Genomic DNA, 72,089 nt, shown 5'->3' on the forward strand with positions numbered 1-72,089 from the left:
TAACATCAGCTCAGGACTACCTTCACCAGCCTGTACACTCTCTCTGATCTCACATGGCTGCTCTGACATTGCCAATGTTCCATAAGTCCACATTCCATGTCACGTACAACTCAGGCCGATTAGTAAACATAACATACATCATATATCCACCAGGGCTGCCTGAATCTTAAAGGTCGCTGATCGGGATAAAATCTGCCGATTAGCAGAAGCTTCGGAGCAATTTAGAGCTACAAAAAGCAGCTCTGCTGGATTTGTTATTCACTCGGGATTTCAGAAACCTAGTGAGAAGTTGTGTGCAAATTAACAGATGCCTTTGAGGGTCATTACGAGATTGCTGGTAAACCACTGTTACTATTAACAGTAAGTTCCCATTCCCATGGAGTCCCATAGGACATCATTGGGATGGGAACCGCTAAAGTACCGGCACCATTGTTAACGGTGCAGGTGTTTAAGTGAAGTATCTGCTGGTAGAGGCAAGAACTACCGGCAGGTGAGGCCTGGCAGTAGTTCACTGCCCCTTCCGGCAGGCTCGGCGTATGCCAGTCCGGAAAAGGTGCCGGTGCACATTGTTAACAGCACCTTATTTCCAGAACGGCATACTCGTAATGATCTCATAGAGTGAGTGGGTATAAGAAGTTAGTTCTAGCCCATGCACTGTGTGTGCTCACATTAAACACCATTTTATGTTGTTGTTGCTTATAGCACAAACCGAGCTAGAGAGCAGCAGAGTGCCTTACAAATAGAGGCGCCACTAGGGGGCCTACAAGGGGGGGCCAAAGTCATGCTTATAAAAACAATACCCCCGCCCCACCGGCCCACCTGATTATGAATGCAACTTTGTGTGCAACCCCAAGATTTTCAGTGACCTCATCAGGCCACCCCTCTGATAAATGTCTGGGGGCACCACTGCTTACAACAGAGGCTGACAGCATCGAGCTTGCCATTTAATACTGTAGTAAATTGCTGTTGTGGAAGCAGTGGAGCTACTTGGCTGGAAATGTGGGGGACATGAAATATAAATGAAAGGGGGCCCTGCCAAATGAGTGGGACAAACTGGTGCGCCACAGAAGATGGAGGCAACAAACACCCTTGTTCCCCCCTAAAATTACGCTTATGTTTGGAGGGAGAGTGAAACATTCGTCTGACAGGTATTGTTGAAAGAGCCAGAAGTCTAAAGCTGAAGCTCACGATTGGAATATTTTAGGGCTGCACAACATGCACAGCAGCAGGAAGTCCACAGTGTTTACCTCATGCAAGCAGTAAACACAGTTCACAGCTAAGGGCTGTGGGCAATGTTGTATGTCATAAACTGTGTACAGCCTACAGTTCTGTGCAGAGCTGTAGGCTGGACATTGTGTGTACTACACAGATGTACTAAGCACCTAACAGCTGTGGGCTTATTATTGGGGGAATTGGAGTGCTACACATGGTTCATTGCTGCATAGGCACTGTGTACCCTACACACATTCACCAAACATGGTCCACATCCACTGGCTGTGGGCCACATTTGATTTCTCTAAGTTGAAAGACTGAGATCCTCCTCATTGGCACACCTTCAACATCCTTTCCCCTCAATCTCTGGCCGGCCTCCCTTGGCCCTCCTCCTACCCCCACCTGCGAGGCTAAGAACCTTGGGGTCGTCTTTGACTCCACCCATTCCTTCTCTGCCCACATCTCTGAGGTCTCTAAAAAGTCAAACTTCCTACTGCACCTCCTCAGAGGTACTCTGCATTTCCTCTCCTTCCCCCAGAAGCTCATGGTATCCCAAGTTCTGGTTCTCTCTAGGTTGGACTATTGTAACAGTCTCTTTCTAAATCTACCTGCCTCTACTCTCCGCCCTCTGCAATTAATCCAGAGCAGGACTGCGAGACTTGTCCTTGGCCTCACGCCCTGGGATTGTATCTCTCCAGCTCTGAAATCTCTCCATTGGCTCCCAGTGGATGCAAGGATTAAATTCAAAACCCTCTGCATTGTCCACAAGGCTTTCTGGGGCCTGGGTCCAAAATACCTTCAGCTATCCCTCCTCAAATACCTTACCTCTTGAGCTCTTCGCTCCTCTACCTCTAACTCCCTCAGGGTCAGTTGTTTTTCAAAGAAACAAGCTGGGGGTAGATCTCTGTCTTCAGGTGGGGCCTCCCTCTGGAACAGCCTCCCTGCCACTCTAAAACTTGAGGAGAACCATCTCCGGTTCTTGAAGCACCTCCACCCTATTGCACTTCCTCCGGCCCACCCCTTGCACTGGGGTCTGTATCTGTACCCATTAAGAACCACCTTTTTCTTCCTGCACTTATCAGACCTACCCTGTCTGCTGCCTTAGACCTAGCACTTGCAAATTGCTGGCTGCACTACCACTGTTTGTTGCCTTTATTATTTATTATTATTTATCTGTTTCTCCTCTGCTTCGCACTTTCCACTTCTCCCCCTTCCATGCACTTTTCCCCTCCCCCTCTCCCATGGACTTGCGCGTTCTCAATGTCACTGGGCCTAGTAAGATTGCTGTTTTGTTCTGCCCTGTTCCCCTGTTCCCCTCCCTTGCCTTGTCGCACTCTGAAACACTTGTGTACGAGTGCGATAGAAATAAAATATCAATATCAATATAAATGAAAACAGCCATACAAACTATAGAACGCCACCCACTGCTGAATGATGTGTTCCAGTTTATCTGCAGATGTGTAATTAACATTTCCCATGGTATATCATTACAGAAACTGTGGAATTCAATAAAACCGGTTTAGTTATTTGAAACTGATGGTTTTCTATCAAGCAGAAGGACCAGCCTAATCAAACTAGAACCCAGGCACATTCCATGAAAACGTTTGCAGTGAAATTACATAAACATCTGAAATGTCCACATATTTCTAACCCAGGTGTTGATTTGCATGAGAATTTGGATTTGAAATATATAATATAAAACAATGTGTATTATCAAAACGATGGACAGAAAAAGAGAACATTAGGAAAATAATTCATATTTTAAAAAAACTAGCACATTCTTCCGTATTAATATATATTCTGTTTTTATATTTAATTTAATGTATTATTAATGTTATATAGTCTATAAATAGACTTTACATATGAAATATACATTTACAATATTAAATCAATTTCAAAATACACAAATAAACTTAATATTTACAATAAGTAAAATAACATAAATAAATACATTTTCATAAACTTTACATTACATATATTCAAAAGTTAGACAACAATAAAACCAAATCAAATCATACCTACAAGATGTATAAAATTCACTCAATCAGATTAAACAAACAAAACAAATCTGAAATCTTAGATTTTCTGCAACCAATGTCTAACAGCTTCAATCAATGACTCCACATACAAATAAAAATATAAGGCCTTCTGACCTCAATAAATGAATTCAACTATAAAAGGAAATCAGTTCAAATAGAAATTCCCAGTAAACTCTCAATCAATAACCATACATTGTACATTGCAAGGAAAATATTAATATTTGTTGTATTAATACTGCAACGCCAGAAGGCTGATTCTGCAATGTACTCACTGTTATGGACAAATTTACCGTAATAGGTCTGATATGTTGTTAATAATTTAGGGCAGTTCATTAAGACATGTTCACCTGTTTCTGCTATTAAATTGTTCTTACATAATCAGCAATAGCATTCGAATAAGGAATCTGATTTACTGGACCTGTATTAGCCAGCACCGGTAAATGATTCACCCTAAGGAGCAAAATAAAGCGCCTTACTCTCGCTGCCGGACATAGATTAAGGTAGAACTGTGGCTTTTTATATGTATATAACATATACATAACAAAATAGTATTTCTTAAGCTTTTCCAAATGGGCATAATTCTCTAGCCAATCACCAAGATCCGCTTTTTTAATGCAATTCTTGACCTTTGAGTAAACTCCTCAACCCGAGGATACCATCCAATTTCTTTCAGGTGTATATCAACCACATTTTTTAGGAGTGATTTCCCGGTCTGTCTGGTTATTTCTTTCCTCATGGTGTCAATTAATTGATTACCAGAGCTACTCAACATCAACAGGTACAATTCAGCTCTTTTCTTGAGAACCTGAGATTTTAATGAGGTCAACCCTAATTTGAGCATAATAACGGCCGTCGGTATGTAGGTTGGGAGGCCTAGAATCTTTTTCCAATATTTGCCTTCCACAACCTGCAGCCAGTTAAGGTTCATTGTTCATATTATAGAGCGGGAGTAGCCACCCTAGAGTCACAGTGAAACCTATAATCCTAAGGAAAAGCGAAGGCTCTAGAGTTTATTAATAATTGTTAAGCAGTAGCATGGATCAGCACAGCTTTTGACATTCCTTTATAGACCACGGCTCCCCAGGGATGGAAAGTTTTGTTCAAATCTATGTTACGGTTTAAAAGATATAAAGGGTAAAAAAAGGGTCTGTTTGTCACTTTTCCATTTGTTTTGTCATAGGGAAAAAGTCCACATTTTGCTAACACTAACAGCAAAAAACACTACATGGATCTGAGCCAAATAAGAAACAAGTTGGCCACTAATCAAGTGAAGGAAATCCTTTCTTGCTTTGGTGCAAACCCATCCAGTGTTTTTTTGGTTTTTTTATTTGGCGCAGAGTGGGATGCTCGTGTAGCCAAAAAGCTAGTTATATCTCCCATTATGCAGTGGCGCTGCCAAGCATTTTCAGTTCTGAAAGGCGGCCATTACCCAATTCAAGAATCAAGTTCTGAATCGACATTGGAAAATGCCCTAAAATGATATAAAGGATAGAAATTGTGCAGTGTTGAGGCCAGGGAGCATGTGGGGAGGGTGAGGAAAAAATATTGGAGAAGGTTTGGATCTTGGCGATGGCTTAGCTTTGTTTTATTTTTTTCCAGCATTTTGCCAAGTTCCAGATCATACGCGAATAGGAAAAAAAAAGAGTAAATACTCAAAAAATATGATCTATTGATATGTGCTAATCAGTGTGGTTGCTAGTTTGGGGAAGAAGAGTATTTCAAGTTAATTTGTATTTTTAGAAAAATGTATATAAAAACGCTTTCCAGATTAATACAAATTACAAAGGGAGCTGTATTAAGGTGTGTGACGAATCTTGTCAACTTGTCCCTTCTCCCAAGAGGGGTGCCACCCCCTGGGAGTGACTCCCTCTTGGGGACAAGATCTTCTATTTCTGTACGGAACCCGCAGTCCGAAACACATTTTCTGCCTACATATGAATTGGAAAGACTGTTGTTACTTGTGTTTTGAATCCACCAAACAGTGACATTTCTTCAAACTCTTTGGCTTCAGGTAATGCTATATCTCGCCTAACCTCCACAGTTAAAGAGAAGCAACACTCCCCCTTTGTTTCTGATGACATCCATAAAACTGTGAGGAACCTTGAATCATCAGGAGAGACGAATCATACGCAGAGGCAAGCCTCAGACAAAGAGACGTCGTGGAGTGGTAGAGCCGCGCAAGACGGCGGATCCAGCGGTAGCATGTAGAGCTATCAAAATGCTCACCAGATGCCTGAAGGCTGGCATCTGGACCAACCGAGAAACCAAAGTCGGAAGGGAGACAGAGACAGTAAATCAACTGTCTCGCCTGATGGTGTGACCACTTGGAAGCTGTGGTGGGCATGGCCCAGTTAAGCTCGAGGTCCACACAGGAAGTGTATTAGCAGCTGAGTCAAGCAGGGATGGGGAAGCAAGTGCTCCCGAAGAGGTATCACAGCTGAAAGAGGTGAACAGAGACATTCGAGGCTGGCAAAGCCACAAAGGCTACGGGAGTCTGATAGACACAATCCGTCAGATGTCCTACGTAAGTCAAGTGAAAGGAAGACTATTAAAGGGTCAGAGGCTTTGGAGAGCCCCAAGAAACTGAGTTAGTTTAACAGTTGAGACTGGGAAAGCCACAAGGGTTGTGGGAATGGAGAAAGCCCAAACAGGCAGATGCCCTACAGAGAGCAAGATAAAGTAAGCCTGTCAGAGGGTCATGGGACTTTGGAGAGTCCAAGAGCCATGACATATAACGAGCAAAACTGGAGAAAGAGAGAACCTGCAGGGTTCAATTATTTAACCATAACACAACAACACTGTCCAGAACCAAGTCAAAATGTGTTGAATTGCATGAGGAAAACCTTTTCTTCCTCGAGAGAGAGAATTGTCAAGTACTGAAATTTGACATACAGAACCGCAGAGAGGTTGTGAACTGTGATTTGCGGCATTGTTGAACTTTTACAACTACATGCAAATCAGGCTTGGTCCCACCCCAAAAAGGGTAGTCCAGCCCAAACTGCCTTGTCACATCCTATAGTTCTGGGCAACCCTCCAGACTATCGTTCTTCAGCCTGCATAGACATTACAGAATTGGGAAAGACCATATGCAAGTCATGCTTAATACCTCCTCAATAGTGGCAATCCAACCCCATCTGCTTGGTCACATCACCTCACAACCTCAGACATGTATCACCATTATGTGGTATCATCAGTGATGTGTAGCTTGGGTCTCTAGGCTTAGCGGGCTCTGGACCGACATCTGAGCATACCCATCCCAATTGGAATGGCTATAGCAAAACAAAATATTTGATGACTGGAAGGTTTAGAATTATTCTAAACCTCCAGCATAGATCTGGGTAGCCTGCAGCTTCCAATCCTTCCTCGAGAACTTCAAAACCCACCCTTCAACACCTGAGGATAGAATGAATGATGCTCTCCTCGAAGAGATTCTCGAAAAAGAAGCTCATGTTCACCACAGATATAACATGCGATGGTCTCAGTCATGGATTTCACCCCTGAGGATGGGCAGTGGTGGCTAGAAGAAGGAATTCATTGTAGAAGGGGGAATCTTCCAAAAGAGCTCCCAACTCTACCCCCAGTCCTCTTTCTTGAGGAAAACCCTGTTTGGGCAAAAGCTGAGGAACTTGTTGAGCTGGGACATGAAGAATCTGGCCTCTGTCCCTCAATCAAGCCTAAATCGGCTGAAGCCAGGAGGGGGTCTGCATCACTTCCAACCCTCCTGATCTGCCTCTGTCTCCCAGAAAGGGGATTTCCAAGGCTGTTAGTCTGAGGTGGCTCCTTCACTCTTAAATCTTGCCCAAACCACAATCCCTGCTCCAACCACCCCACCTGCATTATTATCACCTGCCCTTTCAGTCAGAGGAAGATTCCCAATTCCAGGAAGTCTGGGAAAGGGAGTATCCACACAAATCCAAGCCAGAATAGGGAGCCAGTGTAATTCATGCAAGGTCAGGGTGATGTGGTGAAAATTCCTAGAGCCGGTGATGAAGCGAGCAGTGGCGTGATGGCCTGCTCCGAAGATTTCTCCCTCCAGAGAGCCATTTCCAGTTCAGGATACTCCTCTTCGGTCTCTTTTCTGCACTGCACAACTTTAATAAGGTCATCCCTCACCTGGTATCATACTAAAAGTGCAAAAATATACTTCTCCATCTTCACATGGATGACTGGTTAGTGCACTCCCCTTCCCTGCTGCTGTGCCAATGGTGCATCACTACATTATGGATCCTTAATCTGCCACTTCACCCATTGTCTCCAGCTAGAATTCATCAGAGCACGATTCAACACACAGGAGGATTGAGTCTCCCTCCCTCTACAAATGGCTACCAATACACAGAGAAAGGTGTGTATGTGTCAAGTCAAACGGTCTGGCCTAGTCCGACAATCACTGAATAGACAGGTGGACATATCATCATGTGTGTGATTCCATGAGAGAGGGACCACATCTAACCCCTGACATACTACATTTTAGCCCCGTTGGGGCCCTCCATCGCAGAACATTTCCATCCTGGTTCTCATGTACCCAAAGACTGTGTTGGATCACCAATGGTGGATCATGGGATCACGTCCCCTGAAACATTTCCCCTGGTCCTCATCACCTTTTGTTCACACCACATATACCAGTTCCAGGGCTTGGGAAGTCATTGTAGACAGGAGACAACAAATGGTTTTTGGTTATTGTAAGAGGGGGAATACTTCCAAAGCTAGAATGAGCCCTGGGCAGTTCACCAACCCTCCCTTTTGTGCCCCTGGGTCCTGGAGTGGCAAGACCACATAATGAAAAAGCTGTACCAGAGCTACAGAAGGGGACCAGATCCAGACAAAGACCAGAGGTACAAGCCTCCATCATGGCAGACCTTGCCTGCTTTTTCTGCAAGGCTTGTACCTTCTGAGATCTGAGAGCAGCCCGTTCAGTGGGCTCAATAGTATATGGAATCGGGCCCTGAGAGTGAAGGGTGCCTTTTTCTTTTACCCAGATCCTTTGGACCCGCATTGGTGACAGACCAGGAAATAACTGATGAGGTGATGGCAAGGTTGTTTTTTTTTGTTTGATGTGTGATGCATGGCATTTTAAAATAGATTGATAATTTTGATACTATACATTTTAAGTTTTTCTATTCAAATTGGATGAGTGCCAGTAATGTTGTTACGGGTAGAATTGTATACCTTTGTTCTGGAGTTTGTAGTGATATCTGGCCCATAAAAACACTCACTGTATGGTTTATAGCCTGGCAGATTCTGACATCCCATAGGACATCACATCCTCCTCATGGAGATGTTCCTATCGATATTGAGAATCAAATTTCCCATCAGGGACCTTCGTGGATCCATGTAGACCACCCTGCTTCACTGTTAGTGCTCACAGCACATGGGCTTAGTGGACCTGGGACAGGAAGATGTATCACTGCTCTGACCTTCTGCATGCCATCCCCCTTCCCACTTCTATCCAGTTTCTCCTCAGGGTCCACATGTTAGGGACCAGTACCATGCTGTTAGCAGCAGCATGGAAAAGGAAGTCATGGTTCCTTCAGGGGTTGTCTGTCTTCCTCCACCACCTGGCCAATACTGAGATCACTATCCCATCACTCCTGTATATGAGGAACCTTCCCCTAACTTTACAGCCACTGAATGTGAGGGTCTTATCCTTTTGGTGATGTTGAAGTACTGGATACTGCCATCCAACACTCCTGAAAAGCTTTGACACTGAAGTCTTATGCCAGGCACGGATGGCCACTTACCTCTTGCTTCTCATCAAACTCTTTAGCTACACTTTCCTCTGCTAATCCCCTCACTCTGTCCACGTCAAGATATGTAGGATACTTCTATAGCAGCGGACGTGTGAGGTGGAGAACAAGGGTTTAGTGCCCTTCTGAAATGCCTGTTTTCCTCAAATGCGAAGAAGTGATTTTGGTCTTTGAACATTCATGAAAATCAATGGATCTTCTGAGTTTATCATGTAGATTGACCTGGGACATGCTATGCAACTTCCTCATAGCACTTTTATAGCAAAGAGGGACAATGTCATGCAATACAAGAAAGAAGAAAACATATTTGAAGTTGAAAAACAACATAAAAGATCTAAACCGATGTTACTCCTGAAGACGGTGGAGCAAGTAATTGGTTGAAACACACTGTACAGTTACAGATATTGATAGGATTCAAAGTGCAACCCAGTATTGTGGGGGAAAACAGTTATTTTCCTCATATTTGTATCACCCATTGTTACTTAGGGGCCGATTCATGGAATTATTTTCATGTAAAATCGAGGATTTGCATGCCATTCTGTGCGACAAAACCTTGTTCGTTTATTCATGAAATCAACTGCACAGGACTTTTCATGGACTTGCGAGGAGTTCTGCAAGCCAGTGAGCACCTTTGCGCGATACAACACGCAGAGCATGGGTGTGGCTTGCGGACTGGGCTGGGAAAAAGTGGGTGTTGCTGAGGGACTGCCCGCAGGGAATCCCTTGCACGCTCACAAATGCGCCAAACAACACATATTCATGGAACCACCCAGGCAGACTCTTGGCATAGGAATGGCCACGTAAATCCCTCGATCTCAAAGCCACCCGAAGGCAGGCGTAAGTAAACTTGCGCATAGGAATCGCAGCGCAGAGGTGGGTTTGTATATCGGATATAAGGGTGCATGTACACAACCGTGGTTCCGATCTAACTTAGGGGTGCACGTACACAGTGTAGCGGGGTCCATGAACAGTTTATGGGGGATCATAAGCAGATTTTATGAGTTTTTACTTAGTTACGATTTTTCATACGCATATTGTCGGGGTGCAGGCAAAAGTTATGGGGGACTCTGCGCGGTGTCCCCAAGATGCAGGCCTGCTTGTGGGGGACCCCAAACTCTTTTTGAAGGGTGGGTGTATTTGCGCCCAGAGGAGCACGCAACGGTAGCTGTTCTGGCTGTTTATGCTTTCCATGGGGTATGTCAGGGGCTCCTGGTGCTACTTGCAAATACGGTTACTTTGCGCAGTGAATTCCATGAATACGCGGGCCACGCATTTTTTTTTTCTGCGTGCAAGCTCGGCGCGTGAACCTTGTGGGATTTCTGTGCACATTTCCATGATTTGGGCCCTTAGAATGAAGGGTGTTTTTTTTACCCAGATCCTTTGCACCTAGGTAAGGAACAGATTGGGAGATGACTGATGAGGTGATGTGAGGGTGTTTTTTTGTTTGATGTTTGATGCATGGCAATTTAAAATAGATTCATATTTTTGATACTATACATTTTATGTTTTTCTATTCAAATTGGATGAGTGCCAGTAATTGTGTTACTGGTAGGATTGTATATCTTTGTTCTGGAGTTTGTAGTGATATCTGACCCATACAAACTCACTGTATTCTTTATAGCCGGGCAGATTCTCACATACCACAGGACATCCCCCAGTACATCCCGGTCAAATCTATCAGGGTGATGCCCACGGCCTGGGCATCTTTTCAGGGTATGTATTTCACCAACACCTGGGCCACCACACAGACTAACCCAGTTAGGTTTAATGCGCATTGTTGACTGTGACTTGCCTATGTGCCGGAGTCATCAGATCAGGTATCCAGAAGGCACAACAATAATGCTCAGGGATCCACTAAATAAACGGAGCAGGTGAGCACAGGCAGGTGTGCTGTGCTTGTTTTCTATTTCAGTGCTGAGACCGGGCATAATATCTCAGAATCCTATGAAGTTTGTGGGGAGGAAGAGGAGGTGTTTGTGTAATGAAGGTGACTCGGATTTAATGCGTGCAGTTCCTTTCTACCCTTCACTCATGCAGTCGTGCAGGTGATTCAGGGAGAGAGGTCAACAAATAGATGTACCCCTGTGTTCTCTAAAAGAGAAGACAATACATTTTGTGGATAGATTCAATTATTTAGTCTATCCTAATTGTGAGTTCTCGCTTCTCCATCGTTGGAGATCCACGAAGTTAAATCTATGAATACCCACCCACAGTTTGAGTGGACATTCCAACAGGTTCATAAAAAGAAAAAGAAGAAATAGATTAGTAGTCAATAAAATAGCTCTACTCTGTGTGTATGAAAGTGAATTTGTTTTACTCAGTGTGAACAGAATCCATTAACAATTTCTAAGGATCACAGCATAAATAAAAAAATAAAAAAGAGAAATAAAAGGCATGAGAATATCAATTACAATTCATTAATAGTCATCATACTGACAATAGAATCAACAATTGTGACTAGTTAACAATTATTTTACATAATGTGAAACAGACTTAAAATTGTGCTCTGCATTTATAGAGTTCCAACTCTGACAAAACCATAATTTTCCAACTGTAAATGATTAACAATGCAGATTTGAAAGAAAAAAAGAAATGCTCCTTTGGAAGAATCAGTTAGTCCCAGAAGTATATTATTTACTTTGTGAAGGTCTGATGGCCCAAGTGCAGGCGAATAGTCAATATATTAGTTAAGCACTGCGACAATGTGGGTCTCAATGTTACCCATAATAATCAAGAGGATGAGCTTTAAGAAAAAACAGAATGGTCTTTCAGGGTCATGTGGTTAAAGATATCTTTGCCTACGTGGAAAAATATGTTGTTTGGAAAAATCTCAAGACAGGGGACCTATCCAGTGTGTTGGGTCCCTGTATTCTTCATGTTTCGGTGGGTACGAGCTATACAAATTTCACCTTCATCAGGGCTCCAAGTCGAGGACTCTGTAAGTAAGGACAAATATGGAATGTGAGTGGGATGTTTCATGGAGTACCTGTAATTACTAGGCACACGCACTGGTTTATAAATTCTCAGAGCACCGGTCATTAACGTACCTACTGGCGCTTGAATCCCAATGTTCGAGTCTGATTAACGATAGAAAGCATCAGACCCGACTGTGGTGGTAACAGTGTTGGGTAGTAGGATGTAAGTTACCAATTGCTCACACGTCAGGGGGAGCAGGTATTGTCTGTGTAAGATCCTGCAAATAAGTATGTGCACATAGGTATGGGGAGCAAAGTCGAGTATAGCAGTTAGTCAGAGGTAGTAAGGGCAAGGCTGCCAGACATTTTGGCGGAGTCCTGCATGTCTGAACAGGATCTTGCATCATGTTAGTAGCCAGAGTTCCCATTACCTGCACATCTATGGTCCTGGCATGGAAATGGTTAGTGTGTCTCACAGGAGGCCATGATTTCCTGTTGCAATTGTTCAGCTTATCCCTTTCCTGTAGGGAGAAGCAAGACCAGGTACCATAGTTAGTGAGGCTCCGAAGCTGCCGCGGTCAGGGGTGCATAGCGTTTCTATGCTAAATGGTGTCAGATTATGTCTGGCAATTAGGTCCTGATAATCAGTTTCAGAGCAAGCAGTACAGAGCTTATCAACAGGGTCTGTCAGGGCACCTGGGACATCAGTAACTTTGTGTAGTCCCCTGCTGTTACCCTGCATAGGTACCCACCTGCGTTCATCTGATATTTGTCTGTGTATCTAGATCGCCGGGACTGTCTAAGGAGACCCGGCCATTGGAGCTGTGTGTGAGCCTTGGCATGGGGACTGTGGGGCTGCCCTGGGGAGTCCTGCTGCACAAAAGATAACCCTTACCTGACTGCGTCTCGATCGCGGGTGTCCATAGCAGCCGGCGTTCCAACCCTGCTGGAAAGAATAGGAAGAAACACGCGCACTGTGGCGGACTGTTTATGTGTGGTTACTATGGAAATCACGCATGAGGCATGGCGCTGCTGCTGATGGATGACGCTGTGTGCCCAAAGGGCACAGTGTCGCACTGATATGGTGTTTCCCGACGTTCACATGAGACAAAGACCACCAGAGGATAGTGGCATACAGGTATTTGAATAGTGATCGAATTATACTGGCAGTGTGTGTATTTGACCGCCGTCAGTGTATGTATGATCATGTGGTAAAACGATTGTTCGGGTGATTTACAGGCAATGTAAGCATTGTGTATAAAGTACAGGATCAGATACCATGGCAACAAAAACAACATGAACGATCTACCCTGTGTGGGGTTCATTGGAACTAGGATGTTGACGGGGAGTCGTCATGAGTGCTGTCTGTGCATCTGTGTATATGCCTGCGCGGCGCTACTATGATTCCAATGCCCACAGTTGGATACCTCAGTTGTATAACTGTGGGCGCCATTGGAAAGGATACTAGTACTGTAAGATGTTGGACCCAAGGTGGGAGGGGTAGTTATGCCACAGCCCTGAGCTGTGAGGGTTGGTGGAAACATAGTCGGTGTACTTAAAAATGGTTTTTAAAATGTAATTGGGTGAAAAATCTCATTAAGACCGTGATGGTATGTATCTTATCGGTGTATCCATTTGGATTCCTTTTGTATAAGGCTCTGTTGGATATCTGGCCCACCCTTTACTTTTTTGTACCACCCACCAAAGAATGTCATTTGGTGGGTGGTTGGCTGGCAAATAATGATTCACTAGGGGTGCTGTCATTTTTTTACACCAGATTTTTGACCAGTTTTCAGATATTCTGGTATTCACTGTCTGTGTGGTTTGTCCAATGTATCGTAAACCACATGGACATTGTATGCAGTCGATAACATTATTGCTTTTGCGATTTGTCAAATCTTTCAGAATCCTTTCTCTCCTCCCTATTTGGTAGGATTTCATTTTCTTTGTGAATTGGCAGGCGACACAGCTGCCACAGGGGTTATGTCCCTTCACGGAACGTAAATTCCATGTGCCACTGCTGGATATGTCCGGTTGGTAAAGAGAGTGAACAAGATGTTCCCTAATGTTCTTTGCCTGTTTGTATGAGAACCTGTGCATGGGTTCCGCAGATAAGTTCAATTGAGCAAGATACCAATGTTTACATATAATTTTCTTTATTAGAGACGTGTGGGTGCCATGGATGACTACACATGTCATACGGTCTTCACTGGTTTCTGGTGGTTCTGGGGTGGGCCAAAGCAAAGAGTCCCTGTTTGTGTTACGTGCTCGTTTCTTGGCTTGTTCAAGTTGTTACTTGGGGTACCCTCTTGTTCTTAGTCTTTTGGACAGCGCTTCTGAGTGTCTCCTAAGATCCTCCAGGGTGGTGCAGCTTCTTCGTATGTGGAGAAACTGCCTGTATGAGAGATTATCCTTGGTGTGTATGGGCTGATTGCTAGCATAGTGTAGCAAGGAGTTTTGATCTGTAGGTTTGTGGTAAAGATCACATTCCAATTTACCGTCTTTTTGTCTAATATGAGATCCAGGAACTTGATTTCAAGATTACTATGTTCTATGGTAAATTGAATGTCTTCATTGCAGGAATTAAGCCATGTCCAAAATTGATCCACGTGTTCCAAAGGGCCTGTCCAGATAAAAATAACATTGTCAATATAGCTGTGCCACTGACTCACATGTTCCTTCCATCTATTGAGGTGGGGAAATACATACTCTTTTTCATATTTGGCCATACAAAGTATGGCCAGACTCTGGGCAAAGGCTGTGCCCATGGCTGTGCCCTTCATCTGTAAATATATTTGATTGTTGAATGTAAAGAAATTATTACATACCGCTATGGCCATGAGTTCCAAGATGAAATTAGTGGGGACCCGATGTTGTGTTGGGTCAATTGTGAGCCATTCTCAAGCACATTTGATAGCGGCTTCCTGGGGTATACTGGTGTATAAGGACTTGATGTCCATAATCACCAATACCGGCTCTGCTGGGTTAAATTCCATCCCCTCGAAGATCGTAATTGTGTGTGTTGTGTCCTATAAGCAGGTAGGGGTTTTTGTACTGATTAGTTGAAGAAAAATGTCCACGAACGTACACAGTGGTTTGAGGATGGACCCACAACTTGACACTATGGGTCTTCCTGGTGGGTTGCGGGGATCCTTGTGGATCTTGGGTAACACATAAAAACACAGAGTTCTACTGCAGGGTTTTCTCGAGAACTCTGCCTCCTTCTTCAAGATCCATTTGCGTTGCAGTGCATAGTTGACCGCAACTGCGATTTTTTGGCAGAGTTCTTTATTAGCGTCTTTTCGTAAGATGGCATAACTTTGTCTGTCATCCAGTAGTGCGAGTACCATGTCTTTGTACTGTGAAGTTGACATAATCACTACGCCACCTCCTTTGTCAGCTGGGTTAATGACTGTTTTCTTGTTGCTTTTTAACGAGGTCAGGGCGTGTTTCTCAGCAACGGATAAGTTGTGTTGGATTTTTATTTTGCTGGATTTCAGTTTATCTAGATCCCTCAATATGCATTTTTCAAAGATGAGAAGTTCACTCGGAATCTGGTTATCTGAAGGTGTAAACTTAGAGGATATGTGCAAGCCAGTATCTTGTTGACTCTCCTTGTCCTCCAGACGGTGTTCTTGGAAGAAGGTGCAAAGTCTCACCTTGCGAAGGAAAGTGCGAACTTCCATTTCTAAATCATACCAATCAGTGAGCATTGTCAGGACAAAAGACAAGCTCTTAGTCAATACGGAGGTTTCTGCCTCCGAAAGGTCATTTCCTGCTTAGTTGGATATAGATATTGTGTTACAATCCGCAGGGGGTCTCAATATCTTGGTCTGCAGCGACAAGGGCGAGATCCTATTCTGCCTCCTCTTGGGGGCGGCCCCCATTGTGGAGGGCCCCACTGGGTAAACCAAAACCCCCATCTTCTAAAAAATGAAAAAAGGAAGGTGGAGGAGAAGAAAAATTTGCCGGGGCCGGGCCTTGATGGTATTTGGACTGGTCGTCTGATGATGAACCGCTACTAGAGCTGGAAAATGTTACTACCCTTTGGCGGTTCCTCGGTGTCCTTGATGTTTGTGTGCCTTGTGGGCCCCCTTGGTTCAGGCTAGTGATGTAATTGTCCGACATATATGGGTAAACATTTTCTGATTGGAATTCTTTGATATCTTTTTGAAGTTTTTTAGTCTTTCTGTTAAGGGTTGCGGATTTGAACTCTTCAAATTGTTTATTTAGCTCTGCGAGTCGGTTTTTGGCATTCGTGATAGCCGTGCTTGTGGTGAATTCTTCCTCTTCTGTGTCCAAGTCTTTCTGGATTAGGTTGCTGATCCTCTGGGCTGTGGTGATTGTGAGGACCATTAAGTCACGACTGCATTTAGTTGTTATGTAGCTAAAATTGGTGACATACTGTTTGTCCTCAAGAAAGAGGCAAGGTGTGTTCCTGATTATCAGGCCATTCGGAATTATGTTTGCCTTCAAATATTCCCTAAGGAAATGTGCATGTAATTCAGTCCGAAAGCATTTCTATTTGAGACGCAAAATGTTCTCCCCCGTGTTAGTGGAGCCTGAAGAGGAATTGTTGCCAGAAGGGTCAAAGAAAGAGGGACCCTGAATTGTGTCCTGTATCTGTTGTTCAGTAAAACTTAAAGTCGCGTTCGCTGCCATACCCAAAGGTGAAAGTGTGGGATGGTTGTCAAGTGATTAGTTACCAAGAACAAGTCAGATTAAATGAAAAGTGTGACCTGCCTGGACGGCGTCTGCCTCCATCTTGCTCAAACTCAGAGAATTAGTACATTAGGAGAGATGAGTATTAAAGTATAAATGATGGACAGACATGGGTCAAGTAGGATGACCAAGTCAATGCAATGAACCCTAAGCAACACGGTTGCCAAAATCAAATATCAAATTAACCCGAATGTTATCAGGCGAGGCCGACAAACTAAGGGTACTGGGCCGCAGTAAACATGTCAACAAATAGATGTACCCCTGTGTTCTCTAAAATAGAAGACAATGGGCCTCATTACATGTCACCCAGTATGGAAATAACGGTGGCGGTAAACCCGCCGCCACCGTTGTTTCCATTCTGGATGATCACGACTCCTGCAGGCGGAGGTGTCATTCCCGCCAGGTCTGACCTGGCAGGTTTAACACCGCCCGACTGCAGGCAGACGTGGAAACACCGGCACAATCATGAGATGGTGCTGGTGTTTCCATGGTCCCCATTCCCATTGAGTGGGGATTTACCGAATTCCGCCTCTGGAATTCCGGGGACACCGGGGTTGTAATGCCCCGGTAATTCCGGGAATCACAGAGGCAGAATGGTAAGACGAGTCCGGCGGTAACCGAGCCGGAAAAACCATCAGGTTACCGCCGGACTCGTAATGAGGCCCAATACATTTGTGAGTTCTCGCGTCTTAATAGTTGGAGATCCACAAAGTTAAATCTACGAATACCCACCCACAGTTTCAGTAGAAATTCCAACAGGTTCATAAAAAGAAAAAGAAGAAATAGAGTAGTAGTCAATAAAATCGCTCTACTCTGTGTGTATGAAAGTGAATTTGTTTGACTTAGTGTGAATAGAATCCATTAACAATTTCTGAGGATCACATCATAAATAAAAAAATAAAAAATCAGGGAGAGAGTGCTTGACTGGCCTCATGTAGCATTCTATGTCGAGCGATCAGTGGATACCATTCATCACTACGATCATTGCTTCCTGGAGTCTTGCAAACATGGCATATGCTTTCGCCTAGGAGGAGAGGTGTAACAGCGACCTGTGGTGTGCGCAGCCGTCTGCTGCGCTCGATGTAGCACCTGGTATCAGTATTTTCTTTTGCTGAGCATATGTCACCTTCAGCTGTCTCACGTTGTCCCATCCGAACTCAAATAGGTCAAGTGTTAAAATGCAGAACGAACAGTTTCTGTGAAGTGTGTCTAGCAGTGGCAAAAGAACCCGGTTCAGTGCTACATCATAGGTCTAAAGGCCATCTAGATGCACCAAGCGTGTAAGGAAATCTCAATATATACCAATAAGCCAAAACATTCATAACAGTGAATGCTCCTGAAAGCAGATTTCACAGACGTTGACTTTTACGGGCCAAACAAGTACAAAATGGTGGCTGCAAGAGGCCTCACTGAAGCCATGAAAGCAGTGGTCAGGCTTTTCCTGGGCAATTCCGGTGCCTCACGAATGCAGCGCACTAAAGTGCACTACAAGTAGTATCCACTGTTGTAACAGGTGCCCTCTCAGCCCCCGCGGTGCAGGGCCCTGTGGTGCGGGGCCCCTTGACCACATGTCCTGGGAGGGGGCCCCACTTGGAGTAAAAAAAAGAAAAAAAATGTGTTTTTAATTTTTTTTCTTTTTCTTCTTTTTCTTTTTGAATTCACTATGCATTTTTAAAGAAATTATTTCTGTAACAGAAACAATTTTTTTAGGAAGGCAGAGTGAATACACAAAGAAACTTTCTTTTTGAAGTCCGGTCCACCCCGACCACATGACATGAAGACCCGAGGCTGGAGGCCTCCATGTCATGGGGTGGGGGACGCCCTATGACTTCAAAAAGAAAATGTATTTTTGAAGTATTGTGGCCCCCCTCAACCCCATGACATGTGCGTGTGTGAGTGTATGATGAAAGAGTGCACACAAATGTATGGGTGGCCGGGTGTGCGTGTGTGTGTGTACGGTGAAAGAATGCATACTTAAATGTATGGGTGGCTGCCTGGGTGTGCCTGTATGGTGAAAGGGTGCACACTTAAATGTTTGGGTGCGTCCCTTGGTGTGTACGTGTATGGTGAAAGGTTGCACACTTAAATGTATGGGTGGCTGCCTGGGTGTGCCTGTATGGTGAAAGGGTGCATACTTAGATGTATGGGTGGCTGCCTGGGTGTGCCTGTATGGTGAAAGAGTGCACACTTAAATGTATGGATGGCTGGGTGTGCGTGTGTATATATGGTGAATGGTGTGTGGGCTTCTGTTCAGGGGCACAACAAAACCTACATTTCAGGGGGCTAGCCCTTCAAATGTTGGAAGAGGCGCTAACTTCACGTGTAGTGGGGAGGAGCAAACTTATTTGTGTGGGGGCATCTAACTTCTTTACGCATTTTAGTGACACTATTCTAGTGCAGCTTCATGTTACAAGCAGTTAACTCTCTCTTCTAAGTCTGAAAGCACCCACTTATGGACTGGTGTGAGAACGACTGGTCTCCTGTTCCCTCTCTACCCTTCCAATCACTCCCCTGGCATGCAAGTACTAAACCCCCATTACAATTTCAATTGCTTAAAAAATGTGGCATTTGAATGCAGGTACTAAAAGTGAAATGCTGTACATTAGTAATTGCTGGGCCAGCCCCATGTTAACAGCGAAACCCAGGTGCCATTTAACATCTGTGTCCTTTTCTGTTTGGCAACTGCTCTGTAGGTCAGCCAGGTCAAGTTAATGTAGCCCACAATTTCAGGGGGAGGGGGTGCCGAAGCCCAGTCTGCTCAATGGTTTTGCACCACTACTTGTGTTTAATGCCTTGATTACTTATTGATAATCTTCTTCACTCCTGGCCCTATTATTCCTCATCCCAGTACTTGTGTATGAGGCAGTACTTGTGTATGAGGCACTATGCCTCATACACAAGTACTGGGGTGAGGTAGAGGTACATGAAGGTAATGCCTGACTTAGCTACCTGTAATTTTCATTACTCCGAGTCCCCCTCTTCCTCATCCCAGTACTTACCTATGCGGCAAGGATCCTCATACGTAAGCACTGGGACAAGGAAGAGGGATGTGGAGGTAATTCTGGGCCAATTAGCTGATTTTAGAGGTTGAGGTAGGGGATGGGAGGGAGAGGGGATGTGTGGGGGGTTGAGATTGTGCAATAAATCATAATGATCATCCATGGCCATGCTAAGCAAGCATGATATGTGGTATTAGTGGCCAGAGAGGCATTTTTGTGCAACCAGTCTAGTCATTCTTCAGTTTGGTATGACTTTTTTTTAATTGGGCATTTCTGATAAAGCAGTCCTGCTAAGTGTAAGTACCTGGCTAGACTGGCATTTGGGTTCTGCCAGTGTAGACGTTTCTTACTGCGGCACTGTATATTTTTCTGGGCTTCTGTGATAAAATTATATGATATGATATGTCATATATAATGCGCCTGTACACAAGTATTTTTAGGCACAACAAGATATGGAAAGGAAAACAAGGAGAGGATAAGACAAATGATCTTACTAAGCCTTGTGTCATTCAGATCGTGCAAGTGTGAGAACGAGAAGTGCAAGGGGAAAGGAAGGGGGGAAGTGCAAGGGAGAGTGGAGGGGAAAACAGGGCAGCAATGCTCTGAGTAAGTGCAGCCAGGGCAGCGCAGGTCTGGGTAGTGTAAGGAGAACAAAGGACTGTAGGTTTATAGATAAAGCCCCCAACTGCGTGGTAGGCCCGGAGGCAGTGCAAGGTTGACTGATCAAGAAAGAGCCTGGACTCAGTGAGACTGAGGGTTGCAAGCAACCAGTTTGTACAGCAGATAGGTAGGTCAGCACTGAGGGAGAGAGAGAAAGCAGAGGAGAAGAGGACCATTTTGAGCTGCTTGCGGAACTTCAGGTGGTCCGGCTCAAGTTTGGGAGGGGCAGAGAGGCCATTCCAGAGGGAGGTACCTGCAGGGCAGAGGGATATACCCCCCACCCTCACTCTCTGTTTGGAAAAGTAACTTTTAGGGCTTGGGAAGGAAGGTATTTTGGAAGAGAGTGTTGGATGTAGTGCGGATCCCAGACCCAGAAACACTTGTAGACAATGCAAAGAGTCTTGAACTTGATCCTTGCGGCCACCGGGGGCCAGTGGAGAGATTTCAGGGCAGAGAGTAGAGGAAGGGAGATTGAGAAAGTGACTGGTTCAGTAGTCCAGCCTTGAGAGTGCCAGGGCTCTGGAGACAGTGAGCTTCTGGGGGAAAGGGAAGAGGCCCTTTGAGGAGGTGCAGCTGGTAGATCCGAGATGTGAGGAGAGAAAGAGAGAGTGGAGTTGAAGATAACACCAGGAATGAGAGAGAGTGTAGAGTAGACTGAGGGGAGCCTGAAGGAAAGCTGAGTGTCATCCGCATAACACTGAAAGTTAGAGGAGAAGGTAGAGATCAGGTGGACCAAAGGGGCCAAGTAGAGGTTGAAAAACAAGGGTGAGAGGATAGAGCCCTGTGGAATGCCACAGGTAGAGAGAGGTGGCGGAGTGAAAGGGACCAAGTTGGACCTGGGAGGGGAGGTCCAAGAGGAAAGAGGTCAGCCACTCCAGGGCCTGATCCATGATGCCCAGGTTCTCACAGAGTCGATTGATCAGGATGGTGTGGTTGACCATGTCGAAAGCAGAGGAAAGTTCAAGGAGGATGAGGACAGAAGGAATGCTGGAATCAAGGTTAGAGATCAGATCTTCACAGGTGTTCAGGAGAGCAGTTTCCGTGCCTCTGGCAGCTCTAAAGCCAGACTGATGGTCATGGAGACAACCAACAGATTCAGTGTGGAGAGTAAGCTGGGAGATGGCCAGCTTTTCCAAGAGTTTGGGAGAGGGGAACGTTCCAGTGGCAAAAGAATAATTACAGAATTCGGCCAAGGCTCGAGCAAGGGTGTCAATGTGGTCCTTGATGGTTCTGGAGGAGCAGGCTAGCACCTTTTTCGATGACACTTTCATAGATGGGACTTATCTAGAAACCTTGTCAGGTGTTAGAGAGAAAGAGGAGGAAGGAGGAGGAGAGATGGCCAAAGAGAGATGAAGAGGGAGAGGAAGAGGAGATAGTGGACAGGATGTCCTGAGTTTTAGCGGAGAAGCGAGAGGTCAAAGCCGTACAGAGTGCCTGTTGAGGGAACAGAAGAGGTAGAGACTGCAACAGGATTGGCCATTTCCTTGCAGATTTTAAAGAGTTTGGCTGTGTTGTCAGAGGCCTGAGAGACGCAGGCTTGAATGTGTGCTCTCTTCTTGATGAATCTTATTGCTTCGACTGGCATTTTGGTGCAACCAGTCTCGGTATGTCTAAATGTGGCCTGGCAGGCTTTACTGTAATGTTATTATGTGTCTACGCTGGTCTGCATTGTGCAGCCAGTTGGACATATTTTCATTGTGGCATGGCATTTTTAATAGCAAAGCATTAATGTTCATGTGCACTGTTGGTGACTTGCATGTATTGGATTGGTGTTACCCTACAGAACAATAGCAAACCCTGTGGTTTGTTAGCCAATTTTTCTCAGAAAGTGTGCTGTATATTGCATTAAAATACATATTTATATTTTTTTCCTAGTGCAGTGTGCGGCATACCCTTTCGGCAGCACGTTCGTCCGTATTGCACAAGCGTGGTAATCTAGGCCGGCCCAGAGTGTGGCTCAACCCATGATTTGTTGCAGAGATGGAGGGGGGCCTTCGGTATGGCTCGCAGGGGGGCCACCAGATCTACTGTTACGCCACTAGTAGTATACCTACTCTATTTGATTAACCGGAGCACTTTCTTTCCACGTTAACAATGCAAGGAGGGCATTCAAAAGGAAAACAAATAAAATAACATTTCAATTGCGTCCAAACCCCAGATAATATACAAAAAAACAATTATCCCCCAGACCCTACAAACGCAAGAAAGATGTTCATTACCATACACGACCCGTATTGATGCCGTGCAAATGAAGCTGTTGCGACTTAATCAATTTCCTTCTTTCTACTAAATTTAAAGGGCGCCCTAATTGAAATGCTTAATGTAGTCGAAGCAGCCTGTCTTGTGGAGGCGGATTTTATTCTGCGCGCGCCGCGCGTTGACGCCTGCCAAACGTCATCCTACGTTGCTCTTGTTATCAAATGTGCTTTCATTTTGATCTCATCCTGGAAATGGAAAATGTCTCCTCCGCAAGACTAGGGCAAGTAACCCTCCCCAGAGGTCAACTTTATTTCTCAAAACGTGCCATTTGGGGTTGCTGCTACCCACCCCTGTGTTCTGCCATTGTATGTGAAAAGGTGACGAGAGGATGTTGCTTATTATAACATTGCTTGTTGTCACAGGTCACCAGATTGCTGGACTCCCGCCGCTCTCTACAGAATTAACAGTTGACTTCTGTTGAAGCCACGTGGCCCACTTAGGGCCTAGCTAGTCCTGGCATTAAATGTTACAGGTCTGAGCTTTCTGTGAACTAATATAAACAGTACAGGACAATTTGAGCTTCAAGAAGCGGATTTTTTAGTGGCCATCAAAAAACTGAGAACTTTAAGGAGACTGTGAACAAGGGCAGTATTCACCAGTAACTGCCCGCGTACCTTGTCAGCCTCTTGCACTTCTCCTCCGGCCGGCATCTTTCTTCCTTCTCACTGGTGACCCGTGCTGTGCCTACCCCTCCCAGCTAACCCTCCACTGGAGGGTTAATCCAGACGCCCCCACGAAACGACACCAAACACCCCTTCACCCAACTTTACTGGGCACTGCCTTCATCGTCCCAGGCACCTGGCTCAACGCTGGACATGGGACTAGTAAATTGGCACTCGTCTTTACTATTTTCGATAGGGGCTATATTAGTTCATAGCTTTCTTTTTAGGGAAGTAAGGACATTAAGGTCCATAAAAAAGCAAACATGAAACTATCAGCACTGCAGAGGGAGTCCCACTTGTGGCAATAGCTATCGCCCGCTTGTTCAGTGACAAAGAGAGCTGGTAATAGGCCTGAGCCCTTCTTAAAATGCTAGTAGCAAAGATATGGAATGACTGGACGTTAATGGCCCTTTTGGCTACCGAACATGGGGATGACAAGTTAATTAGCGGGCAGCTCTCTGATGGCGCTTTGATTAGTATTGAATATGGATTGGAACCCAGTGTTCTGCCAGTACCGGGACATGGTAACGGTAAAGGCGAGAAGTAGGACAGAATGAGAGGTGTGGCTTTCGAAGTGTCACATGGTTATGGGGGAGGTTAAGGAATGTCAGGGTGCATTTGGTGAGAAATACTGTGCAAAAAATGGGAGGCTATTTGTCCACTGCCCAAATCACCATGCAGAATAAAATGACAATTTCTGGATGCCACATATAAAGCATTGTGCTAATTTGGGAGGCTATATCTGGGGCACTGTGTCCTGATCAGTAGGCCACATGTGGTGTATTGTACCCAATTAAAGGGCCCCCGCTGGTATATTGAGTCAGTCGTGGGGGACTTTTCTGAAGTATTGGTCCTAGATTTAAGCCCTCATCTGGATTAGTGTGTCCAATAATGGAGGCCACATCTTCAAATGTTTAAACAGACAATTTTCGTGGAGTCGCAAGATGGGCAATTAAAAAGAAGGCAAACATCGGGTGACAAAGACACAGATCTTCCAGGGATTTAGTGCTTTCCAGTGTTTGAGAACCATGAGCCTGCATTTTTAGTCGAAAAGACTACTCTTGGATACTAAATAGTCCATTTATTTTACTCTAATCTTTAAAAAGGGAGAGCTTGCTTTTCAAAGACCTTACAGGTATATGTGTATTGCCAATCATGAGCAGGACATGTTTATCCTGATCCATGTTTACCTTCAACCATCCAAGGAAGTTGCACAACAACTCATGCATTAAATATTCTCTGATTGCAACAGGCGGAGTGACAGGGGGATCCCAATTATTCAAAAGAAATATAGTTAACTAACTCTACCACCATTCCCGATGGAGGATGGTTGCTTGAAGAATCCTTTGGGCAAAAGTGGAGTCTTTATAGCATTGCCCAGGAAATAGACAACAGTAACCCTGGAAAGAAGTTAAATAGTTGGAGCCCACGATCAGTTGAGGCAGTGGTTTCTGGGAGCAGTCTCTGAATACAGCGTAGCAGGCGAGTACATGGAAGCATCTCCACCCGGAAGTGATTCCTCACCCTGTAACCTCATAATAGTTAGCATTTCAGCTCAAAAGACCTTAGCATAAAGGATAAGCAGGGGGGTACACAAGCACATATTGGGCCTCATTACACAGATTGCGGTAAGGGATTAACGATACCGGTAAGGGAATACCGGTATCGTTAAATACCCTTGCCAATTACGACACGGATAACTGCTATTAGCGCCACCGCTATGAATGGTGCCAATAATAGCAGCTAGTCCGCGTCTGCACGACCCCTCATTCTGTAAATAGCGGCATGGCGCTAATAGCACACCATCACAAGGTATGCAGACATGCTAATAGCGGCATGGAATAGCCTCAAAAAGCCTATTCCGGCATGGCGGAAATACCGGCATCGTGAATCACACGCTAAGAGACATGAGCAGTGTTCCCACCTGCCACAATGGCAGTGGAGACTGTGGCAGCACAAAAGGAGCACACCACACCCCTTCCCACACCCCTTCCCACACCAAGATGGTTCCCATACTAGCAGCATTACATGGGCTGGAGGACATGACTGCATTGCAGCACCAACAACAACAGGCAGCACAGAGGAGACGCAGGTGGAGGAGGAGGAGGGTGAGACAGGCCCAGCAAGCCCCACCAGTGCACCTCGTAATACCACAGAGGCAGCCACCAATCGTCAGGATTAGAGCCAGTCCATTCAACCTAACCCCTGAGCAGATACACACCCTGTACCGTCTGGACCGGGATACCATCACCAGCATCGTGGACATGATACACAACGACATTGTGAGCCTCATAGACATCCGTAATGCCATCCCCCCTCTACTGAAGGTGGTAACTGTGCTCCATTTCCTGGCCACAGGCACCTACCAGCATACAGTAGGGCAGATGCATGGCCTCTCACAACCAGTATTCTCACGCACGCTGACCCAGGTGCTCGATGCCCTCCTGAAGCACACAAGTGAACACATATCCCTGCCACAGACTGCCCAGGAGATCTCCAACACCAAAGTTGTCTTCTATTCACTGGCAGGCATCCCAAGTTGCATCGGGGCCATCGACTGTACCCATGTGGAAATGGTGGTCCCACATCACAATGAAGCAGTCTACCGAAACAGAAAGCAATTTCACTCCAACAACGTGCAAATGGTATGTGACTCAAACAAGATAATCATACATTGTTGTGCCCGATATCCCGGATCAACAAATGATTCAATGGTCCCGCGGAACTTAACGATGCCACGCAACATGGAGCGACATGCCGGACAACGTTCGTGGCTTCTTGGTGAGTAGCAGGGCAAGCACATGGCAGTGTGATGTGGGGTGTGATTGGGGGGGGAAGAGATGCATACTCCAACTGGGTGTGATTGGGGGGGAAGAGATGCATACTCCAACTGGGTATGATTGGGGGGAAGAGATGCATACTCCAACTGGGTGTGATTGGGGGGAGGGAGAGATACATACTCCAACTGGGTGTGGACTGTCGTCCCTAGAACAAATGGACATACAGATGTACGCCAATGTCCACAAAGGCAGGCCACAATGGACCGGAAACAAAACCACATGCAATTCTGAAGCTGCACAACATTGAAATCAATCCAATATGCCAAACATGACACATCTATCCACATGCACATTGCACATCATACCATACCCCATATGACACAAATCAGCAACATGGCGCCAATATGCCAAATGAAAATGTGTGCTGAACAACATCACTACAGCTATGCGCCCTTGAGTGCATGCAAAGGGATCACCTGTAGCCATTATACTGAACCACACCCGTACACCACTACTGAAGTGACGCTTCACAGCATGGCGACATCGATCTCAGAATGGCAGTACACTAGCAGTGTGGTACCAGAATTGCCTGGGCCCCGGAAAACCTAAAACCTGTCCTCACCCAGGACATGGCTATAACAGCCGGTGGCATGCATGGTGCATGTCCGCTTGCAGGGAATAGCTCACCTTCTCACATTGCAGTTACACAGATGATCTCCATGCATGCTGGGATTCGTGGATGCCAATCACAATGCAGAGTTGATTTGTGTGATATGTACAGGTTGCACTTGATGTGAACAGTAAAAAGTCCCCATTGTTGCCCCCATGCAGGTGATGTTGGCTATCCCCTGAGGAGCTGGCTCCTTACCCCTGTACGGAACCCACAGAACAAGCACGAAGAGGAATACAATTGTGCACATACCCGTACCCACGTCGTAATTGAGCAGACATTTGGCCTTTTGAAGACACAGTTCCGGTGCCTCAAGCAGGTCGGGTGGGGCACTCCTGTACGGCCATGAGAAGGTGGCCAAGAACACCATGGCATGTGTCATGCTGCACAATATGTGTATCAGACGAAATGTGCCAATTCCCCATGACATTGAAATGGAACCACCTGATGAGGATGATGAAGGGGATGAGGAGGGAGGAGATGGGGGCTGCAGGTCATGCAGGAGGCGATGCCCAAGAGGGACGCGATGTCCGTCAGCATCTGATCAACCAATTATTCTGATTCACATGGTCCTACTCTGTTGAATGGATGTGGGTATTGGTCCCCTGGGTTCTGTGGTGAAGCGCACACTGGTCCCTGTCCCCCAATAAAGCTCACATACTCAATGATTATGTCCAAGCCTGTGTTTTAACTTGTCACCAATGTGTTTAATACATTAGGAAATGAAGAGGTGCATGGACCCAACAATGCAAACACCCTTTCCCCCCTCCCCCCACAACACTCCCAAAACACCCTTTCCCCCCTCCCCCCACAACACTCCCAAAACACCCTTTTCCCCGCTCCCCCCACAACAACCCCATGTATGGCTGGCACGACGTTGCTGTCTTGCTGTACATGTGCCAGCTACATCGGGCTGGCCCTACTTCCCATCCCCACCACCAGCATTAGGGGGTTGGGAGGTTGTGCGCCTCATGGAGCGCAAGGAGCGGCGCAGGGGGCTCGTCTGCCTTGAGCTGGCAGAGAGGAGGAGGTGCCTGGGTGTTCTTGTGGTGGTGGGGGGCACTGTCTGTCCATAGCATCCGCTATGCCGGTGAGGACCTGCCTCAGTTGGGCCATCTCCTCACAGAGCCTGTTGGTGCAGGCTTCGCCAATTGAACTGTTGGCAGCAGACAGTGGCCCCTCCGTGGTGGTTCCTGCGTTGGGGGGTTCACTGGAGTGGGTGCAGCAATTGTTTCAGCCGTAGCTTCACGTCTTGCTGACGTGGGTGGATTGCTGTGTTTGCCCCTTTGCAGGAGCGCACTCCTCCCTGTGCCCCTTGATGTGCTTGCGGTGTTCCCTGGGTCCTTTGCCCTGGCTTGTTTCTTGGCAGGGGGAGCCTGTGTTGCAGTGTCCTTCTCATCGCTGTCAGTCTGTGAGCCAGTGGGGGACAAAGAGGGGGATGGCATTGGTGATGGGTCAACGTGCTTCATGCAGATGCTGTTCATCATGCTGTTCTATGCATTGGGACATTAGTGGGCATTCAGGTCATGGGACTGTCGGGTAGGTCATTCATGCATGGGTCTGGGTGGCAGGTGTCTGTGGTGATGCGTGCATGTGTGTGTGTTGGGGTGTGACACTCACATGGGCAGGGTTGTGTGCATGTATGTTTGTGGCCGCATCCATGAGCTGATTTAGGGCTCACATTTGGGGGGCACATCACCTTTCACAGTGCATTGTTTTATGTGGACACTCACCACCCATCTGATGTTATGGGCGCACCACGCTCCATGTCGCCGACTCCCTCTATGGATTCCGACCCCAATGGTGCTCGCGTAGGTCTCCTCCCACTCCCTCAGTTTGATCAGTGAATCTCCATCACCTCCTGTGGCCATGGCCAGGTTGCGATTGGCGGACAGTATGCTGCGGACATGGAGATCGTCCCACCGCTTCCTGCAATGTTTCACAGTGCAGGTGGTGGTGCCCACCGCACTGACTTTCTCGGCCACCTCTGCCCAGATGGCCTTTTTTTTAATTAGGGTCTCATGCCGCATGTCATTCACAAAGACCACATCTGCATTGGCAGCAAGCGTGTCCGTGAGCATGATGAGCTCCTCATTTGTAAATTTCTCCTTCCGCTGCCGATCCACTCCTTTTTTGATTGCATTGGGCATTGTCAGGGCTTCCTGGATGTTTTGGTATGGCACTGGTGTGGATGCAGGTCCTGGGGGCAGAGGATGGCAATGGATTGTGTTTTTAAAGATGGCCGCCGTGCTCTTTCCCGTTCCTGTGCGATGACGCTAGTTCCGGTTCCGCAATTTTATGGTGTCCGCTAATAGTGGTCACCGCTATTTCTGTGTTGCTGGGCCTCAGAAGTGCTATCAGCGCTTTCATCGGTGCCGCTAAGAGTCTTTTCAGGGTCTTTAGCGGCATGGCGGTAGGGTCATCAGCGCCTCAATGCCCCTGGGCTGCTTGCGCGCTATATAAATATAAATAAATAAATGACCGGAATGGCGCTATGCTCGTGTCCGCGTACTCATAATGGCACGCAATTAGCGGCCTCTTGTCTAGGCGGACACGTTAATAGCACCATGCCGGTAAGGGCGGTATTTTAGCGCCATCCGTGTAACGAGGCCCATTGTATTGATGGGAAGGATTTGGAATGCACAAGACACCCTCACAGCAGAAAATGTGCAGACAATTAAAAGAAGACAATTTATACGCGCCTAATGTATACACGCCTGGGAAAGACACAGGAGAATGACACTAGTAAGTAAGCGCATACAAAGCTGGAGAACGTGTAGGGTCAGTGTGCTGAATGCAGTCAAAGGAATGCATAGCCTGAAAGGGCTGAATGATCCTTTTGTGAAGTTAAATGATGTGTTTGTTTGGTGTATTTTGGAATGATGGAACTTGAATAAAACAGGTGTATGGGCATACCTATGTGGTGCATGGTACGGAGACGGTGTGGTATTGTGGGATTGAAGGTGGATGATGGTGCAGCCATGTAAGAGTCATGAGAGAGTGTCCAGGTAAAATGCATCCGATTGATGGAATATTGAATAAATGACCTTGAGAATGGGATAACTGGTCAGGGAAGGAGGACGACTGAGGTGGAGCTGGGCGTATAACTTCAATAAAATTTCTGAATTTACCATCATGTCTCATTGTGTCCCCTTTATGGTAAGAGGGCAACTAGGATAATGATGACCAGCAAGTAAGGGCATTCATTTAGCAACTAAAGGACATACATTTTGATTCAATGGAAACATCTAAGGAAGCCTTGGATTGCAATCCACAACCATGTGGAGTCCGTTGCGCTGAAGGAATGTTGGAGAGATGGAGCAGCATGGGCATCACTGACAGCATTGATAGGACACTCGTGCTTGGGTACCAGGTGAGAGTGGGTCGGAAGTGAAGAGCCACCAAGCCACAACCTTGGATGGTGGCATGTAGATTTACCTGAGCAAAGGAACAGACAAGACTTGCTCCACTGTGAGATGATGGGGTAAAGGTACGTGGATTTGTATTGATCGAATCTCAACTCCACGCACAATATTAATAATATCTTTCTTATATAGCGCTACACAACAATATGTCTCAGAGCACTGAAACAACAAAAGACATTATTATGCCACAGACTTGTGTTGACCTCTGAAGGATGAAAGGCTGAGTTGTCCTGCCAGGATTCAAACCTGCCACAGCATGCTGCACAGATATGAGGGGCAAGCACTTTGTGGGATGTTTTTACCCATGCATCCGAGCCCTACCACAAAAACTGTGCCTTACTGGCATTGAAAACATCATGATGGCCAGAACTTCCCAGAAAATGCACAGGGAAATGCATGAAGAATAGGCTGCCACCCATTTTTGCCTATGTTGTGAGCACAGGAGGGCACTGCCTAAAACCACCATTGGGCTACACACACAGTAGCCTGAAACCATTGGGAATGGCAATGCTGATTGCAAAAAAAAAGCAACTCAGAACTGTGGGGAATTAATTTTCTTAATCCCAAAAATGGTTGCATTACCAGTACTCACCACTGTCAGAAAGCCGGCGTTTTAAAACCACCAGACTTTTGTGTAAAACTGAACAAATAAAACAAAACCAGCCCAAGGAAAGACTTGCTAAGAGGTGGATACAATGTAAAACTATATTCTGAAATGACTTGAAGGAAGTAATTATTTAATGTATATGTAAAAATTGTAAGTGATTTAAACTGGGAACAAAAAGTGACATTTAGCTGAAACCTGGCTTAATGAAACTGGATTCTGCCTGACAACTACCCCCGACAGGAGTTGAAACTGGATCAACAGCTGTGTTCCCTGCCAGGCCTGGCTGCATCCTGAGGTCACATGGCCCTGTTGATTGAAAGGGGAGTGGCAGCTGGGGACTACAGGGAGTTGAACAAAGACCTGTCCTGGACTCAGGCAAATGTTATATTTGGGGCGTCGTAAACGTGGCTTCCTCTTAGGGGAAACTGGGAGGGGCAGTGCCTCTGCTAGCAGCTGAGCTTGGGGGAAGTGGATAAACCAGTTATTCCACCCTGTGATGTGGGAAGCCACACCCCTTTTTGACCAGAGCATAATTTTAAAAGATAGATAACTCATAGTGCGGACTTGTCAGAATTATATAAGTAATATAATTATTTTTGTGATTTTTCTGTGAACATTTTAAGAGGCGTTAGGACCCTGTGGTGTATTCTGGGGGGTTGCTAGCGGAAAATAGGGTCTCACTCCAAATGTATGCATGTTAAAAATCTGACACTTTATCATCTGTAACCCATATCCCTGGTGCACATTTGTGTAAAATCTGGAAAGGTTTAGAGGTCGTTATCTGGATGAAAAGGGGAGAATTCTGTCATCAGTGGACACAACATCGTACAAAGACAGGGATCGGATGGTTTGGTGCTACAGAAAATATGTTAACTGGACCTACAATATTAGAAAAATGGTACATAGATAAATATGTATTTGGGTCAGAAATAGATTTGTGTGCAATCTGACAAGGGGAGGTTCCTCTGACCATAAAACCTACAGCATCACTCTGACTCAAATTTCCTTCCCCCAACCAAGGGAGAGAGGAGGAATTGGCCAATGATAAGTGAGAGGGGCAGGTTTAGTTATGACCAACGCACACACCCACTTTCCAAAACACATAAAAAGAGACTGCTGGGACAGGTAGAGACATTCAATTCCATTTGCTGCGGAGCATGCTGACCGACGACTTCACATCCAGAGATCCAGACTTCAAATCCATCAATCTCCAAAGACAGAACTTTACTTCAGAACTTAAAGAAAGGGCCTAAACCCACAAACTGAGAACTCTTCTCAGCAGGCCTCAGCAACCTTAAAATCATTTGCGAACTATTCCACAGCCGGGCGAGCTGTTTGAATTCTTTTGCCAAAAACAATTGCCAGAGACCAGACCAGAGATCCAGAGTGACCCAGACCGCTGTGAGCAGAACCAGAGAGCTGACCCAGATCACTGTGAAGTGCCGAGACCAGAACCGGAGTCCAGTCCAAACCCTGACCAGATCCGTGGCAAGGCCTATTTCAATTTATATTGTGAGTACCTAGCAGAACTGTGCAGAACCAATCTCTTAGTTAAAATAATCTAATCCAAACTATTTTAACCTAAGTAGAACAGACTCCTAGAAATCGTGTCATCTGTCATTTGTAAAGCTGCACAACTGTCACCTGTCAATTCTGCAGCTGTCACCTGTCATTTGAGTTTACTTTAAATCCGAAAAACTACCTTTATTTAATCGTCCGTATCTCTGGAACCATTTGGGCTAGCTTTCCAACGAACCTAAAACCGACTTGCTACTCCTTATACTTTTGCCGTAATCGCGATTCACGCACTCGCGAATTTTGCCGCGATTTGCGATTTGGCCTGATTTCTTTACTTGTAAAAAGATAGCAGCTTTTTGCTTTCCTGTGCTAAAAATGTGTTTGTCTCTTAATAACCATCCCTGAATCATTGCTAAAGCGAGCCTGAGCTCATCCCAAGTATCTCTCACTCACCCTGAACCTCCTAAAGGGAATTAAAAGCATTTTCAGCATATTTTTCATCCATTGCCATCACATTTAAAAAGCATTTTGGGCCTGTGTTTCAAACTCCTACCTGTTTCCTCTAAGCTTGCTGGGGGGGAATTGAATTGCGTATTGTATTTGATTGCATTCCTGAGAACTGTGTGTGTTACTTCCATCTCCTTCCATTTCTTACATTGCATAGGGGAGGGGGGTGAATTGCCAGAGAAAAAGTTATTATCTTATCTTTTGCTAAAATCATATCAAGTATTTCTGTACTGCATTTTATTCCTCATTGCTTTTCCCTTGAAATCATAAAAGTATTTTTGCTACTTTATCCATCCTATACTAACTCCTCATTGATTATAAAGAAGTGTGCTAGTGTCAGATTACCCATTGTTGATTAACATTATATTTATAAGGGCGATATCGATTATTAATTTATTATAAAAGCGTGGTATCTATATTTTGTTTTATTTCGCAAATAAACCTTTTAAACTTGCAAAACAGAACTACTTCTTGGCTAGGTGGGGTCAGGGGGATTCTAAGAGAGGGGTGTTATATAGGGGTAGTCATCCAGAACTCATGAACTGGACATAAAGATATATCAATAAGGGTTTCCATTCAGTATCCCAGACTAGGCATTGACTTAGCTGTAGTGTTGAATTGAATCCTCTTACAAAGTGGGGGCTCGAGCCGGGATATTCTGGGTTAGATTTATCGCTTGTGCAGATTAATACAGTGTGCTAACTGACAGGAGACATACATCCGGTCGGATCACCACGCTGTGTTACACTGTAAAGCACTCCTCAAAGGAACGCTCTAAGGAAACGGTCTGTTTTGCAAAATAAAATACAAACTTCTGTAAGTCAGGAAGGAACTCAAATTCCAGAATGACGACCTTGGTAGATATGAAAATAGCCAGAGAGCACTTCTTACATAAGCTATTTCTGAGAGATGAGTGGACTCATCAGGACCAAACGGTCTGGTTGCAGGCAATCGCGCAACAGGTCACTGAAACAGGGTCAGATACATGGGGAGATCAGGGTCCCCTACATGTGGCCCTGAGTGAACTATATATGGCCCCTAAAGCCAAAGATGAACATAATAAGATTGCCAGGATAGCGGCATATTTGTATCTATATATGGGAGCCATGCAGGACAAATGTGCTGAAGGCCAAGATCTGGCAAATAGGCAACAGATGGCGTTAGAGAAGGCCCAATCTGATCTAGACTCTTCTGAGCAGAGGCTGCTCAGGAGCCAGGAGTCAGAAAAGGACAGCAGACAGTACATCACTAGAATAAAGGAGGATATGGATGTGCTGCAACAGGAAAAGGCGGACCAGGATACCAGATTTCTGGCCTTGCCGAAGGAGTACCAAGAAGGTTTGTACTCCCTACTGCAGAGCCAGAAAAAGCTGGAGCAACAAATAGATTTGAATAGGGCATGTGCCGAGCAGGTAGTCACCCTGCAAAGCCACCTAGATAGGGAGAAGGCAGAGAGCAATAAACTGAACTTGAAAGACCTGGATACCCAGGCAGAGTTTGACCAGGAGCGCCAGAAAGCTGGTGCCTTCCAAAGGCAAAGGGACGACCTGGCGGCACAGATGCAGGCTCTTAGTCAGGAAAGGGATACCTTAGGCCAGGAAGTCTGCCACTTAAAAAGGAAAATGGAAGAAAATCACCTGGCCCTCCAGGGACTGGGTGACCTCCAAAAAGAACACCAGAACTTGTTAGAGCACACCATGAGGGTGGAGGATGCTCTGGCAAGAAAGGAGCAGGCCAATAGGGACACAGCTCAGGAGGTAACCCTCCTGCAGCAGAGACTGGCCCAGTACTCCAGGACCAATCAGGAGGCAGAGAGAGAAAATGAGGCTCTCTGTCAGCACAATGATAGGCTCCAGCAACAGGTAGCCATGCAGGAGAGACTGATAGAGTCTAGTAAGGCCTTAACTGAGGAACTGAAAGCGCAGGCTCTTGCATTGCAACAGGAAGCAGGGGCGGATAGAGATGAGGTTCGCTGGGAAAGAGAAACTCCTGAGCATAACCTCAGGAGCCCTAGTACCAGAGGCCTTCATCTCTCCCAGTCCCTGGACTCTGCCACCCCCATGTCCCCTCGCGCACATGAGCCCAGGGCCACGGGGATGGCAGATTACTATCCAGCTAGAAGTATGGGGCTCATAGGCCAGTACCTCCCAGGAATGGATGGGTGGGCATCCGGGTATGGGCACCCAAGCACAGTGAAATTTAGTGGGGAACCCCAGGAGAGTAGGCCCATTAAGGGCATCCTGGAAACCTTGGCCCAGTTAGGTCAGTGGGGGGGTACCCATCAAATCCTGGCAGCAAGGAGGGGTCTGAAGACTCCTCTGAGCATTACAGGACACAGGAGACCAGGTCCCCACATTCTGCCAGCCATTCCCAGGCTCGCAGAATCCGGGAAAACCTGGAAGATCAGACGGGCACCTCTGGGAGCAGTGCTTCTGAGTCAGAGGATGAATGGACCAGGGTTACCCGAACCAAAAAGACCAATAAGACAAAAAGGGCCTTGCTTAAGGACCCATTGAAACAAATAAAGGCAATCAGGAGTGTCATCACTCCTTATCATAAGAACGCCAAGTATTCCGTTTGGGAACACCTGGAGCTCTATGAGCAAATGATGGAGACTTTCCATTTGAAGGACAGCAGTAGCTGCATCCAGTACGTCAAATGGACATTCTCCCCAGAATACTGCAGTTTCTTTGCGTAAATGGAGGACCAAAATCATTTAAGATGGTCGACCTATAAGGCGGCCATCTTGAAACATTTTTCTGTTCACAGAAATCCTCAAGAGGCTCGCAAGGCAGCCTACAATTTGCAATGTGGGGAGGATCAGGCCCCACAAGAGTTTGTGCAAGAATTAAAGCGTGCTTTTGCGCAGACCACCAGAAGGGTGCGCACGGATAGCAGAGAATTTATCAATACGTTTTTCCATGCCTTACCCAAATACATAATGACCCAGCTCCTGAGAGATTTTCATGAGAAAAGATCTTTAGACTGGGTCATTGAACAGGCTACCCGGATCTATGAGGTGCAGAAGCCCATCGAAAATAAAAATAATGCGCCGAAAAACCCCAAAACCAACAGCACCCCTGCTGCTGCCAAGGTGGCAGAGGTAAAGGTTTCCCCGGTTTTAGATTTGGAGATGGGGGGGCCTAAAAACCTGCCTGCACCAAATAATTCACAGCCCAGAAGGCCCTTGGGCCAGTCACAGACAGGGAGTCGAGGAGGTAGTCCCACAAATGAGGTCCCCCGCTCCCCTGACTATGTAAGTCCCCGCTACAAGGGAAACTGACCAGTCCTGGGTTATGTGTGGACTCCTCCAGCCCAAGGGGGGGGATCCAGCCAAGCACCTAACCCAGGGAACTTCCCTCCCAACTTCCCACAGGAGGGCAGAAATTCTCCAAATCCTGGGCAGAACTTTTTCCCCAGGTACCCACCCAATTTCCAGCCCCAAAATCATCCATCCTTCTTTCCCCAATTCCTTGAGCCCAGACAACCTAATCCGGGAGAGGGGAGGCCAAGGGCGGAGAGGTACCAAAATCTTCCCAACCAGGGGTACTACCAGAGAAGGGATAGCTACCCTTCCCGGGATCAGCCCAGGGGAGAAAATAGAGCCCCGTATCAGCATGAGCGGGTTTCACAACTTGAGCGGCAGGTCCAAAATATGGCACGAGATCTGGGTCACATACTGAGGGCTCAACAGCACCCTCAGATGAGCATGCCACCACAGAATGCCCCAAACTCTGGACCTGGTGCTCCAGAACAATGACGGGGGCAGCACCCCGATAACCCACCGGTTCCCAGGGAGGAGGCACAAGCGGAAGGGGGGTGTAAAGCCTTGGAGGAAGTTTCCTTCCCAACTTGTAAGCAGCCCCTGGAAAACCAGGAACCGTAAACAAAATCTCCTGCCCCTGAAAGCCTGCCTCCCAAGGAGCAGAGGGGGGGTAGGAGAAACAAAGGACCCAAACAGACCCACTTTGTGGAGGAGGTACAGGTCTTCCAATTTGAGGGGGAGGGATCCTCAGAAGATCCTGGGAAAAGGATCTTCTCCTTCACAGATGGGGGAACTCCTCCCAAGGAAAAATGGGTCCCGCCGCCCATCATCTCATCCCAGAACCCACAATACTGAAATCCCCTGGTTCAAACCCATCCTGGTGACTGCCTCCAAAAAGGGCGGGGCGGCCCAGAACCGGAACCAGGGGAACCCACAATGGCTCTGATCTCCAGTTGCCAACTTTGTCTTTCAGATTCCCAAGGCTCTCCACAGAATTTTGCCCAAATCTCTTCGCTAGCAATGTCCAAAACCAGAAAGTTAGCCCACCAGTTGTCCAAAAATGTGCGTTATCTGTGCCCCCTTGAGGAGAAGGAGGGAAGATATTATGCCCCGGTACAAGTACAGGGGCAGGGTACAATTTTGGCACTGGTGGACACTGGATCCCAAGCTACCCTTCTGTCCAAAAGGGCCTTTGATGAACTAAATGCAGGAAGGGGGGAGAATTACTGTATTCCTCTCACCTCTCTTCCTGGACAACTGCAGAACTTTGACGGGAAGGAAATTCCAGTTGAGGGGACTGCAGACTTGGACATTAAAATTGGGCAACACAAGGTGAAACTCCCGGTCATAGTAGTGACTCCAGAGGGCACCCCTTGTTTACTAGGGAATGACCTCCTGAGAAGGTTGTCACCCCTAATAGATTGTGTAAACAAGGTCCTCTGGACCCAGACTAGTCAACCAATAAAATTAAAACAGAGTGCCAACCTTGTTAGTTTAAATGGCACCTGCCACATGGTTGAACAAAAATCTGACCAAGTGGAATTTCACTTCCAAAACAACCAAACTCCAGACGTGACAGTAATAGCAGTAGGACAACAGACTGGTGATGGGGGGTTCTCTCTATTTCTGAAAATCAACCTTCCTTCCAGTTTAAGGTGGTATTCCACACTGGAAGGAAACACCCTGAAATTCTTTACTAATCCACAATCAGAAACTCCCACTCCTATAGTCCAGAAAGATGTGAAATCAGCTCAGAGCCTGGCTGATATTCAGCAAATTGGAGAGCAGTTGTTCATCCCTGTTCAGTTAAATGATGGGAAGGACTCTGTTCTCGCTCAAGTGTGTGTGAACAACGGTAAGAGCTTCATCAGCGAAGCCATGTTCCGCCAACTCCCAAAAGATCCAGCAATTCCCACATTCAAACTGATAGACAAATGGGAAATGGACCTGGAAGCACCCAATTCCAAACATCTCCTGCCAAGCAGATGTATGCTCAAAATCTCCATTGGCAACAAGAGCATAGTCCATAATTGTTGGGTCGTGCGAGACGTCACTGCCGCCTTTTACTTAGGCAGTGACATTCTCAATCGCTTTGCCATTAGTTTGGACCTAATAAACTTCAAAGCTTGGTCCCGATTAGCGGATAATCCCATGGGCTTTGATGATCCAGAAAAAGCATTTAGGTCAGCTCAATTGCTACCTTATGCAGTTGAAATTCAGATCAAAGAGGAAGTCACCATCCCAGAAAGGACCCGACAATTCTCCCTGGAAGTGAAAGTTAAACGAGGACAAAAATTGCAAAACCCTGATGCTTATATACATCTAAATGCTTCTCTCCAACAGCAAGGGTTGGGGGTAAACCCAACTCCATTAGTCAACATAGAACATGACACCATTCCAACAGAGGTGGATAACAGCGACTTAAAGAGTATTACTCTAGCCGCAGGCACCATTATTGGAATGGCGGTTGTTGACCGACATTTCTCCATTGATCTAGGAAATGAACTGTTAGGACCAATCCCCAAGGACTGTTTTGACAGTGACAGTGATGACAAAACAACACCAGACAGGATCTTCACCCGGCATGGGGGGAACTTCCTCGTGTACACTTCTTGCCCTTACGGTAAGGAAGATGTGACTTGTGACTTCAGGAGGGATGAGGTGATTTTCCAGGTCCATGAGGGCTGCCTTTCCCACCTGAAACCTCCAGTCCAAATCAGCACTCTGACCAGGGACTTCTCCACCCAGCTGGAGGAGGCCGCTGAGATAGCCAAACCAGAAGTCTTTTCCGGCTTCAGGCAGATGGTGGAAGAGAGGGTCAACCTAGCTGATGCCTGTGTGACTCTGGAACAGAAGCAAAAGTTGAAACAAGTTTTCTTGGATTTCCAAGATCTCTTTGCGGTAGACTCGTATGACTGTGGTCGCACCGACATCCACACCACAACAATTCCCACGGACCCTGGAATGACTCCAGTGTTTGTGAAGCAATATCATTTGCATCTCGCATCCATGGAGTCCCTTACTGAAATAATTAAGAACCTTGAGTCCCGGGGAATAATACGTCCAGTACACAGCACCTTCAATAATCCGGTGCTGGGAATATTGAAGCCAAACGGCCAGTGGAGACTCTGCGCCGACCTTAGGGAGCTCAACAAACGGGTCCATACTTCCCGATGGCCTCTGCCCTACATTGACCAAGGGCTGGCCCAGATCCAGGGGTCACAGGTATTCACAGCAATAGACCTGACCAATGGATACTGGACCGTGCCTGTCAGTAGGGAGGACCAATACAAACTGGCTTTTACCTTTGGGGGCCAGCAGTACACATGGACCCGGACTCCCTTCGGATACCTCAACTCCGGCAATGAATTCAACATTTTCCTACATAAGGCCATGCCCGACCTGGGTGCGAGGGGTAACCTGGTTTATGTAGATGATGTCCTCATCAAAAGTTCATCTGCGGAAGAACACATAGCGGAGATCCGTTATGTTCTGACGCAGTTGAGGGCCGCCGGAGCAAAAAATTTCCTTCCAGAAAGCACAGTGGTGTAGAACCCGTGTTAATTTCTTGGGGCATGAGATTACTCCTCAGGGTCTCTGTCCCCAGGAAAAGAAAGTGGAAGCACTTCAGAAACTGAAAGACCCCACAACTCTGCGGGAACTAAGGAGCCTCCTTGGACTGACTAATTACAGCAGAAAGTTCATTGAGGGCTACGCAGAGATCACTAGACCCCTGATTCATCTCCTGAACGGGGGGGTCAAGTGGGAATGGGGTCCAGAACAATCCGAGGCGGTAAGACAACTCAAAAGAAGCCTCTCACAAGCGCCTTGCCTAGCTTACCCTGTCAGAAACAAGGAGTTCTTCCTGGAGACGGGGTTCTCTAATACGTGCTTGACGGCAGTATTATACCAAAAGCATGACAAGGTCAATAAGGTAATCTCCTATGCGAGCAAAACTTTATCCTCTGTGGAGGAAAAATTCAACGATTGTGAGAAGGCACTCCTGGCAACGGTGTGGGCATTGAAGAATTACCGCCCGTTTATCCAGGGGGAACACATCATAGTGGAGACTCCACACCAGCCTCTGCAATATCTCCAAAGTGACAGAATCCGGGCCGGAAATGTGAGTAATTCCCGAATTACTTGATGGATTCTGTCAATGCAAGGCTTTCCTGTGGAGGTCAGATATGGCCAAAACAAGAAGAGTCCCCTCGCGCAAGGTCTGGCTGACTTGCATGATTGTGCCAGAGAAAACTGTCTCGAGGACGAAAGTCTAAAAATCAAGGACAACATGGAGGCATACCTTAATTCCCCACACAAAGTCTTTGAAGAAGACAAGTGTGAGGGAATGCCCACTGTCTATGTGGATGGATGCTCTTACCATGTTGACAACGACGGGGAGAAAGAACTGGTGGCTGGCGTAGGGAATGCATGGGTGAAGGAGTTCCCAGAACACTCCGCTGGATACAAAATTGGTCCCCGAAGTAGTCAGGTGGCAGAATTGATGGCTGTGCATCAGGCCATCCTCACTGCTGTCCAGCATCAACTCCACGAACTGGTCATAATCACAGATTTGGATTATGTACGGAACGGGTTCGTGGAGCACCTGGTCAACTGGAAAACCAGAGGCATGTTATGCGCTAATAACAAACCCCTGAAACATGGGAAGTTAATCCAAAACATTGATGATCTGGTCACCTCGAATGGGATGACCATCTACTGGAAGAAGATCAAGGGTCATTCCAAAGTAGAGGGACCAGACAAAACTGGAATGACTTAGCTGATCAGCTGGCCAAAACTGGGGACATCCAAGGGGATCTAATAGAAATAGAGTCCCTGTTGGGGGAAATCCAGGTCACTGCTATCACTAGGTCCCAGACAAATGCTCACAATGATCTTTCAACTGCACAATGGAGTAAGGAGACCTCTGATGCTGATTTAATTACAGCTCAGAAGGGGGATCCAATTATTGGTAAGTTTTACCAACACCTTGAGGACCCTGAGAACTTTCCCCTAACGGATACTGATTATATTGGGAAAGAGGACCTAAGAGTGTTGATGAAATGTCCAAAAATGTTCCGAATCCAAGACGGTTTGCTAGTAAGGAAATCCAAAGCTGGCCACGATCAGTCGGTGGTTCCTACCTCATTCCGAAGCCTGATGTTAAGTAACGCCCATGATGCGGCCACTGCTGGTCATAGGGGGTTTCACACAACACTGGAAATCTTAAGAGAGGTTGCATACTGGCCACACATGGGGCAGGACCTCGACCAATACTTGAAGGGGTGTCTTGTGTGTGCACAATTTCAGCCATCATCCCTCACACACCGTGCGCCTCTCCAAAAGAGGGGGATGACACTGCCATGGTCAGATTTGCAAATCGACTTTGCAGGCCCTGTGATTCGCTCGTCTAGAGGAAACAAGTATATGTTGACCGTTACATGCTTGTTTACCAAGTGGGTGGAATGTCTCCCGGCCCCAAATTGCAAGGCAGAAACAGCAGCTGCCCTGATGATTAACCACATCTTTTCCCGTTTTCGTCTACCTCAAAAGATTGAGTCAGACAGAGGTAGCCACTTCACCAGTGAAGTAATGACAAAGATGTGGGAGATACTGGGGGTCAAAAGAAAGCTACATATTGCTTACCGGCCAGCTTCTTCTGGGGCATTAGAGAGATACAACCGAACCATTGTGAGCATCTTAAAAAAGTTTGTGGCAGATTCTGGGCCAAGTTGGGATATCCGACTACCTCTGGTGCTAATGGCCATCAGATCTACCCCTTCATCTGCAACTAAAATGTCACCATTTGAGTTGATGACTGGACGCAAGATGGTGCTTCCCCAGCATTTGCTCTACAGGACCCAAGAGCAGACACTGATAAATGCCTCCACAACTCATGAGTATGTGGAGAATTTAAGGAAACACCTTCAACATGCTTTTGCCTATGCTCAGCGGAATCTAGAAAGATCAGCTGATAGCATGAAAACCCACTTCGACCTGAGGACCACCAGGAAGGAATATACTGTGGGGGACCGGGTCTATCTATACAATTTCCAAAGGAACCAGGCCAAACAGCGAAAATTCTTGCCTACATGGAAGGGACCATTTGAAATTATAGACAAAATCTCCCCTGTGGCCTACAAGATCTGCATCCCCAAAGGCGGTTTGGCAGAGGGGGAAGACAAGTGGGTCCATATAAATCAGCTAAAGTGTTGCCATCCCAGGCACACTCTGCAACAACTGGAGGAGACCTCTGCAATATCAGAGGGGGCCGCTCCAGAGTAAGTCAGTTAAAACTCTAAAATATTCCACATATCAAAAATATAGTAACGTAATGCGAATGTGCCCTGTTATATATTGTTTTTAAAATCAGACTGCAAAATGCATTTGGATGTATAAAATGTACATGTTCGCCACACCATTAATAGTCGTGGAAAAATGTCTAGGAATGTGTATTGCTGCTTTGCTTTATCATCCTAGGAGAGATGAAACCATGGAGACTGACCAAGGAGGACGACCGGGGACAGGGAGCAGAGACGCGAGGGGCCCAGGGTACCGCCCAATCCTCCCATCAGGACCAACAAGGAGAACTGATTGATCGACTGGAGGGAGGAAAAGATGCTGAACTGTGCCATCCATGGAATTGGAAGAAGAGGAGGCGAACATCCCAGATGTTGCGAGTTCCATCAGCGAAAGGACAGAATGGCCATCGCAAGAGGGGGGGCTTGTGGGATGTTTTTACCCATGCATCCGAGCCCTACCACAAAAACTGTGCCTAACTGGCATTGAAAACATCATGATGGCCAGAACTTCCCAGAAAATGCACAGGGAAATGCATGAAGAATAGGCTGCCACCCATTTTTGCCTATGTTGTGAGCACAGGAGGGCACTGCCTAAAACCACCATTGGGCTACACACACAGTAGCCTGAAACCATTGGGAATGGCAATGCTGATTGCAAAAAAAAGCAACTCAGAACTGTGGGGAATTCATTTTCTTAATCCCAAAAATGGTTGCATTACCAGTACTCACCACTATCAGAAAGCCGGCGTTTTAAAACCACCAGACTTTTGTGTAAAATTGAACAAATGAAACAAAACCAGACCAAGGAAAGACTTGCTAAGAGGTGGATACAATGTAAAACTATATTCTGAAATGACTTGAAGGAAGTAATTATTTAATGTATATGTAAAAATTGTAAGTGATTTAAACTGGGAACAAAAAGTGACATTTAGCTGAAACCTGGCTTAATGAAACTGGATTCTGCCTGACAACTACCCCCAACAGGAGTTGAAACTGGATCAACAGCTGTGTTCCCTGCCAGGCCTGGCTGCATCCTGAGGTCACATGGCCCTGTTGATTGAAAGGGGAGTAGCAGCTGGGGACTACAGGGAGTTGAAAAAAGGCCTGTCCTGGACTCAGGCAAATGTTCTATTGGGGGCGTCGTAAAAGTGGCTTCCTCTTAGGGGAATCTGGGAGGGGCAGTGCCTCTGCTAGCAGCTGAGCTTGGGGGAAGTGGATAAACCAGTTATTCCACCCTGTGATGTGGGAAGCCACACCCCTTTTTGACCAGAGCATAATTTTAAAAAGATAGATAACTCATAGTGCGGACTTCTCAGAATTATATAAGTAATATCATTATTTTTGTGATTTTTCTGTGAACATTTTAAGAGGCGTTAGGACCCTGTGGTGTATACTGGGGGGTTGCTAGCGGGAAATAGGGTCTCACTCCAAATGTATGCATGTTAAAAATCTGACACGTTATCATCTGTAACCCATATCCCTGATGCACATTTGTGTAAAATCTGGAAAGGTTTAGAGGTTGTTATCTGGATGAAAAGGGGAGAATTCTGTCATCAGTGGACACGACATCGTACAAAGACAGGGATCGGATGGTTTGGTGCTACAGAAAATATGTTAACTGGACCTACAATATTAGAAAAATGGTACATAGATAAATATGTATTTGGGTCAGAAATAGATTTGTGTGCAATCTGACAAGGGGAGGTTCCTCTGACCATAAAACCTTCAGCATCACTCTGACTCACATTTCCTTCCCCCAATCAAGGGAGAGAGGAGGAATTGGCCAATGATAAGTGAGAGGGGCAGGTTTAGTTATGACCAACGCACACACCCACTTTCCAAAACACATAAAAAGAGACTGCTGGGACAGGTAGAGACATTCAATTCCATTTGCTGCGGAGCATGCTGACCGACGACTTCACATCCAGAGATCCAGACTTCAAATCCATCAAACTCCAAAGACCAGAACTTTACTTCAGAACTTAAAGCAAGGGCCTAAACCCACAAATTGAGAACTCTTCTCAGCAGGCCTCAGCAACCTTAAAATCATTTGCGAACTATTCCACAGCCAGGCGAGCTGTTTGAATTCTTTTGCCAAGAACAATTGCCAGAGACCAGACCAGAGATCCAGAGTGACCCAGACCGCTGTGAGCAGAACCAGAGAGCTGACCAAGATCACTGTGAAGTGCCGAGACCAGAACCGGAGTCCAGTCCAAAACCTGACCAGATCCGTGGCGAGGCCTATTTCAAATTTATATTGTGAGTACCTAGCAGAACTGTGCAGAACCAATCTCTTAGTTAAAATAATCTAATCCAAACTATTTTAACCTAAGTAGAACAGCCTCCTAGAAATCGTGTTATCTGTCATTTGTAAAGCTGCACAACTGTCACCTGTCAATTCTGCAGCTTCAAGCTGTCACCTGTCATTTGAGTTTACTTTAAATCCGAAAAACTACCTTTATTTAATCATCCGTATCTCTGGAACCATTTGGGCTAGCTTTCCAACGAACCTAAAACCGACTTGCTACTCCTTATACTTTTGCCGTAATCACGATTCACGCACTCGCGAATTTTGCCGGGATTTGCGATTTGGCCTGATTTCTTTACCTGTAAAAAGATAGCAGCTTTTTGCTTTCCTGTGCTAAAAATTCGTTTGTCTCTTAATAACCATCCCTGAATCATTGCTAAAGCGAGCCTGAGCTCACCCCAAGTATCTCTCACTCACCCGGAACCTCCTAAAGGGAATTAAAAGCATTTTCAGCATATTTTTCATCCATTGCCATCACATTTAAAAAGCATTTTGGGCCTGTGTTTCAAACTCCTACCTGTTTCCTCTAAGCTTGCTGGGGGGGAATTGAATTTCGTATTGTATTTGATTGCATTCCTGAGAACTGTGTGTGTTACTTCCATCTCCTTCCGTTTCTTACATTGCATAGGGGAGGGGGGTGAATTGCCAGAGAAAAAGTGATTATCTTATCTTTTGCTGAAATCATATCAAGTATTTCTGTATGGATTTTATTACTCATTGCTTTTCCCTTGAAATCATAAAAGTATTTTTGCTACTTTATCCATCCTATACTAACTCCTCATTGATTATAAAGAAGTGTGCTAGTGTCAGATTACCCATTGTTGATTAACATTATATTTATAAGGGCGATATCGATTATTAATTTATTATAAAAGCGTGGTGTCTATATTTTGTTTTATTTCTCAAATAAACCTTTTAAACTTGCAAAACAGAACTACTTCTTGGCTCAGTGGGGTCACGGGGATTCTAAGAGAGGGGTGTTATACAGGGGTAGTCATCCAGAACTCATGAACTGGACATAAAGATATATCAATAAGGGTTTCCATTCAGTATCCCAGACTAGGCATTGACTTAGCTGTAGTGTTGAATTGAATCCTCTTACAACTTAGCTCACTGTGCTATCTGACCGGCTGAAAGTAGCATTGCATTTCCACGGTGACAATGGTGGCAAGAGTGGCAAGTAGTTCAATGTGCTAAAATGAAAAACAGAGGTAATGCTGGGACAAGTGACTGTAAACACTAGGCTTTGTGAAATGTGCGCACGCTCGAGAAGGAGTAGAAGGAAAACAAAAAGTGAACGTGCTTTAGTTCATTGATCAGCAAACAGAGCCAGGAAAGTGACAGAATTTGGCTATTTTAAAATCACAGACGTGTTCACATTCCATCTATTTAGGGAGACACTGTAATGTTTGAACTGTTGAAAACAAATGTTCAACCATATCTTTCAGGGACTGCGGCACTAGATAAGAGCAAACCAACCACTGGGGGGGGGGGGCGGGGGCATGGTTTTATTTATACTGTAGAGCAGCAAAGAGGGACATATAAAAATGCCTCAGAGATCCCTCAGGGATTGATAGACCCCTGCTCTGTTCCCTGAGAACCAACTATAAAAACCTACTCTATAACAGAAAGACCAAACATCTAAAAGGAAAATGGGAGGGATTGCTCAATGCCTGGCAGTCGAGAAACATTTTGTTCTGGAAACTGGTCTCCAATAGTGATCTCAAAGGGGACCCCCAAAAGATGGATAGCATTGGTGGAGGAAGATGGATGGGCCTTTTTACCATTTTAGTGCTCTTTATGCAACAGACCATATTTTATCCCACTCATCGTCTATTGAAGGTGAAACAGGCACCAACCCTTTGTCTATTACCCTGCAGGATGTAGAGGAAGCTTTTGCCTCTTACAAAAATTGTAAGGTGGCTGGTCCAGTTCTAATACCATTGGATTTTTATAAGGACGAGTCTGGCACCTGGGCGGCTATATTACTCCAGGTGTTCAGGGCAGTGATAGTCACAGGTAAGGTCTCAGACTCATGGCATAGGGCAGTTATTATCCTGGTATGCAAGAAGAGAGGAAGTGATAGCCCGGCCAATTTTAGAGCCTTTTGGATGGAGCTGGGAAGCTGTTTGGAAAAATAATCCTGAACACCTCCAGACATGAGTGCACCATAAACAAATATTAGGTGTCCATCATGCAGGGTTCCAAAAGAGTCAGGTACCATAGACCATTGATTCATGTTATTTCTTAATATTCAAAAATACACAGTCTTATTAAAAAGGCACTTGTATGTATTATTTGTGGACCTTAGGAAAGCATTTGACTCTGTGTGCCGCAAACAGCTATGGAAGGTCCTGGTGGAGCAGGAAGTACCAGAACATTTGATAGGCATTATATAAAGCCTTCTACTCAAATACTGTGTCCTGCATATTTATAATCTGGGCCATGAAGAAACCACATACTTTGAGGTAGCTTTGGGAGTTAGGCAGGGCTGTTCCCTGTCCCCCTTTTTTGTTCAATCTATAAATACAAGGAATTGTAGATGAGTTGTTCAGGGGCGTCAGGATTGCACGAAATTGGCCTCAACAAAGTTCCCGGAACTATTCTACGCAAATGATGCTGTCCTAATAGCTACGACACTACAGGGCCTAAAGGATTCACTTGCAATCTTCAAAAAGATATCTAGGTAGCTGGGTCTTGGCATTAATACGGCCAAAACAAAGTTGATGGTTATTAAGCCAAAAGGCGGGAAGCGGGTTGCCCTTCAAATTGTAATTGACAACAAGTCAATAGAACAGGTGAACGTTTTGACTACCTCAGTGTTAGAATTCAGGCTTGTCCTGGATGGGCTCACCAACTAGACGGGGCAGCAGCCACATTGAATAAATGTAGTGGAGCAGTTCTGGCTTTTTTAAATCATCGCGGGAGTGGTGCATTAGAGCTATACCAGAGGCAGACTGTCTCCGCTGTGCTCTACAGCGCAGAGCTATGGGGTTATGAGAATGCAGAGACTCTTTCAAGAAGAGAAAATTACTTTTTATAGAAATTGTTGCAAATAACGCCAAGTGCAACAACTGCACTCGTGCATTTAGGATGTGGCACACTCCCCTTGACTCTAACTATTATTTATCGGCCTGTCTCCTTGTGGGTTAGATTGTGGACTAGACCAGCCCTTGAACTGTATGGAGAGGCACTGGTACATATCATGTCACTGGAAGGTGCAAGCGGATTGAAATGGCTTACCCACATAGAAAATGTATTATTCTACCTGAAAATGGGTGAGTTTTGGAAAGAGCCAGGCAGGCTTTGCAATTTGAGCTGGATCAAAAAGAAGCCCCTAATAAAACAGAAAGCTAGAGAATTACTCCATCATGAGGCTTCAAAGCTAAGCTTGGGGACAGCTTATCCAGCTCTGAGACACATTGATGGTTTCAAATCATACATGGATCAGATCTGGCCTGCCAAGGCAAGATCACTATATTTGAGGGTAAGATTAGGCATATAACTGCATTTAGCGCCAAATGGAGGGGTGATGATTTTGCCAGCTGTCCCCTGTGAGATGCTTCCGAGTAATCATGATAACATTTTATGTTATTTTGCAAACCATTCCAGCGGCTAAGGATCATATACCTGAGACCCGTCCTGTTGGAGGCAGGGATCAAGTCACGGCCCAGTGCCGTAGAATGTGTGGTCCAATCAATTACTCCACAAATTGTAGATGCTGTGGCCTGTTTCTTGCATAGAGCATGGATCCTGAGGAGAACAATGGCAGCTCTTCAAATGGGCAACAGACTGCGAGGATAGCTCTCATGTTGTCCCAGTTATCACTCTGAGATAGTTAATCGCCATCTTGTTATGGTATTTGTGGCTGTAGGGTGAAGTGTTGGAGCATTTTTTTTAGCAGATATGCATTTTGTTTTTTTATATCTCAGTTTTTATGTGTATCTGTGATGATCAATTTCATATTTTATATAATGTAACCTGATGACTTTTTTGTCAAATAAAGGTTTTTAAATTGAATTGTAATGACAGCAGCGTTGTGGCTTCAGCCTGATTCTCCAGACAACAGCATTGAACACCAAAGGGAGCCATTGTGCAGATTCCATTATTTAGACAGTCCAAAGGTCATACAATAGATCATAAGTCATAATTAAGGTTTCCGGTTTTATGGTATTTATTTTTCTGCCATTTCCATCTGTACTTATCCATATTTATTATTTTGCCTTTTTTCTGTATTTATCCACATTTATTTTTTGTCATATAAAAAGAAAACTCGCAACCAGTATTTTTCTGCATTTATTCTAATAAAAAAATGAATTTATTAAAGCACACATGCGGCCATATAGGAAAGCAATGCCAGCTCAATTTCTTCCATAACAACAAACAGTTACTCCTGTGACTGCTGCTGCCTTAAGATATGTACTGTCAGTAGTTTGAAGGACTGTAATGCTATTTTTAAACAACTTTTACCCTCTCCATGCTGCCAATCTGCAATGCGATTGCATGCAATGTTTGAGGTGACATCATAGAGAACCATACAGAAATACCTGTTTTTCCGTTTTTTTTAAATTTTTGTAAATAAATACAGACAGAAAGCAGATTGATTTCCGTCTATTTTTATGTTTAAAAATCAGTAAAAACTGATAACTGCAAGCCTTAGTCATAATTCATACCCTTTCACTTTTATTATGCACGTGTTTGAATGATAACGGATCAGAACCAGTCAATCCCAAATGGAACAGTGCTAATTTCTGTACCTCATGGGTATGCAAGTCCAACGTGAATATGCATTCACTATACCCGTTCACTATACCCGTTCAGAAGTAGCATCAGTTCACCTACATCCCAGGACCAATCCAGAAACCTCTTATTGAAATCTCTGCACATATAATAATATAATTGTTCCCTCTTTTTGGGAATGTTGCATCTGGATGTGTTTTGCATTGCTGCTGTATTTGAAAACTAGGTCTTTCCCCTCCTTTTAGGAAAGTTAAATCTGGGTGTTTTGCATTTATGCTGTGTTTGAAAACTAGGCCCTTTCCCTCTTTTTCGGAAAGTTGAATCTGGGTGTTTTGCTTTGCTGCTGTGTTTGAAAACCAGGCCTTTTTACCTCATTTTAGGTACGTTTAATCTAGGTGTTATGCATTGTGTACCTGTCTGTTCCTACTGTGTGTTCCCTACAGTGTTACCTCCCGCGTCCTGTGTATCCTGTGCTGTGCGGTGCTGGGCTGTGCATCCCTCCTCGCTCTTTCACTCCTGCCTCCTACTTCCTAAGTGCACCATCTATGAAGCTTTCCATCTCCCCCATCTTCTCAAACTGCTTCTCTGTCTCCTATCCTATTCCTCTCACTAAGTCAGGAAGGAAGACGTTCAAGAGGGACATCCTGTCTCTAACCCAGGCCTCCTTATCTCTGATCCCACATTAGAGCTTCCTCCAAACAGACCCTGATCAACATCCTCTTTGTCAATCCCCCTCCAGATCGATGGACCCCGTATATGGGCTCTGTTCTCTCTCCTTTTTCTTCAACTCCCATTAATGGTGGCGTTCGGTGGGAGGTACTCTTAGCCTCCTTCCACTCCTCCAAGACCATCATTAATGTCCATCTAAATGGCCCCGTCTAGGTCCATGGCCCCCTGCCCAATCTCCTCCTTTTTGATAGGTGTCTCCCATGTCTTATTAACTTCCTTCCTCCTACTGCTACTCCTACAAGCACCTCTTTGGCTCCTCCACCACCTCGTCATTCCAGCACCTCTCTTGCACCCTCCTCATTCTCTTTGGCTACTCTGTCATCTCCTTCTTTCCTCCTCTGCCCACTTTTGGTCCCCTCTACCACCTCCTCAGGGTGTACCTCTAACCTGTACCCCCAAAAAAGTATTTCAAATGTGGTAACATGCTCCACGTCGCTACTCTCAACTCTCGCTCTGTTGTCCAACACTCCTCTGATAGCTGCCACCCCCTTGAAGAATTGGACCTGGATGTCCTCGCTCTCACCGAGACATGGTTCACAGCTAGCTCGGTCACAAGGCTTGACACTCCTCCCCGATGGCTGCAAGATACTCTCTGATCCCAGAACCAAATGACCTGAAGATGGAGTAGTCCTGATCTTTCCAGAGTGGGTCCCTGCTTCTGTCCTTCCTATGCAGGCCTACTCCTCCTTTGACTGTCTGGTCTGCAGGCTCTCTCTAAAGGCTTCTCTCTGACTGTTGCCACAATTTACAGGCCACCTGGTCAGGTCGCCCTCTTCCTCTCAAAGTGGGCTGACATCTCCTTTTCTCTTTACTGCCCAGCCTCTCCTCCTCAGAGACCTTATCATCCATCTGGATGCTTCTAACCCCTCCTCGGGGCTCTTTCACAATCTCTGAAACTCTCTGTTCATACCTCTGGCCTGAAACACTCTGCCGGGCAAACCTTGAATGTTCTCATCTTTTCAGACATCCCCCTCTCTAACCCTCTCACCCACCACTCCTCTTTTGTGAACAGACCACTTCCTGATCTCCTCCTACCTGAAGCTTTCTGTCCCCCGGGTGAAGCTTACCCGAGCACTTCTCGGTCATCCGGCCCATGAAGCGTGTGTCAGTGGAGGCGTTTGTTGCTACTTTCTTTCCTCCTCCTACGCTGGCTGCTGATTCACTATCTGACACAGCCCTCTCTAACCTGCGTATTTCTATCTCTAACAGTCTGGATGTCCTTTCCCTTGTCATGAGAATCCACCTGAAGCCTACCTCCAAGTGCAACTCTTAGTATGACTCGGACCTCGCAACCCAAAAACGCAAGTGTAGGGTGGCTGAGAGGAAGTGGAGGGCATCAATTGCATCCTCTGACAAACCAGCATGCCGCCTGCTGCAAAGGCAATACAGACTCTCTGTCTTGTCCAAGAAGTCTACCCACATCCCAGCCAGCGTCTCTGTGACCTTTAACAACACAGCCAAACTCTTCAAAATCTGCAAGGAGCTGGAAAATCCTACTGCCATCTCCACCTCTATCGTTCCCTGCCAGGCCCTCTCACTGCTATGGCTTCTCACTTCACCACTAAAACTCAGGACATCCTGTCCGCTTTCTCCTCTTCCTCCTCTCTACGTCTCCTGGCCCCCCTCTTGACACCTCTCCTCCTCCTCCTCTTTTCTCCTCCTTCTTTGTGATCACTCTTGAAGATGTTTCTAAGCAAGTCCAAGCTATAAAGTGTCGTCCACGCAGGTGCACTCCTGCTCCTCCAGAGCCATCAAGGACCACATCGACACCCTCACTCCAGGCTTGGCCGATTTCGGTAATCACTCTTTTTCCACTGGGATTTTCTCCTCTCCCTTAAGCACTCCCTTCTGCACCTCCTCCTTAAGAAACCTCCACCAATCCTTCCTGTCTGGCAAACTACCGCCTGATCTCTATCAGTCTTTTCCTGGGCAAACCCCTGGAAAAGTTGGCCATCTCCCAGCTTACTCTTCACACTACATCTATTGGTTGGCTCCATGAACATCAGTCTGGCTTCAGAGAAGCCAGAGGCATGGAAAGCTCTCTCCAGAACACCTGTGAAGATCTGCTCACTAATCTCGACTGTAGCCTTCCCTGTGACCTCATCCTCCTTGATCTTTCCTCTGATTTCAACACAATCAGATAGAGTCTCTGGCAAAGGTGGGGGAGTGGCTTTCATAGCCAAATTGCAGCTGGGCCTCAGAGAATTCTCCAAAGCAAGCTTCCCATCAGCTGAACTTCGGTTGGTTAAACTCCCTCTCTCAGCCCCCCGGACCCTCTTAATACATCTCATTTATTGGCCCCCTGGTTCAATTTCCTCCTTCGAGGAAGAGATCACCCTCCTCCTGACTCAAAACACCAAACCAGGATGTCAAATTGCATTGCTGGGAGATCTCAATTTAGGCCTTCATGACTTGAATGACCCCAACGCCACAGCCATAGAGGATTCTATCCCACAACTTGGCTTCAAACATCGTATTAATGAACCCGCACACAACAAGGGCAGAACACTGGATTGGTTGGCAGACCTAAACTGTACTACCACAATGCTTAATGATGCGCCCTGTGCCTGGTCAGACCACCATTGCATTACCTTTACAATAAAGGAGATCATCTTCCCTGATGCCTGCACTGCCATCGCCCCGCAGATCCTGTCTAGGAACAATTGTAACATAACTTAAGACAACTTACTACTGCTACTGCATCCCATCACTAATCCGTCCAATAATCTCAATAAGGATCCATCCTCTCTTGTAGACCTATATAACTGTACTTTAGACCAAGCCTTAAATAAAATTGCCCCACTTAAATTAAGAAAGGCTAAACCATCAGCCCACTTAAATAAAAGGTTCACGGCTGACTTAAAAACCCTTTGTAATGCAAAAGGATCCTCCGAAGAAACCTGGAGAAAAACACCCTCATTCCTTAACAAGGATAAGTTCACCTCAGCCGCTACCACCTACAAAGCAGCTATCCTTAAAACCAAAAGAGAGATTTACAATGACAGAATCCAAAAAGGCGAAATCAGCTACAAAAGAGCCCTTTACCCTACTAAGGGAATTGGAGTCCCCTGCACCACCTGCAGAAGCCTACATCGAAGGTGCATCTTGGTGTGCCAACATTCAAAAGGCTTTATCTGACAAAATAGCCTTGCAACAAGCTAAAATTGAGACAAAAAAGAGCAGCATGGGATCCAATATAAGCAAATTGCCTGACCCTCAGCCTTCACTGTGACACTCTTTCCACTACTCTCCAGTCACGAAAAAAGAAGTTGAAAACATCATCACTAGTCTAAAACCCTCAAAATTTCAGGAAGATACCTGCCCAGCTTTAGTTATTAAGGAAGGAGCAAAATATCTAGCTCCGTTCATCATCGCCTTGACCTGATCTAGATCCAAACATACCCACTAACTATAGACCCATAACAACCATTCCATTCCTTTTAAAAATATTAAATAGTGCAGCCTATCTACAAGTTCAGAAACATCTTGAGGACAACAACCATCTGGGCCTGCGTCAATCCGGTTTCAGACCTAGGCACGGCACTGAAACCACCCTCCTGGATCAAAAAATCTGAATAGATGAGGCCAAAGACAAAGGAAACCTGGCCATCCTCCTTCTGCTGGAGCTCTCAGCAGCGGTTGATCTTGTTGAACACTATAGCCTTACCAAACATCTGACTACAGCGGCATCATTCTCCCCGAATTAGCTGGATCCAATCCTTTCTCTCAAACAGAACAACAAGGGTCTTTGCACCCACAGCATCTGCTGATCCAGTACCTATTTATTTTGGAGTCCCAGAGGGTGCCTGCGTTTTGCCCACTCTCTACAATATATTAACTAAGCCCCTATTTTATCGTCTTGATAGCTTGAGGGTCACCTGCACAAACTATGCAGATGACACACAAGTCCTCATCACGCTCACTGGATGCTATGACAAAGATTCTGAAATATACCTCAACATTCAGGAATTGATGGCCACTGATAGTCTGTCTAAACGATGACAAGACTGAGCTACTGATCATTGGATCGCAAGCTCGTCTAAACAGACTAGATACTCGGTACAAGACATCTAACATTGATGGGAACATCATCAAAGTCGCTAGTGAGGTCAAAACACTAGGCATATTTTTAGACACCACTCTTTCCCTCAAAAGACAGGTCAATACTGTAGCCTCAGCCACAGCATATACCAGGGCATTGATTTTATCTAAGTTGGACTACTGCAATACCTTATTCTTAGGCTCTTCTGAACGTAATCTAAATAAATTACAAGTGCTTCAGAATAATGCTCTTAGATCTGCCTTAAATATGCCACGTTCCAATCACATCTCTGCCATTAGAAGGGATACACACTGGCTCCCTGTGTGTGAATTGCTCTGCGCACGCTAGTGATCACATATAAATGCCTGTATAACACAGCTCCTAAATATTTGGCTGACAAATTTTCTACAAACCAACCTACCAGACCAACTAGATCAGGCTACTCACACTGCATCCACTTTCCTAATTACAAACCAAAAACTGCAGGTGGGTCCAGCTTGCCTGTGCTAGCAACGAAGTGTTGGAACTCCCTCCCTAAACCCATCAGGGCTGAACCATCATTCTGGCTTTTAGAACCAAAGTGAAAGTTTAGTAACAAAAAACATAGCTCTTACCGTGTCTAACACCTGTATTTGACATCTCTCTCCTGTTGTGATGATTGTACTGTTTCTGTTGTATAGGGTTAGTGCTAGGCCCTCACTTGGGTGCCCCTATCTTTGCCCGAATTCATGTCCTAGCACTTTGTTGTTTCACTGACTATGTAGCCTGACTGACCAATATGTAACTTGGGTCTACGGCCAATTGTCATTTTCTGCTGCTACTGTGCATTCATTCTTGATGTCGGCTCACTGACCAATTTGTAACACATGTCCTTGAGCCACTTGTCAACTGCTCTAACGTTTTGTGCTTGTATAACCACCTATTCTTAAGCGCCCAGATACCCCAGGGTTATGTGCACTCTGCAAATAATAAACTAAAACCTTGACTAAGGGTTTTTCATCACATAAAGGGTCCACCCAAAGGAACTGTCCAAATTGTCTGAGTGCCCACAAACAAGCCAGATCCAAGCAATAAATGGCAAAACATGATTCTGCGTAGAGGAGGTCCCTTGATGGAAATGCCACTGTTCATACCGTGAGTCTGTGGACTTGGGATGTCACTGCACTGTGGCTTTTATTGCTGGTGTTCTCTGTGATGATGGTTATTTGAGTCTCCATTAAATGGCTTAATGTTGGAGGACCAGATTATGATGTACATGAGCTCCATGAAAGCAGCCTGGTGATGCAGCTGTTAGTTGAATTGTACTTCTCCCTAGGGCTTGTATGATGGCTACGAAATTGGCTGGCACTCCCGTAATGAAGGGGGCCGGTACGGGACCGGCCCCCTTCATTCCGGGAGCGCCGATTACAAGTTTCCCATCGTGGGACCTGGATTGCACGCCTGGCGTGCTTTCCGGGTCCCGCGAGGGAAAGAGGGAGGCAATAACGGGCCAGATGTAATCTGCCCGTTATTACCTCCCTCCCTATTCCCATTGAGCCCTATGGGGGCTCAAATGAGAATGGGGATGGGTTCCTGCAAGGAGGAATTACCTGGTCCTCCTATGTCGGAGTACCCGGTACGACCCCATTGCAGGAACACGGTAATGGAGCCCGGAATGGAGGCATCCATGGAGCTAATAGCTCCATGGCTACCTCCATTCTCGTAATGAGGCCCCTTGTCTTAGAAATGACAACTCATCTCCCTTGGCGACTGGGATAGCAGCTTTTTGCACTGCCGGGGCCAGGTAACATTTTTGTCTTGCTCCCTTTTGCAGTAATTGAGGGACCCCGGTAATTAACCTCCTGCTGAAGACTTTAAATGTTTCCTCCTTAAGAGCTAGAGACTGCTCTTGTAGTATTAAGAGATGCAAGCTTGTGTTCCAGGAATCTATTTCAAGAACACTAAAATGTCATCCTGAAAATATATTACGTCCTGAATAGCTTTGAATATACGTGGCATGAAGCATTGAAAAGCGATGCCCACACTCAAAAATCCAAACAGCATGTGCTGAAATATGAACATGTTGAAAGGGGTCACAGAGAGAGTTTTGGACTGAATCTGCTGTGAGTTCAACCTGATGGTATGCAGTGTGTAGTGTCATGGATCCCTTCCCTTCCCAGTGTGTGTGTTAGCCCTGTCGCTGAGATATGATATGATACGATATGATGTCATGAGTGATGAGTGAGTGATGGAAAACATGCATATTATAGAAGGTTCCTTCCAAGAGGTTCCAGGTGCTAGAGTTCGTGACAGCTACCTGTGGGGTGGGGACCGGTGGGTCTTCTCCTTCCTCTGTACATGTAACCACTGGACTAAGACCTAATAAAGGAACCTGCTTCTACCCAGCTGAGCATCTGGATATTCCATTATTACACAGACCTAAGATCCGAGGTCGACATGATTGATGCGCCCCCTATATGACACACTATCTCTTTGATTATTGTTATTATTGTAAATTTTTTAAAGTTATTAGGCAATGTGACATTTGTGAGTACTGGAGATACACTGTATCAGAAGCCTACACACACAGTTGGGGTGGGACAGTGGTGAGGGTTTCATGGTACGGCAACCTACCTGACCTTGGTAGCCACGCTCCAGATTGATTACTGTGGGCTTTCCTGATGAATGGGCCAGCTTGCAGAGCTCCTTGGTACTGGCACTGAGGAAGACATTAGGCTTCCATGGGTGGTGGAAGAAAAGGTCACGCAAAAGTGTAGCCATGAGCATCTTAGGTTCAGGTTGACTGCCTGTCCAGTGGAAAAGCAGCTGGCATAGTCCGTTCTCACCTGGATTGGATGGGCAGTTTATCACGTGCATTGGAGAGAAATGTTTTGTTTGCGGCAAGGGGTGAAGGGCAGAGACAAAAGGTGGAAGGCAGCGGCCTGGGAAGTAGCAGTTCACAACAGGGCCCTGCAGGCAAGCTGTACACGGACGAGGCCAGTACAAATAGCACCGACTGCCCCTGCCCCACCAGGATTCCCTGATTGTCCTCAGCCATGGATTCTTCTGTGGCAGGACACTACATGTACCATGTGGCTGGTGAAGCTTGTTGCTACTTGTTATTTCGGAAAGTAAGAACATACAAACGAACAAGCTGCAGTAGAGGGAACGTAATATGCAGTATGAATATGTCTATGTTATGTTTAAGTGCCGTAATTAATTGTTTGAAAAACTTTTAATTACTTTGGTATAAGTTGTTTTGGCTTTGCTAATACTATCAAGAAAGTATCCTCAAGATGTTTTATCTGTCATTGGTAACTCAAGTTTTATCTGCTATTTGGAATATAAGTGTAATAATGTGTAGGTTTGTCAGTTATTGTTTTTATATATTGCGATTTGTACTTTTGTAATTCTTTATTGTATTTTTGATTGAAATTTTGAAAAGGCTTATACAAACCAAAAACAATAAAGATAATAATAATATTGCAGGGTACCAGGACAACATCTCTCCAGCCTCAGTGGAACAATCAAAGGCCACGTGCAGAACCTTACACATAAAATAGAACTTCGCTACACTGGAGAGCAAACGGATAAGGAAGGGAAAGGCATGGACGAGGTAGGAAAGATGGAAGGGAATGAAGCAAGAGAGATGATAGAGCACATAGCCATTACCAAAGAGAGAGAGAGAGAGAGAGAGAGAGAGAGAGAGAGAGAGAGAGAGAGAGAGAGAGAGAGAGAGAGAGGCGCTATAACAGTATTGCAGGATAAATAAAGGTCAAGAGAATGCTTGTATACAAAACAAGTATGAAGAGTGGGCAAAGTATTGATGAAGGCAAACTTTCAAGCATTATTCTGCAAGGAGGAAAGGGCGAGGGCTTCCGCTGTGGCAAAATGGGACATGTTCCGAATTCAAGTAATTGTCAAAAGTGAACATTTTACAAGCGTTGGTAGGAACAGGGATGCGGCAAAGGTTAACACTGTGCACGACATAGAAGGCAGAGATGATGGCAGGAACAGTGGGGAGATGTTTCTTAAGGTACACTTTAGAGGCGGAAGTTAAGAGGCCACATATCAAGTCTTTTTGATTTATTATATTATTGCATTTATGGCAAAGACATTTCTTTTAATGAGAAACACGTGCATAACAAAAATTAGAAAGACCGGAGCAGAGCAACAACTGAGAACCTTACAGCTGATATATTACATGGCCTGCGTTTGTTAAATTGCTAATCCCATAGGAAGAGCACTTTTTGGGCGGCTTATAAGTTCACTCCCCCTGGACGAATCCTCACCAATTTTTGCAAAAAAGGTATATGGCCCACTCTGATGTTTCTTGCAAAGTTTGGTGAGGATTCGTCCAGGGGGAGCAAAGTTATAGGAGGTTCCCAAAATGTATGTTTTTCCCCCAAAAAATGTGCTCACGCCTACAGCCCAAACCGCTGGACGGACTTTCCCCAAATTTGAGGCAGGAGCAGCAGTTTGGTCCCGAAGGCTTGCTTTTGTTAATTTGGTGTAAACCAGTCTAGTAGTTTTTTTTTTAATTACCAAAACATAAGGCAACAAAAATTAGTGATATCTATGTCCACTTCGTGGACACATTTTCCTGTTCGCTCCGCGGACAGGATACCAATTGGCTAATAGACTTGCGTAATGTCTTTGGACACAAAATGTGTTCGCTGATTGGTTGGTGTGAAGTGTGAGGTGCGTCAGATTTTTGGAAACACCCGCCATCTTGGATTCGCGGACATCAGACGGTGCCCGCGGACATCGCTGTAAAAACAGATTAAAAAACACAACGTTGCACTTGTGAAATTTATCAAATAATCTCTTGGAGGTGAAGGGTGATGAGGCTGGGATGGAATATGGCTGCAAGAAACAAAAAAACAGTTTGGATGTTTGCAAACAGTCCTGAGAAGTTCGGTGACACTTGAGATGTTTGGGGCCAGTTTTTGGATGGTTTATAACTTTGGCGCTAGCTACTTAATGAAAATGCATGCAATTTTGCAATTATATTTCTGACCTGATTCCGAATGTCTTTGCAAAGTTTGGTGGGATTTTGTCAAGAGGAGGAAAAATTAGAGGGGGGTCCCAAAGTAATGTAAAGGCTTATAAATGAGGTGCCATTTGTCGGATCTACACTTAATTTGGCAAACTGATAATAGATCTAGATATAAATGTTTTTGCGAAGTTTCGTAGGATTTTGTCAAGAGGGAGCAGAATTAGAGGGGGGTCCCAAGATATTGTAAAGGCTTATAAATGTGATGCCATTTGACAAATCTATACAAAGGTTTGCAAAAAGATTATAGATCTAGATATAAATGTTTTCGTAAAGTCTGAATGGATTTTGTCAAGTGGGGGCTAGGTTATATGATATTTGTATATGCATACATTTGACACTTTTGAAAAAATAAAACATAGGTGGATTTCCAGCATGGTTTTGCAAATGTGCCTGTGTTTTATTTTTTGACAAGTGTACCTACATTACATAAAATAGTGATATATCTTTGGTGACTGAAGTGTAGCCTGTGGCCATGGGCAGTAGCCAGATTGTCCAGGTCATGGAATAAGATCATGATCCGGACACTCTGGCTACTTACTATGACCATGAGGGACAGCATATGGGGTTAAAGTAGCCATGTCCACCTGGGACTGGCTTTGTGGTGAAATTATTCGAAATTGGGATACATTTGAAAGGGAAGAAAAATGTGCTCGTGGTAATAAGGTCATAGGGTTCTCTTTTCGCCTTCCACAGGCTTACATGGAAAGAGGGTTCCTGTATGGAACCCTGCCTTCCCTTGTGATGGTGGCCATCTTGGAAAATGATTTTCCTTCCTACACCGGGAATCCTTTTTTTCAGCACCCCGGGTTCCCGCTTCGGGACCCTAGGGTGCTAATGGCCTTCATCCCCCATTACAGGGGCTCGAATGGGGGGATAATGGTCCAGAGACCTCATTATCCACCCTTGCTTCGCTTGGGTTTATAACTTGGGCTGCCGGGCCGGTATCCACCGTTCCAGCCCTGGAACGGAGGATGAACGCCACAATACTCCCATTAGCATAACACAAAATGCAAATGGTAATGTTGGAAAATCTTATTGAGTCTATGTACTTTACTGAGAAATATAAAGTAGATGGAGTCTATACTTTTTATTTTAGTTCTATTTTTTACTGTGAAAGGTGGTTCCGAAAGGAACATTTCTTTTGTTGTTTTTCGATGTATTTTTTTTTTTTTGGCAAGAGAGCTAAGAACGGAATGTGGGGAGGAAATGAGGGAAGAGGAACCAAACACTAATATGGAGGGGTAAGTGGACAGAGGAAAATGTTGAGCATGTGTTATTTCTAAGGTAGGGGGCAGTGTTTCTCATGCTCCTTGACTAAAGCAGTGGTGGTGGCTCTTGGGGAGGAGGGCTGGCAACAGCTGATGCCATTTTAAGAGAAATAGCAGTTTTGCTAAAAGTAGGTACTGTATACTAGATTGTTAATGGGTAATGAGTCGGAATAGGTGTTGGAGCTGTGCGTGTGTCAAATTTTGAAGTTGAAAGTTCCTAGATCAGTCGAAAATGCAGTTCTGAACTGTCTGCGAAGCATGGATCTTATCGGGAGGTGCGGACGGGTTCCCGGACACATCATCATGGCGCGCGCCAGTGTATGATCATGTGGCACTGTCCGGAAGGTCCGCAATGAAGTCAGATGTTCGTAGACGTCCACGGATGCAAAGCTAGTTCAAGTGTTAAAAATTATTCTAGAAGATGGGAAATGGCAGAGTTTTAAGGTGACACTTTGAAAATTGGAATCAAATATTGCTATATTGGGTAAGTATGATATTAGTAAATTGTAGAAAAATAGCACGCACTCATAAAAGCCTATGAAATTCAATGAAAAAACTTTAAGGGAACGTTATGGTTAAGTTGCACTAATAAAAACCTTTGAAATTCACTGAAAAAACTTTGTTACAGGGACGTTATGGTTAAGTTGCACTAATAAAAACCTTTGAAATTCAGTAAAAAAAATGTTGTTAAAAGGGCATTATGGCTACAAGTAAAATCGATAAACCCCTGAAATTCGCCAGTTATGGTAAGCTAAGCAACCATAACTCACGTCACCACCGTGCACTGCTAAAACTAACACCCAGGACATCAAAGATGACATCACAAATATCATTGATGATATTAACTTAACCATAACGTCCCTGTAACAAAGTTTTTTCAGTGAATGTGTACATAAGTATCTGATGTTTTTTATACATCGTGAACATTAGCAATTTCAGAATGTATCACACACGCATACGTAGTAAGTAGTAAACAGAAAATAGCTGAAGAAGATGATGTCTCCTAATACACTTTTATCCAAAAGGAATATTTGTAAGGATGTGACCCAGGACAATTCTGGATTATAGCTTCCAAGACTGGTCTGATCTCAGTCTTTGGATACATTTCTTTATGCAGATTTAGCAGGCTGTTTGTCTTTCTTACTTCAGTTCCCACTGTGCATAATATCACACTTGTTTTAACTTTATTGTTTTCTATTTGTTAGATTTGGAATTTGGAAGTACCCAACGAGCAGCATGTCACACTTCAGTTGATCGTCCACTTATGTAAATGTGTTGTGCTTTGGGATTTCTTACGTCAGTTCCTTGCTTGCAACATTGCACGCCGATTCCAATGACGCTTCATAGTTTCTTACTACAGTTCCCACAATGAAGCATTTCACAATACAATGAATTCCCTTCAACTCCCTTAATCCGCCTTGTTTGCATATGTGACACTTTGAAATGTGTTACCAGAATCTCCATAATGCAGCATTTTTACACTTGTTACAATTTTTTCAGCTTTTCACCTGGCTTTCCAACACTCGCATCAACATTCATCGCATACCATATGTCCTCAGTGTATCTTCCACCACTGATTTCAGACTATTATTTAGTCTGCCCTGAAGTTGGTCGGTCGGTGCTATGTCCTTATTCTGTTTTTGCCAGCACATCGGCATCTGCTCAGGTATTTTGGTTGACCGCTGTTTTACCAAATGTGTTTGGTAGCTTTGGTAGCTTCTCCGATCTTACCTTCATGCTTTGTGGTTCAGATGTCCAAGAGCCCACTCGATCAGCATGCAATGCAGATTGGTCGTTGTTGCTCTCATGGCTGATGTCACAGTGCTCAAGGCTGTCCACACAGTCACTGTTGCCTGACTCCTGGTTCCAGCAACCAACTTCTCATCTATTAATTTTGCAGCATGGCAATCCATTATATTACCCACTTAGAAGCAAAGGGGAAGTTCAAAACTATGCACTGAGCCAATTCGCCAGCATTAGAGCTTTTTGTTAGACTGCCATCCTCTTACAAACCTGCTTGAGTTGGTGGCCACGTTGGGTGAGGGTACGGCATTCACTAGACTCGATTTAGCAAGTTCTTTCTATTTTGTATATTTTCATAGTTATTCTATGGACTAAAGTCGATGCTAAATATGGGACTTATTCAATTCTGCCCGCACTTAAGTTTTATGAAGAAACAAATCATTCCAAAGTTGTTATATAAATATGAAATACTCCCGTTTTGGGCTTTAGATTTACTTCCTGTTCTAGAAGGTCGGCTGTGGAGAAGGACACTTCAGGTGGCTCGGGGGTACACCTATAGCAGCCCTTCAATATGGACTAGACATTACTTCATGAAAAGGTAGTGCCCAGTGGAGGCTCCTCTGGTTGTACTATAAATTCCTGTGTCCAGCATGCACCCCTTCAGTATATGAGGACATTAATAGGGTGCTATTAAGTGGAAAGGGAAACTTCTTACAGGAGTTGTTGACCTCATGCAACCTGATATTAGGAAAACCTGTTCTCAGAGTCGACGAGCACAACGAAAACCCAGTAAGAGTTAAACAGCATCTTCATATGTATGATTGGGCAAAAGCAATGGATCCTATGCACTCATATGAGTCATTGGCAAATTTAAGGACCGATTTTAAAACTATAGGAACGGTTTCCCCCTACCTTGTTGTTTATCCAAACAAAGCTGTGAGACGATTGTTCTTAAGATTCCGTATTGGGCAAATCCAAACTAAGGAGATTTTAATACGCTACCTTTTGATAACAGCTGATCAAGGTCAATGTGGGTTTTGTGGGGCGCAGAGCATGATATAAACCATTGAGCATTTACGAACTACCTGCCCCTTGACTCAGAGTCAAAGAGAGATTATTTTTAGATGGTATCTTCCTATTTTAACTACTATGAGGTGTGATTCTTTTATGCGATTCTGCTTGGCTCGTAGAACCACTTTGGTGGTGATCACAGTCACAGGTTTTATCAATTCACTAAGCTTGGAATGATCTGTACATTTTATATGTGTGAATTGACTGTTTTATTTTAAATTAATTGTAACACTGTAATACATTGTTGACTATGATTTAGTGTTCTATGTATTTTTGGGGGGGTTGTTTTTTTTATTTTTGAATTCTAAAAGGGCCTAATGAATTGGACTGAATCTACTTTATGAAAGTGTATTTTAACTCATTGTTGTATTGTTAAATGTTTTTTTTTAACCATAAAACAATAAATAAAATATTTTATGGACTTGTGACACCTGTTGATCTTTCCCAGTTTTGGAGAATGTGATTGTGACTTGCAGGTGAAGAATGTATTTTCAAAAGGGTGATGCACAGACAGGGGCATTTGCTTTCTAAGATTATATTGAAGACGGTAGGATGCAAATAGTGAAGGATTGGATTGAGTATTATTATATGATATATGATAATATGATATAATATATATGATATGATATTGTATTTGTATCGCGCTGATACACAGGTGTTTCAGAGCCCAACTAGGCAAGGGAGGGGACCAGGGGAGAAACAACACAACAAAACAATGATCTTACTAGGTCCAGTGACATTGAGAACGTGCAAGTGCATGGGAAAGCGAAAAGGGGAAAAGTGCATGGAAGGGGGAGAGTGGAAAGTAAGGAGCAGAGGAGAGCAGATTCATAATAATAAATAAAATAAATAGAAAATGGAGTCAATAAACACTGGTAGTGCAGCTAGCAAGTGGCAAGTGCTATGTTTAAGGCAGCAGACTGGGTAAGTCTGATAAGTGCAGAAAAAGAAGGAACAAAAAAGGGGGGACTGTGTGGGTACAGATACAATCCCCAGTGCAAGGGGTGACCAGGAGGCAGTGCAGGAGGGTGGCAGGGTGAGTAGGTACCTGGGCCCAGGGGACAGAGGGTGGATAGGTGCACAGTGCCAAGAGAGAGCAGATCAGCAGGGGAGAGGGGAAGCGAAGGCAGAAGCAAAGAGGAAGGCCTTGAGGTGCTTCTGGAACCGGGGATGGTTCTCCTCAAGTTTTAGAATGGCAGGGAGGCTGTTCCAGAGAGAGGCCCCAGTCAAAGATAAAGATGGACCCCCAGCTTGTTTCTTTGAAAAACGATTGACCCGGAGGGAGTTGGAGGAAGAGGAGCGAAGAGCTTGAGAGGGGAGGTATTTGCGAGGAATAGCTGAAGGTATTTTGGACCCAGCCCCCTGAAAGCCTTGTGGCCAATGCAGAGGGTTTTGAATTTAATCCTTGCATCCACTGGGAGCCAATGGAGAGATTTCAGAGCTGGAGAGATACAATCCCAGGGCTTGAGGCCAAGGACACGTCTCGCAGTCCTGTTCTGGATAAGTTGCAGAGGGCGTAGAGAAGAGGCAGGTAGATTTAAAGAGAGGCTGTTAAAAGAGTCAAACCTAGAGAGAACCAGAGTTTAGGAGACAGTGAGCTTCTGAGGGAAGGAGAGGAAAGAAAGAGTACCTCTGAGGAGGTGCAGTACAAAGTAGAACGTTTTAGAGACCACAGAGATATGGGTGGAGAAGGAAAGTGTGGAGTCAAAGATTACCATGAGGTTCTTAGCCTCGCAGGTAGGGGTAGGAGGAGGACTCAGGGAGGCCGGCCAGAGAGTGAGGGAAAAGGATGAAGTTGGTGTGCCGATGAGAAGGTTCTCAGCCTTGCTGGCATTCAGACAAAGATCATTGGCGGCACACCAATTTTGAATGGCAGTTAGGCAGTCCGAGATGAGAGAGGGAGACGAGGTAGCCGATGGGCAGCCGGAAAATGAGTTGAGTGTCATCAGCGTAGGACTGGAAATTTGAGCAAAAATGGCAATGCAGTGGGTGAGAGTTGCCAGGTATTGGTTGAAGGGCCAGGGTGAGAGGTTAGACAACTAGATAATTTGAATCACCTCAGAGCAAGAGACATGCACATATCACTAATTGAGGATTGGTGGCTTTCAGTATCAGGTGAAGACATTAGGCAAAAGCCAATATGGTGCAAAATATCAAAGAAACATATAGTAAGCGAGATAGCAAACAGAATTTTACTTGAAATGTGTAAGTCATTTGGTTGACAAGACTGAGCCAATTGCTAAACAAGGAATCTTGTTTGAATGAAGTGAATGAAAGTAAGAGGAGTTGAGAGCATGAAGAAGGAACTAGTTAAATCTCCATGTTTAGTAGGACGTGAAATTAGAAAAGCGAAGCTGGTGATGGTTGACACCAGCATGCATGGTTTGTGAGCAGTTCTCATTCAGAAGTGCAAAGGAGAACACAGAAAATTTGCATTTGCATTTCAGGTTGAGAGCAGTGCAGAACAGCACTATTCAGTAATTAAATGCAAGTCCATAGCCAGTGCATGGGCATTAAAGGGAAAGTGTGCTAAAAAATGCTATTGTCTTAAAAGATGGGCAATAATTAAAAACATATATTAAACATCTTTTTAAAGAAAGTTAATATGTAAAACTTTGCACAAATAATGTTTTAACCCCTTCAATTTCAGGCACTACGAGGCATCCATTTTGTGAAATGGATGAGCCTCCTGTGCTTGTGTTAATCTCTGCCCTGGCGGCACTAATGAAGCAAAAGTCCCCTGCTGGTAGGTTTTATTACAGTGGCTTTTGCTTGATTAGTGCCGCAGAGCAGAGAAGTACTTTTATCAATACAATGTTGTTGTATTTATGATTGCCGTGGTTAGAAAACCATTGAAATCATAAATACAACAACATATTTATAATTGCAGTGGCTTTCAATTTGAGTCTCCCGGCTACCCCGGCTCGTGGGAACCGGTGAGACTCAAAGCGGAAGCCAGCGTAATCATAAATACAACAGTGTTGTATTTATGATTGCTGTTGTTTTCTTTTTTAAGCCTGGGAAACTTAAAAGGAAAACCACAGCATTTATAAAAACAACACAGATGTATTTATGATTGCGGTGGCTTTCGCTTTCAGTCTCGGGAGCCCGGGAGACTGAAAGCGAAAGCCACCCCAATCATAAATACAACCGTGTTGTATTTATAAATGCTGTGGTTTTCTTTATAGGTTTCCTGGGCTCCCCCGGGCCAGAGGAGCCCGGGAAACTTAGGAAGAAAACCACAGCACTCATAAATACAATGTGCTTGTATTTATGAATGCTGTGGTTTTCTTTTTAAGTTTCCTGGGCTCCCGACTTAAAAAGAAACCCACAGCATTTCTAAATACAACAACATTGTATTTATACATGCCAGTACTTTCGCTTTGAGTCTCCCGGGCTCCCAAAATTCCCCTAACTTTGCCAATTTGGGGGAGCCCGGGAGACTCAAAGCAAAAGCTGCTGCAGTCATAAATACAACCCGGTTGTATTTATAATTACCAGGGTTTTCTTTTTAAGTTTCCCAAGCTCCCCAACCCAGGGAGCCCGGATAAATTAGATCGAAAACCACAGCAATCATAAATACAATGCAATTGTATTTATAAATGCGGGGGTTTTCATACAAAAAGAAAATCAGCCTTCCTCCCAGCCTGCATTCTCTGCTCTCCGGCACTAATGAAGCAAAAGCCACTATAATAAAAGCTACCAGCATGTGGCTTTTGCTTCATTAGTGCTGCGAGGGCAGATATTAACACAAGCATGGGCGTCTCATCCATTTCACAAAATGGATGCCTCTTAATGCTTGAAATTAAAGTGGTTTCAACATTATTTGTGCCCAATTTTATATGGGAACTTTCTTTAAAAGATGCTTAATATATGTTTTTGATTATTTCCCATCTTTTAAGACAATAACATTTTTGAGCGCACCTTCCCTTTAAGGCACCCATCTCTTGAGTAAATCTATGTAATGCGCCACAGGCCTGAGAAAATATATGTGTGGTTTCAGCAATATCCAATTTGCCCTATTGTTGAAAGTCATCCCTAAGTATGAGAATCTTTTCAGCCTATTGATTTTCTGCCATAATATACAAATGAGGCGTGTGTAGACTTTCAGACAGTGTACCTACTTGCATAACCTTAGATTCTTTTTATAATTATTACCAGATTTCGTATGTCCATGTAATTTACATAGGTGTGAACAAGCTTTTCAAGAGCTAAAGGAGTGTGAGCCATTAAGATTGCATCGTCAGCATATAACAAGACAGGAATGTTTCTCTCCCAACTCTCTGTGTATCATTTGTTACTGTATTTAGTACAATTGTGAAGCTACAAGCATACAAATTAAACAAGAGAGGAGCGAGGATACAACCTTGTCTAAATCTGCATAAGAAATCAAACAAAGGGGTCAACATTCCTGCATTAGTCAGTCTAACCGCTGCTTTTAAACCAGCATGCAAAGACATAAGGGTTTTCAGAATGGGCACCGGAATGCTCAAAAAATGTAGAAGGTGCCACCATTTTTCACGGTTTACCCTATCAAAAGCTTGGGTAAGATCCATGATTCCCAGATAAACAGGAATTTATGTCCTTTCACATGTTTGTCTACAAGCAGACTAAGATTTGTAATCTGTTCTGCTGTACACACCCCTGCTCTGAAACCATATTGTTCTTGTGATAATATAGAATTTTCTTTTATCCTCTTCATTAAGCGCAAACGTATCGCCCACCTAACCATTGTTAAGTGCCGTCAATCAGGGATATGGGCCGGTACCAACTGCGATCAGTTTTCAGACCTTTTTTAAACATTGTAATTATTATTGATTCCTTTCAGCTTGAGGGAAAACTGCTTGCGGCCAAAAAAGTATTAAATATTTTAGTTAAAATAAGAACCCATATTAAATGTTCCTTCCTAAATATGTCTATCACTAAGTGGTCCAGGCCAGTAGACTGACCAAGGGCAATTGAAAACAAGGCTTCTCTTATTTTGTCAACCTGAAGCTTCAAAACACAATCATGACATGATTCCTGCCCCTCATGTCCCCAGCCCTCCAAGATGTCAGGCTGGAGCCAGGCCATGATCACCTACATGGCCCTCCAAAGACCCACTTGGAGTCAGACTTGGCGCTTATGGCACCAGACTCACTCACTCCCATAGGATAACATTGGGGATTGGACTTGTAGTGCATTGATGGGGACAAGATGGATGCCCCCACATATTTCGGTTCCCAGAACTGCATTTGCGGTCTAGTCTTTTGGGTGTGGTTCAGCCCAGAGACACCTGGGATACCCAGACACTATTTAAGCCACACCCAGGCTGAGAAACATGCTTTGTGTTTTCTGCACCTGCAGCGTGACACTCACCGTGTTCGGATCGGTCTCCAGTAGGCCTGCATCTTTCTTCTGCGCTCAGCTCCTGCAAGGACAAGAACACTGTTAGGAGCAGCCTTACCTTGCGGCGCTTCTGCCCATCATTCATCGCTCCTTCTGTTCTGCAGGCATCTTCGGTGGTGTCATTCCCATCCCGGCACACCGCTTCCTAAGGAAAAGGGAAAAGAACAGAAAAAAGGCATTAGTAAGCATTCTGCAAATCTTTGCTTATTTTTAAATACTGTAGGAGCTTCAAACGGTTACCTGAATCCCAGCCGCTCTGGGGGAACTCTGTCTCCATAACTTCTCATCCATCTGCAAGAGGGAAAAGACACTCCAGGTTAGCGTGGAAACATCTAGAGGCGCTGCATACCGCGCTTACCCACCGCATTTGTTCTTCATAACCGGCATCCACACTGAAAACGTTGCGGCACCTAAAAGACACAGAAAAAGAACTCAGTTCAATGCAAATACGAAAGGGGTTTATCGCGCATCGCGCTCTCACTCACCTTCAGCGCTACTCATCTCAGCAGTACGCCGCTATCCCCGGACGCCGGCCATCGTCTAAGGAAGGAAAGGAACTAAGTTAGAGAACTGTTCAAAAGACTCATTATACTTACCTGTAAGACTTTTGCCAGTGAAGTAACTAGGCAGCAACGAGCCCGCATCAATCAACGCACCCCTGCACTGAAAGCAGGATGGAGAGCACACTATCCAAGAAAACAAGGTGAGCTGTGGATCAAAGGGAAGGGTTGGACCCCGGGGAAGAAGGGGTTCAAGCACACAGAGAGAATAGGGAGTTAAACTCCACCAATCCTGTGTTTCAGGCCCAGTCTCCAGTCGAATAGCCTCCAGGGAAGGGTTCAAGGTCGTAAGAGGTCAGAACAGGCTGAGTGACATCCCCGTGGATACCAGGTGAGCGTTACAATCATTATTTAACACATATAGTTGGCCACAGCCGTTCTCAATTAATGACACTGTTCAAACTTCTCTTGGGCCAAAAAGATTTGAGAAATGGTTAATCCAGGCCAACACAGAGGAGAACTCAGAAGGTTCATATCTTGGAGGGCAGGTGCTCAATGAGGCTATTTTCCAGAAATCGTGCTTATTAGATGTTCTGGATAACCTCTTCTAGTTCCATCCAGCATTGAGTTTTCCATGCCGCCTTGTCCTGACTTAAAGTATCTTTGTAGGATGATCTCATTAGAGCAAGCTCAGGATGGTTTCAGTTAGGGCTCTTTGCTAATTTTAAATGCTGAGATTTCAGAATTCTACACACTGTGTTGTTCCATGATGATTTAGGATGTTTTCGTTTGCTTAAATGAGGGATAGTAGTCATGTTATGTTGGGCAATCTGCATAATACTCCTTTAGATATGTAAGAGTGATAAATGTATCCCATTAGTGGCACAACAATATTCAATAAGAGGAACACATGTCCCTATTATATTATCAGAGAAAGAGTCCCTATCCATCAATTCCCGGTGTATATGCTTCCTACTACCAACTGAGGTACAATCAGCTGTGCCCAAAGTTACTGTGAGCATTATTTGTGTTTGCAGTTTGACACAATAGATCGACAAAACCATAGGATCATGATCGCTCTCTGGGCGATAATCAATTTTTAAATCCTTCAAGTACTGCCAATCGAGTGGATGAACTATGAAATAGTCAATTGTTGATCTATACCTGGATGAATTATAGGTATAGCGCCCCAGTCGGACCGCCGGTAGCCTTCCATTTACAGAATGCAGATTGTGATCAGCTAAATGTGTCAGGAAGTTAGCTCCTGGTTTATTTCTTTTCCCATCATGATTATTGGTGCTGGTATGCTTAATGTAGCATCTACCTCTTTAATGGTTTCCTGGGTTATTAAACAGTCGCCAAGCCTTACATTCAAATCTTCTCCTATTTTGACAAATGGTAGCAAAATGCTTTCAGAACAAACATCAAAGCCAGAATTGTCCAAGCAGTTCAACAACCATGTAAGATCTGTTCCTTCAGATCTGCGCTGCAAAGCATTATAAAGGTTGATCACAGACAATACGAGTTTCAGGCTTTTGGTCAGAATGTTAACCCTTGACACTGTGCTGGTAGAAAAATCTGTAGTACAATTAGAACTTCCTAAAGTTTTTATGTACGTTGCAAGCCCACTGCTCTTTCTCCCTTTTTTATTATTGGCTGCTGGAACAAAATGCCCTAAGAAATTTAAAAGAGGTATATTTCCTAGGGCCCAGATCTCCTGAAAAAGTAAAACATCAAAGCCAGATATATAGTCAACACATTCTGGGACCTTGAGCTTAGCATTCAGGCTGGCAATATTCCAGGAACGTATTTTGGTAGACTTTCTGGGGTTAGATCCCCTGTATGTGATGCCTTTTCTCTGAATTATGAACTGGATCCTTGGCCTGTGCAGAAAGAACAGACCGCGTTGGAATACACATGACTCTCTCTAGGGCGAAAGGGACCATGTCCACGATTTCAGCTGATTCCAGATAGTTGGAAAAATCAGAGTGACTCTTAAAATCCATCTGATTGTATGTTTCAGCCATGTTGCCCTTTTTGATTATTTGCGCCAACGTAGGGAGATACCAATTTTCATGGAGATGGCATTGTTGAGCATCCTTATGTAGAAAAATGTCTATGCCTTTCAGATATCAGTTTCACGTTTTTTCCAGAATGCATTGCTTATGCTTGTATCAGCGAATGTCGCTCTTATGCTGCAGCCGCCGCAGTACATACAGTTGGACAGTATACGTAACAAGGGTATCATCTTGTGAGAGTTACCTACAATGCCCAGGTTGTCCCTTAACAGCTTGTCCAATCTGCTTATGTATGCATTCTTGTTTCCATGAAAGGAACCATTAAATGTACAGATTAAGTTATTTTTTATCCAACCTTCTAGATGGTCTGACTGTACCCTTATACATGGGTCTAGTTTCCTTTCACTTGAACGGAACAAGAAGCTGAGTTAATGGAGTTTCGGTTTGGATTGTCATTGTATGGTTTTGGATCAGAGATCTCAGAGGGCCCTTTCATAGGCCATCTAAGTTCCTGCTGTTTTGTTATTGGCTTGTCCTGACTGGAACCCTGCAATACTTGCAGTGGCTGATGATTTTGTGAGTCCCTTGCATTCCCATTGACCATCAAGTCGTCAGAGCATTCTAAAGAACCCATAACTAATGGCTCCTGTTCTATTCTCACAAAAGGAGGACCAGATTTCTCTTGTACTGGCATTTTGTCTTCATCTGAGCAAGATGACACAATTTGATAGAGGACGTTGGGACGCCTTGTGGCAGGCTCTGGTCTTCTTTGAGGGGAACTTTGAATGGGGGTTTTATCATATCTTGGCCTGCCCTGATTTACCAAATCATTGATTAGGTCCAAAGATTTATCTTATAGAATTTGGTCTTGAATGTGCTCCTCTCTAATAAGTCTTACTGCTTGCAGAACATCTTTTCATAAGGCCTCTATCTTTGAGAAACCAATCCTCGTGTTCTC

The sequence above is a fragment of the Ambystoma mexicanum genome, chromosome 8 (assembly GCF_040938575.1).
Source record: "Ambystoma mexicanum isolate Mex_15411 chromosome 8, UKY_AmexF1_1, whole genome shotgun sequence".
NCBI classification, from domain to species: domain Eukaryota; kingdom Metazoa; phylum Chordata; class Amphibia; order Caudata; family Ambystomatidae; genus Ambystoma; species Ambystoma mexicanum.